The 72,089-nt window shown below is 36.1% G+C and overlaps 3 protein-coding genes across 8 annotated transcripts; 2 read left to right on the top strand and 1 right to left on the bottom strand.

Annotated features, from left to right (window-relative positions):
- Positions 1–14,451: 14,451 nt before the first annotated feature.
- Positions 14,452–40,232, top strand: rtf2 (replication termination factor 2). Its single transcript, XM_038305639.1, has 9 exons — positions 14,452–14,612; positions 14,887–14,981; positions 16,826–16,919; positions 17,034–17,173; positions 17,471–17,549; positions 30,689–30,799; positions 30,906–30,960; positions 38,383–38,457; positions 38,991–40,232. Exons 1-9 carry the CDS (start codon positions 14,544–14,546, stop codon positions 39,185–39,187), a joined length of 915 nt encoding a protein of 304 aa, XP_038161567.1. The 5' UTR covers positions 14,452–14,543; the 3' UTR covers positions 39,188–40,232.
- Positions 19,917–43,366, bottom strand: gcnt7 (glucosaminyl (N-acetyl) transferase family member 7). 3 transcript variants are annotated; one of them, XM_038305520.1, is made up of 6 exons: positions 28,243–29,066; positions 24,916–25,144; positions 23,989–24,552; positions 23,811–23,898; positions 21,177–21,272; positions 19,917–21,037 (listed from the first exon to the last, which is right to left on the bottom strand). In XM_038305520.1, the coding sequence occupies exons 2-6, from the start codon at positions 25,093–25,095 to the stop codon at positions 20,802–20,804; spliced, it is 1,164 nt and encodes a 387-aa protein (XP_038161448.1). In that variant the 5' UTR covers positions 25,096–25,144; positions 28,243–29,066; the 3' UTR covers positions 19,917–20,801. The 3 variants fall into 3 exon arrangements, with proteins under 3 accessions (XP_038161448.1, XP_038161365.1, XP_038161287.1); XM_038305437.1 differs by lacking the exon at positions 28,243–29,066 and adding an exon at positions 43,190–43,366 and having other exon boundaries at positions 23,811–24,552; XM_038305359.1 differs by having other exon boundaries at positions 23,811–24,552; positions 28,243–29,063.
- Positions 43,367–49,093: 5,727 nt separating this feature from the next.
- tfap2c (transcription factor AP-2 gamma (activating enhancer binding protein 2 gamma)) lies at positions 49,094–58,997 on the top strand. Of its 4 annotated transcripts, none has more exons than XM_038305099.1 (8): positions 49,094–49,249; positions 52,263–52,712; positions 53,079–53,130; positions 54,136–54,207; positions 54,737–54,959; positions 55,970–56,088; positions 58,169–58,310; positions 58,533–58,827. In XM_038305099.1, the coding sequence occupies exons 1-8, from the start codon at positions 49,220–49,222 to the stop codon at positions 58,825–58,827; spliced, it is 1,383 nt and encodes a 460-aa protein (XP_038161027.1). In that variant the 5' UTR covers positions 49,094–49,219. The 4 variants fall into 4 exon arrangements, with proteins under 4 accessions (XP_038161027.1, XP_038161172.1, XP_038160948.1 ...); XM_038305020.1 differs by lacking the exon at positions 49,094–49,249 and adding an exon at positions 51,282–51,770 and having other exon boundaries at positions 58,533–58,997; XM_038305244.1 differs by lacking the exon at positions 54,136–54,207 and having other exon boundaries at positions 49,220–49,249.
- The last annotated feature ends 13,092 nt before the right edge of the window (positions 58,998–72,089 follow it).

Raw genomic sequence — 72,089 nt, 5'->3', positions numbered from 1 at the left:
ACACCCTGCTATTTTGTAAGTTCTCCCAATTAGAAATCATGGAGGGGTTTGAAATTGTCTGAAAGGATATCATACAAATGAATAGTTGAATAATCATAAATTATGATTTCTGGATTTTTTTATTTTTTTATTAGGTCTCTCACAGTGGACGTGCACTTACAATGGTAATTTCAGACCCCTTCATGATTTCTAAGTAGAGAACTTGCAAAATAGCAGGGTGTTCAAATACTAATTTTCCTCATTGAAGGTGAAGTATATTTGAAAGGACCCCCTGGGGAGCCCCCAAATAAATCTAGTGCTCCCAAAGGAAAATCTTCTTCGTCGATGGCCTGCACCGGTCGGCATAGGGGAGACTGCTGAATATCTGACCTGCTGGTGTCACAATTGGGTTGTGGTTTCTTGACCCAAATCCAGAGGTGGGGAGGCAGAGGTGATTTTCTTGTGGGTTTAATAAAAGTTTAACTGAACACAGAGGCAGGAAATTCAAAAATCCAAACATGAAAACAAAGTCAAAAAGAAACCAGAAACCATGGAGACATCAGGGCGTATATTATCACGAGGAAGAAGGCTCAGAGAGACAGAGTTGGAGGAACTAGACAAGGAACCAGCACTGAGGAAGTGAACAGAGGGTGTATTTATGGGAGACTGAAACAAAGAGACGACTAACAAGCAGATTGGGAGCAGGTGTGAACAGAACAGAAACAGCAAAGGAGCTAGGTAAAAAGGAGAACACAAGAGGGCAGCAGAGCGCAACAAATAAAAACCTGAAAACTGAAAAATAACCAGAAAACACAACAAAATAAGAATTAAACCACTAAAACTAGAAAACATGGAGCAAAGCAAAACTGAATACTCATAAGAAAACATGACAGAACCAAGAATGTGACAACTGGCAAGGAACATATTCCTTCAAGCATTTCCAAAACATCCAAATGACCACATTGGACAGAATGTTTCTTGCTATTTTAGAAAGACTGGAACCAGGGTCCGAGCAGAATAAGTGAGACCTTCTCCTTGCTCAACAGTCACAGAGCGTCGTCCCTCTCATGCTACTGACCACAAAGTACCTAAACATTGTTAACCACTGGAAACCCCTGATCTTCCCCAGAAAAGTGATAAATAGAGGTAGCAGATCTGAGAGAAAAGGGGAAGGTTGTTTTCAGGTAACAATCTGGTTCTTTTAATTTTGTTTGATGTGTTTTAATATATTTTAACAACCAAACTGAAAAGCTGACAAGTTAGCAACTACAACATGCTAATGTATTTTTTCTAATACAGACATTAAAATGCTGTGAGTGTTATTTTTTAAGTTATGAAAACATTAATTTCAGCAAGGGTTTAAGCACTTTTACAATGTTACCTTTATTAATTTTCTGCTCTGCTAATTAAAAATAATTTTAATACTGTTAATGGAAATTAATTGTACTTTCTGAAGCTTTGAAGCTATTAACCACCAGTTTACCAGGTACTTATTAACCCACCTCTAGAACACACACACATAAAGATATATATATATATATATATATATATATATATATATATATATATATATATATATATATATATATATATATATATATATATATATATATATATATATATATATATATATATATAATGTCACACTGAAGTTTTCTCATGAGAGAGATTCTCTCTTATGCAGAAGACAAACTTAGTTAAAGTGCATCATCAGAAAACCTCATTTGAGGCTTGTGTCTGTCTGTCAGTCATTATCTCATCAACCCATCAGTCACAGAGTTGCACCCCCCTATGGGGGAAATTTGCCAATAGGCATGCTGCCGGACCCCTTCAATTAACTTTAAACTGACTGCTAAGTAACAAGGAGGGATTAGATATGTGGGAAAATGAGTCAGACAACTTTGTTGTGGACTAAACTAAATGAAGATAGCAGAGGTAGATTTGAATGAACTCCACTCCACTTTTTTGTATTTCTCTATAATATTGAATTGAATTGTACTGAATAGACTGGATATTTCTATATATAAAATTATTAATTTCTGTAGAGAAAAACTGCTTTTAGAGAAAGAATTGATGGCAGATCAGGAAAACACTGTAAACTGAACCAAAAAAACTCAACAGTTGAAATAAATTTGTATCGTATAAATTTGTATCATCAGCTTGATATATTTTTTAGTTATCCTATGCAGTAACCTTTGGGAAGATATTTATACACTGCAAAAACGATCTAGAAAAAAGTGAAAATGACTTAAATGAAGTGTATTTACCCTTAATTTGAGTAGGTAATTAAGATGTTTTGCCAGTGGAATGAGCATATATCCTATTAACATAAGATATTCATGTAACATGTAGCTTAAATTAGATAATGCAGTTTTTTTTTTTTTGTTATTCTAAATATAAATTGTCTTGTTCCATTGGCAAAGGGTCTCACTTACCTCAGTTAAAAAAAACAATACACTTATTTTACTTTTAAAAAAATGACTTATTTAGATTTCAGTTTTTTGCAGTGTAGAGAACTATACAAAATTCTTTTTTTTTTTTCCTGAAGAATACTCTTTATTTCCTAAACCTTTTCAATACTTTTGTGGTAATTTCATATTAAATGTAGTTTTAAAATAGTCTTCATCTACATAGTGCCTGGGTTCTACAGCCAAGTACACACCCAAACCAGTAGCTGGATGTCTCCAGCTCTTGCTGATAGTTCTTTCAACTCCACTCTGCAAATTTATTGACAGCTTTTAAACATATTTACCGCCCTACTTCCTTTGCCCCACGGATTCTAAGCATGTAATCTCCATACGCGTTTGAGGGCTAATTTATCTAAGCCGTTTCTTGTCTGTTTTTCTTATTTACCCTCAACTGGTGCTTTCACTTTCTGGAGGGCTGTCTACAGTATTTGTGAGGTAGACTTAAAGATGTGAAAAAGACTAGACAGACAGAGCAATAAACCTTGAAGTTTGGCTTTTTTCATGAACTTTGTTTCCTTTTTAAAGTGAGAATTTACAGCTGATTAACCTCCACTGTAAAGACAGTTCCCAGGAGAAATGCTGCTAAACATTTATGCAGGCCAAAGCGCAAAGACCCTTATAAAAAAAAAAAAAAAACATGTGCTCCTCAAAGGCTCTTTAGAGAAAAGTAAAACTCTGAAAAAAAATTATTTTCAGCTCATCATTCAAAGTTTTGTTTTCTTTAAGTAGCAGCTTCTTGCATTTGAAGAGTAAGAACATGTGTGCTCTGCAAAAAGAGAAAATTTGATTGCTCAGTCATTTTATAACACTGTAGGAATATACAAACTTTCTTGAAGTTTTTGTCCTAAATTTGAAAAGAAAAAAAAGACATATGATAAACAGCTGATAATAAACTATATCCGCCAAGTTCTCTCAAGTTTCAAAGCTTGTTGTAAAATTAACAACCCAAACTTCAGAGCAGTTTTTCCTAAATCATATATTTTAAAAGAAGGTGAGAAGCATGGTAGTTTTTCCAACTGTGCTCACTAATTATATAGTAATTTAATGCTGTTCCATCTTTTTGAAAAAAGTTCAACCTTAACATAAATTTCCTACAATGGTAACATAAATAGATGTCCAAAAAAACATTTAGAACACAAGCCTTATTTTCTGTAAGAATTTTTTTATCATAAGCAAGTTTTCACTCCCAATCTTATAGACAGAGAACAGAACAAATAAAAAAGCCCTGAAATGGCTCAAACCACAATATTGGTTTTAAAATTCTAAGTACATTTTGAAGTAAAATCCACAGAGAAAAAAAACCTGATGGCCAGGGCAGTTATTTTTTCAGTTAGAAGTAACGATAAAATTCTGAAAGTGATCAGTGTTTGTGAAAGCATCTGTCATCCAAAGATTAGTATTAGGAAGTGAGAAAAATTGTTTAGCATGATATCCTTATCCCAGAGTTAATCCTTCTGGCTTACATGATGGCCAAATATACCAAATATGTTGAGTATGCGTTCAGACTTCTGCATGATATCATTTTCAGATTTTTTCAAGATATACAGGAGTAGTACCTTGTAAGACCCTTTGCCCCTTGTGGAGCCAACGTCTGAGGTTATTAAAGAAGGAGTGCTATTTTGGATAAGTGCTAGGGGTTAATTTGGAATCTCTCATAAGACAATGCCAAGACTGCTTTGCTTTTCACAAAACAGATGAAATAAACACAGTTATAATTTCATCCTTTAACCAAGAAAAGTATTTTCAAATGGAATAGAAAAATATACATTTTGTATATCCCCCATCCCTTACAAAATGCACATCTGTGAAAGTTAGTATAAATTTAGCCCACCTCACAGATGCAGATTTAGACTTCTTTTTGAATTAGGGCATAACTGTTACTGCTAAACTCGTTTTATGATGGAATATTAAAATTCTGCATCAATTAATCTGTTTAACTTAGAAAAATGTTTTAAATGAAATGGATACCTCGATCCTGTTCTTCTTGGTAAGAACAGACTAATCTGTTTAACTGTTTTTCAATCAAGCCTGAAAGATTCCTTTGTGTAAAAGAGGAGGATGTTTTGTTAATAAGACTTAGACTTAGGCTAACTTTATTGTAATTTTATAAAACTCAAATAATAAAAAGAGGGAAAAAATGACCTTTTTATAAGTTTGCAGGCTTGGTTTATTGTTATGCGAAAGTTTTTTGTACAAAAAAAAATAATAAAAAATTATAGACCACAAGTTCTTTTGATTTTTGAAATTTTGAAATGTAAGCTTTTGTGACAAAAGGCCTAGTGATTCGAATCTTCTTTCCTGACTTCCATTCCAACCATGGCCCCTCATTCATAGTTCCTACCCAGAGATTTCCATTTTTTCAGCTCATCACATTTTTCTTGTATTTTTTGCCAGGGTAGCACTGGTAAAATAGTTATAATATCTCTTTAACATATTCTTTTTTTTTTTAGACAGCTGGAGATAGGTACCAGCACCCCTCGCGACCCCGCTTGGGCTGAGCGTGACAGAAAATGGATGGATGGATGGATGGATGGATGGATGGATGGATGGATGGATGGATGGATGGATGGATGGATGGATGGATGGATGGATGGATGGATGGATGGATGGACATTCAAAAGTTAAAATACATCAGTGGACATGTGTTTTCTGGTATTGCGAGAACTTTAAAGTCAAGTTTCAAGTGGGCCTATTTATTATGTTTGACATCACCTATTTATCGTTTATCATATATTTTATCCTAAAATAAGATAATGGAATATGTACTTGAAGAGAAAACTTTTTTTTAGACTTAGACAACTTTTATTGTTCATTTTGTTTGCTTTGTATTTTGTTTTGTTCAGCTCTCATGACATTTCCGTTTCTTAAAGTGCAGCTTCAGTTCACAAGGACAAACAAAAAAGTGAAAGGAAATATAATCATCAAACCATGTGTGCTGCTGTCTGATAATGGGTCAAAGCATAGATCTTGACATATTTGAAAATGTAAGACACTGAAATGCACAATCATTTTTTATTCAACTAGTTTCCTGTACAAAAAAGGAGGCACCACTTCAAGAAAATTAAACATTTATTGAATTTATTTATTTTTCTCTTGATCGATGGAAAGACCTTCAAAGGCATTAAAACAGTCAAGCTGTTTAGTTAATGCTCCTGCAGCTTTTTAGTATTTTTTTTTTTTTTGTTGTTAAACAAAGTGGTATCTTTGTGATAAGCTCCATGTTTTATGGCTTACAAGGTCCTCTTACTACTTCCCTTTCCTCCACAGATTTTCTCTAATTCAAATGATGTCTTTGGGTGGGCCACCTCCAAATGCTACTTCAAGTCTAAAAACTAATAGTATTTAAATAGAAAAATTACTTTAACCTAAACCTACTAAATAACATATCAAGTTACATCTGTTTATGTGGTACAAATCAGCAAGAGGTAATGATGTATTACCTTCTTGAAGAAGTGTCCCATTTCCTACCAGAATGTGTTAACTCAGTGCTCAGTGTAGGGACTGTAATGGCTTAGTAATGGGATTGAGCTTAATGATAAAAAAAAGATCCTAAGTTTTATAAGTAACTTATGTATTCTCTCTAAATAACATTTAAGACCATATTTTTTAAGATTCAGGGCTATACTCCTGTTTCCCCTCTCCTCTGTGAAGTGAGTATGAAGTGAAAAAGATGTTTATTGTTGCTAAAGACACACAGGTAACAGCTGGAGTGGACTTTCAGAGCCAAAGCTACTGTTGCAGCCAGGCCTCAGATTCTACGTGTGCACAGTCTTCCCCACATGCCCACAGAGTACACAAGGCAGCCACAGGTATGTCCCAATCACCCCGGCCACAGCAGTCGCAGCCAGGACCCTGTCAGAACCTTTCGGGTGCCCCGTCAAAACTAATGGATTGTGACTGTGCGGTGCCAGAGCAAAGGCAAATCTTCCATTCATATACTTGCTGCTGATGTACGCAGACTTTCCTCTCCCACTCCCAGCAACCGACCAGGCACTCTGGACCACGTGTGTGTGAGCCTTTTCTGTTTGTACAGACTGTAAATCTCAATATTTCAGCTGACTGCGAGTGTATGGATCCATTTATCTGTTGGAGAGTTTGTGTCTGCGGGTGTTCAGATAGTTTTGCCTCAGTGGAAAACATAATCACTGCACTGGTTGGCTGATTACTAAAGGCATCCAGGTGGAGTGTGTTTGTGTGTGTGTAGTGATGTGTGGGACCGGGTCTCGGTTTAATTGATCCCACACAGGTCCCAGTGCATCCAGAAATTTGCGGTAAATAAAATGTTGAGCTGTGCAATTTTAGTGCAGCTAGTGGGTCAGACAAGTCAAACAGCAGGATGGTACAACAAGGGAAAATAGCCTGTAATCATTGCTGGAACAGACAATGCAACATTAGGCCAGTTTTCTTTTTCATGGCACAATGCCTTACAAAAGTGTTAAACCCTTTCAACTCTGAAGGAACAGCATTAAATCTCCAAAATGTTTTTAATTTTGGAGATTAGGAGCACTCCAATACTTATTCCATATTTACTTATACATGTATCCTGCCCAGCAAAAATAGGTCGAAACGATGACAAGATTTAAGTTTTTTTTTATGATTTACGTCAAAACGACATCTACATTTGGATGAAAAGTGAAAGATGAAAAGCCATAATTTTCAGATTGTTGAAACGGCATCTGAAGAAATCTGGTAAGCTACTTTTAAAAAGCATACAAATCCTTAAGCTTTTTGTCTTTATAGCTGATGGTAGTGCAGAACGAAACATTATTTCCTTGCAGCAAGAACTTTAAAGGGTTCAAATCTCAGCTTGGAATATTTTTGCATGTTTTTCTATGTTATTCAATTAAAATATGTTTATGTTTGTGGATATATGATGTCAAAATGTTTCCATGAAAAGATTAGCAGTGCATTGTATTTAAAGTTACACAATGCAAATAAACCTTATTAGTGACTCATGTACGATGTTTCAAAATTCCTTCGGGAACAGTTTAACAAAAATAATTCCTCACATTTAGCATTTAAATCTCATCATATTTGAGAATGACAATTAAAAACAAACTATCTGCCTTTTTTGTTTGTTTTTAGTACTTGATGTCAGGCCACATGGGGTAATTTACAAAACAGTAAGACACCAATTCCAGTATGAGGTAAAGAAGAGTTGAGTTGAGAATGCTGGAAGCATGAGGAGAGAAACTTTAGTTTTTGGGCACTGTTTCCAACTGACATGATTTCAGCTATGTGAGTTTCAACATAAACAGAAAAAGAATGAGAATATAATTGTGGTTGACTCTTGTGTGGTAACTGCAGTCAGTTTTCATGTTACATGTGCTGCATTTTCTCCAGGGTTTTGGATTGCTCAGTATGTTTTGTAGATTAAGTTTTATATGCTTTGATATGGGTTGTTAGAGTTGAGAGAGTTTAGCAGTGTGGGCTCCTTGAAAATGTTTCTTTTTTTTTTCAAATGTATTGTACATTATGGGCTTTTTTTCAGGAGGAATGTGGTTGTAAAAAAAAAAAGAGATATAGATCTGCTACATCCACTTGACTCCCTAAAAAGTTCATACCTTAATGTTTTAGGTGTCTCCTTAATTCAACTCACTGGAATAAGATTAAAATGAATTTACAGTGTTTGAAAAAATATTGAGGATGTGGTATAGCAACAAGAATCAGCTGTAATAGGGCAGAGTCATCCAGATTATGTAGGGCACTGTTCCTCGAATTAAAAAAAAAATTGGACACCACTGATTCTGAATATACATTAATAAAAACTTTAATTCACTTAACTCCATTAAAAAAATACATTTGGAAAAACAAATTCATCTGAAAAAAATACAATAGATTATTTGAAATGATGGCTTTGGGACAAAAAGTAATGGACGAGCAAACCTTCTGGCCCATTTCCAGTCACCATGGAGATAAGCATTGGAGAATAAAGTAGCATAGTTTTAGAATACTGTATCCATTATATTAAAATCTAGAATTATTTATTTATATACATTTTTTCTGTCCTTAATGTAAAGATGTGTTAAAATAAGCATATAGTAGGGACAAGGTTTACAATAGAAGAAAAAAAACTGTATAGTTATTAAATAGCCCATTGTGCTCATTAAATGACTGCAATTAACTAGGTATAAAATCAACTTATTGAGGTTGTTGGGATCCGCTGTAGCTCTGGTTGTATGTTTACCACTACTGTCCAGCTGAAAATGAATCTCCATCCAGGTATTAGTGCACTTTCATACCAGTTTTTTGTCAACATGGGTCCAAATCAGTTGATGAGTTCATTAACGTGTATGATTTTCATGTGGTGTGGTTTCTTTTCATACATAGAAAATGTAAATGGGAGCCAAACATGTCAGTACGAAGAATGTTAGGACGTTCAGTCTGTTTATTGGTAAGATGTTTCCGGGCTGGGGAAAAAAATGTAAATAGAGGAAGCAGATTCTGCGATGGGAGCTAATTGAAAACTTGGAGAATCTAACCATTTTATTAGCATTTTTCTGCATGTTATTTTAGTCTAAATTGTCTTTGCAGGATGAGGAATTCATTTTGACATGATTTCTTGAAGTCTTCAAACCCTTTATGACCCTTTTATTTTTTATGACAAAAAGATAAGCAGCACGAGTTTATTAGCAGAAAGCTGTTCACTGTGTTTCTATATTTTTGTACTTTTTGATCACTGTTTCCTTTTCAATCTGTACTCCGCTTTGGTCACCTGAAGCCAGACTAAACTGGAGTTAGAATAGATTAACGTCAGATTGCATTCAAACCAGAAATGAACAGATCTCAAATTGAATTAGAACTGTGGCGCAAGAGATGTTTTCACACCCTGAAAACTTTTGCAGCCTCCAACAGGTATTTTCATGTATTTACCTCTTTTAATCTTACCATCATCTCGGCGCATCATTCCTCTCCATGGTGGAGGATAGCATTCCTACAGCATGATGCTGCCACCAACGTGTGAAGATTTTGTTTCTTATGAGACATATTCACATTGGGCATGAGCTTAAATGTAGTTTCCTCTAACCAGACCACCTTCTTCAATATATTTGGATTGTCCACTTATTGTTCTATAAAAATATTATCTAGGCTGATATTCAACCATCTTCTTGCCTCTCTTACATTAAGGCCAGATTCATGAACACAGTGACACTGTCATCAGAGCTCCTGTGCAAACTTGGATTTCTTGGCTGCTTCTCTGATTTACAGTATCTTTGCCTGATGTGCGTGTTCAGTCAGAAAAATGAGGTTTAAAAAAAAGTCTAACTTTCTTTAGCTTTTACAGTTGCGTTCATGCTTTCTGTTGCTCTATCACGTGAAAGCCCGTTTACATTACACTGCAATTATTTTGTGACAAAATGTGAAAAAGTTGAAGTGGTTTTCACACATTTGAAAAATACCTTTTTAATAATCTGATTTACTTGTCAGATTTCGACTCTGCCTGTTTTATGTTTCATTTATGTGTTTAAATCCACTAAAAACATGAAATGTGTTCCACATTCAAAACTCAAAGAACACCAGGGTGGTGCTGTTCATCGTATATATTTCTCAGCATTGGAAAACAGTAGTTTTTATTGAGTTGCACAGTTAGATTAGATGCCTTTCCTTTTAAAATCAATCTACATGGGAAAAAGGTTCGGCAGCAGCCACTGGTAATTCTTTTTTGTTTGAAATTAGGGCAAAGCAAGGCATCTCACATAATTTACCTGAAGAAAGTCTAAAGAAGGAAAAAAAATCTGGGAGCTTTCACTTATTTGGCTGAAGGGCTAAAAGATCTAGCTCTATTAACCACTGCCAATATAAACACAGCAATTCCCTCCCAATTAGAAACACTAAATGCACTAGCCTCGGTGCAATACCAGGGCTTTTCATGCAATTAATGTAGCTCTAGTCTCCAGTCGCTGCTTGGAATGGCTGGGATGGTTTAGATGGATACAGTTTCAGTTCAGGGCGGGTCACTGGAAGTCTGATTGGGCAGGTTGGAGTCATCATGGAAGTATAAACATGAGGTTGGATGGGTGTTTGGTGGTTGGGGTTTTCTTTGGGTCAGCCATGGAACAAATCGTCCCATCAACTGACCTAAGTTACTGGGCAGCAGTGGAGTCTTCAAGAGGAGGGGGTGGATCTGATGAAAAGGAAGCGGCATTTTGACTGCGTAAATTAGATAAAAAGAGGATATAATGTGTATAAGACAATAAAGATTTGAACTACAAAAACATGATGCATATTTTGTACTGCATGATGCATATTTTTTCAATATGACGGAACTTTTTAAAATGACTAGACTCGTTTCTTAACACAGGTTATTGAAGACTCTTACAAATACTTTTTATCATGATATTCTAAATTCTGTTATGAAAAAAAGGTCACTAAAGTGGTACACCAACATCAAAAGACATGACAGAATTTGAAATGGTTAACTTTTATTTAAAAAATGTTAATGGCTTGCTATGAATATAAAATAATGATCTAAAAGAAAAAAAATAATGAATTAATAAATGTTGTATTTTTATTGTAATTTAAATCTGAACTAAGAGTAGAACATTTATAAAGACACTAAAAACAAATATGTCATGCATTCCACAAAGTTAGATTCCATATCCATCTTATGACAAAATTCTGGCAATCTTTTTTTATTATACAGAAAGAGAAAATCCTATTTCATTATTTTAATTTAAAAAAAAGGAAAAAATAAAGGATAGATATATCTATTCTTCTAGGCATCCTTTGTCCAAGCCGCTGGCCGCTGTGTGTTTCTGGTGTTGTTGATTTGCACATCAGCCCAGGGTGCTTTACTCTCTCAAAGATAGTTTGCTAACAGAGCTTTCACTCCATTGCCTCTAATGAAAATCCATACTAAACATTTAGCTCTGTGTGAGAAAGGGGGGAAATTCAATAAGACACATAACACAATTTATAAATTACAGGAAGAACCAATCGAACAGACAGGCAAAATGCTGAGACGTTTCTGCATTTCTGTTTGTTAATTTTGCCACATTTTGAGCTGATAATCTGTATCCCTGAGTGAGATGTGTGCGTGAAACGAGGCCAAAACCTATTTGACCCCACAAAATGAAGTCCAGCTTTGTTTTTCATTCAGTCTGCTCCGCCGTACAGATTATCAGTCATGCCGCCAGCAATGTCTCTACTGAGGTATTCCCCAAACTAATGGTCGCTCTTGGACAGCACCGTCGATAGTAAACTAATCTGCAGCCTGTGAGGCACAGGAAACAGATCTCATTAGCACTCATTGAACTATCTTCCAAGGAAACTTTCATCTTTAGACCACTCTGACAACATGCCTGAAAGCCAGACTAATGTCACTTACTAGTTCTGATTTTAATGGCTGCCTGAAAATGTCTTGTAGATGGATGAGCAGTAAAGAGTAAAGTAATCAGTTTTAATATGTTTTTCTTATGCATTTATGCAGTGAGTCAACACATTTAGGTGTGAGGTGCTGTGGTTTGTTATACAGGAGGTTTCCATGCTATTTTATCTGATGAAAATATACATCACTCCTGAAATCAATAATTTTATGTGTTTTGATTTTTTGAATACCTTAGCTAATTCCAAACAACTTACTTTTTGGAATACAATTTTAACAGGCATTTGAATAATTTCCATAATTGACCACTAAAATAACTGCACTATACATAGGCATATTTTCACTTTAGAATCATTTTCATTATTATGCATCTACAAAAAATGAAATATCTTAATTTTTCTTATTTTAAAGCGACCTGATTATTGAAGTAAGAGCTCCACACGGTGGCCAAAGCACAAATGAGCAGCTGCTAAATGCTTTTTTCAACCAGGACAGCTAATTAAACGCCTTGTGTATCTATGTTTGCCTAGGTGGTGAATGTGCCTTTTAGATGCTAGCTGCTTCTTTTGACTCTAGTGCAGTGGCCTGCACAAACATTTTTGGGGGCAGGTGCTCAGGTTGGAAAAAGGGCACCATATATGTCGCATGGAGCCACCAACAGCCAAACACCGTCTGATGCTTACATTTAACGATCTTCCCAGTAGCAATGCCACATTGGTGTCAATTAAATCAATAACAATTTCAAATCCACTAACAAACCTGAAAAATAAAAGACTAGGTCAAGACATTTTTTGTATATCTATGGGCAAAAAAACACAATTGAAAGGAACAATGCAGAGAACAGATTAGTACAACAAAGTTGCCTCTAGTTTACAGGTAATTTCTATCATAAGTCTTTAAAGGTGTGCTGATCCCATTTCTTCAACACTCTTTGTTGTGAATTGTGAAATGTCAATGTTTCCATCCCCTGGGTCAAGTTTATATGGTTAACTAAGAGGCTCAGGATGGGTGGCCTTGTTCATAATTGCCTTATTGCTTGCACTCATAAATATCTTCCATAAATAGGTCACTTGCTCAAAGTTCATCAGGCAGTTTTCCAAGGTACATAAAAATAGAGAAGTCTAATGCAAAGCCCAGGATTCCAAAATATCTTGTCTTGATTTGACTGGGTGTATATATATATATATATATATATATATATATATATATATATATATATATATATATACTGCGATGGACTGGCAACCTGTCCAGGGTGTACCCCGCCTCTCGCCCATTGACTGCTGGAGATAGGCACCAGCACCCCTCGCGACCCCAATTGGGACAAGCGTGTAAGATAATGGATGGATGGATGGATATATATTTATATATATATATATATAAATTGGCAATATATATATAAATTGGCAATTTGCAGATGAACTAAGATCTACATTTGAAATATGAAAAAACACAACTCTATTATCTTAGAACCTTATTAAAGTTATTTTTACAAATTTTGATCGTTTGGCCTTATGTTTGCTTTTTAAATAAAATATTAACCGGAAACAGGTCACTTTTGTCCTGTAGTTGTCAATTTCATTCATGAGGGGACTTTTTTTTTCTCCAGAGGGGAGAAAAAGAAGGGCAGGTGCTGTAGCACCACCTAGTCTATCTGTGCACGTCCCTGCTCTAGTGCAAAGTTGACTACAACCTTTGAGAGACACTGAACCATGAATTTAAGACGTGTCCTCCTTCAGCATATATGAAACAAAATTGCTGAATACCTTCCTGAGATTGTCTAGAGGCCTGGTAATGAGCCACTCATTTGATCCAGATGTGTGGAAACCAGATGACATCTGGCCATTTGTCACTCCACATCTATCTATCTATCTATCTATCTATCTATCTATCTATCTATCTATCTATCTATCTATCTATCTATCTATCTATCTATCTATCTATCTATCTATCTGTCTGTCTGTCTGTCTGTCTGTCTGTCTGTCTGTCTGTCTGTCTGTCTGTCTGTCTGTCTGTCTGTCTGTCTGTCTGTCTGTCTGTCTGTCTGTCTGTGACTTGTTTACACATGTTTACCTATTTAGATAAGATAAAATAAGACAATATAATATAGGAGTTTATTAATCTCAGATAGAGAAACAAGTCTGTGTGTATGTGTGTGTGTGTTTGTGTGTGAATACTGAGGGAGCAAGAGGTTGATTTTCAAAAGTACCCATTTCTGCTTTTCTGCTGTGCTGATTGATTGTTGTAAAATTGTTTTTGATTCTGACCTTATGAAAATGCTATCTTTAATATTTTGTGGTTTAAAGGATATTTTTATTTATTTTTTAGAGAGTGTTTGTTTTTTAATGTTGATCAAATAAAAATGTATTTGCTTTATGCAAAAAAACATAATCTAAAAAAATTGAAATTTGATAAAATAGGTGTATTAAAACTACTAGATTTTTGTTATTAAAATTATGTTATTTTTTAAATTATTAAATTTTTCAAATTGAGTTGAGATGAAGAATTTTCTTTTAAAACTGAACGTTTGAAAATTTATATTAATTCAAAGCAAAAAAAAAGTGATCGAAAATACAATTAATTCTGAGATTTTTTTTTCACAAATATGTGCATTTAGTACCAGCAGAGGGCGCTATTTATTGATTCTTACCTCTCGCGAGCTTTGAGGTTTTGTCCTTGTTTGTTTACAACCAGATCACTTCCGGACATCACGCACAGCTCCGTCTGCATTAGCTAACTGCTTTAGCTTTACTAAAAGTCCAATTTTCAAGATGGGGTGTGATGGTGGTACGATTCCGAAAAGACATGAGTTGGTGAAAGGGCCAAAGAAAGTCGAGAAGGTTTGTTCACATGTTTATTTCTTTTTTCTTATTTCTGTAAAACACGCTGGTAACTCGTTGTCGAAGCTAGTCATTGGTTTGCTAATGCTAATAGCTAAACATAAGCTTACAGTTCCAAAGTAACTTCATATGGGCACGTAATTTCATATAGACACATAACTATTCACAGAAGCAGGGTAATTAGAGAATTATATTTTACAAATGGAGAATTTTTCTGTGAATTAATAATAAAGCTAGGTAATATGTACGTATTGCCTTTCTATTGTTATCTCAGGTTGACAAGAATGCTGAACTTGCTGCAAAGTGGAAGTACTGTGCCTTGAGCCAAGAGAAACTCAGGCGTCCCATCGTTGCGTGTGAGCTGGGCAGGTAACATATGTTTAACTCTATCAACACACAGACACACACACACACAAAAACATGTTAATACAGGGCTACCAACTTTTCACCAAACCTCGGAGTGAGATTTTGAAATAATTTGGACTCATGTCAAGGTTAGATGAGGATAGGTGCAGCTTTTGGCAGAAGGTTTTCAGAGGATCTAACTGAAACAAAGTGGCTTTTTTATATTATGTGGAAAAATTTCACACAATATACAATATTGTATATACTCTGAGATTTGGCCTAGTGGTTAGAGTGGTTCGATCCCCACAGCCTCCTCTCTGGGTTCCTGAGCAAAACCCTTAACCCCACATTGCTCCCCGGGTGCCGCACAATGGCAGCCCACTGCTCCCCAAAGTGATGGGTTAAATGCAGAGAGTGAATTTCCCCATTGTGTGACAATAAAGGGATTTTTACATTACATTCTTGTGATTATCAGATAATTGAAGTAAACAAGTATTGGCCCTATTAGAATACTTGCATGTTAAATGTACTATAAACTAAGAATTTCACAATTTTCTTTATTAATTACTCTATGCAGTTCAAGTAAAATAAATAATGGGGAACTAATTTGTTTTTCTGGATTATTGGTACTAATACAGGAATCAGTGCAATTAAATCCAATGCAAGCTACACTCTGTATGTTTGGTAATAGGCTAAGGATAAAAAAATCCAAACTCATTATCATATTATTTTTTTATACAATTGACAAATCAGCCAAACAATTTAGACCTTCTAGGAGGCTGTAGATTCTATAAAACCTCACCATGACACAAGAAAGCACTTCCCTGGCTCTTTCATTTTGAAAAAAATGTGTTGGAAACATATTCAAATGACCAATATAAGGATACAAATAGTAAAACAAGAACATCCCTCTGGTCTGGTTCCTCTTCTATCAATCCTGGAGAGCTGAGTTTGTCTGCACATCCCCTCTGTGTCTTATGTGGTAGGCCTTTTCTTAGGTGGATGATCTTTTGAAAACTAAAATGCAATAGTTCTTTTTTTTGTGGACCTGTTATCGGTTTGTGAGGCATACTGAAAACTTTAAAATCAAGATATTTGTGTTTATTTAATTAGTCCTAATTTTAGATGGGAGATTATTCAACCAGACTGAGCAATAACTATTTAATTTGTCAGTAAAACTGGGACTAAATCATGTGGCTTAACTAGAGCAAACAAGGAGTAAAGCTTACCAAAAAAAAGCACTAGATGTAGAGAAAACAAACAATTTGAGGTCAGTTTGATGTGATCCTAACAGCTGTTTCTGTGCTACCTTTCTGTTTTACCTTAATAACAATAATATTTTTTTTCTCATTCATAAAACTGTAAAATTGGGGACATTTCGGGGGAACAGCTTTACCTGGGGACAGGTGGTCCAATATGTGGACTATCAACCGAAATCTGGGAGGTCTGGTCCCTGTATCCTACACTCAATCTCCACATTGATAATTTAAGCTAGCTGCGGTATATTTTATTAATATTTACTCAAGTGTTAGATTGCTTAAAATCTTCATCAAAAGTGAATTATCTGAGTCAATATAAGATAAAAATTAAAATGATGCTGTAAAAATACGGACTGAGAAGGAGTTTTAATGTCTGTCCCTTTTTAGCATGAAAAATTGGATATTTGGAGTGTGAGCGTGTGAAGACACTGGGATGCGTGAGTCTCGCATCCAGTGGGTCAGAGTTGACAGCCCTGGTTGATAACATGCTGAGTTTTTTTATTATGTTCACATCCGTTGGTTTTCTAGTCACAGTAAGACAAAACATTTACGGTACTTCTTTGTCTTTGAGTAATAAAAAAAGCTACTGTTGTTCATGTTGTGTTTCAGACTTTATAACAAAGACGCAATAATTGAATATCTCCTGGATAAATCTGCTGAGAGACCAAATGCTGAGGCAGTTACGCACATCCGTGGGATCAAGGTATATTTATTGTATAGTAAAACTAGCCATGTTGATGTTTTGACAAGACTTGAGCACATATGACTCATTTGTCTAATGTGTGTTTTATTTCACAAAACACTTTTGTTCTTTCAGGATATAAAGGAACTCAACTTGACTGATAACCCTGAGTGGGAAGGAGAGAGGAGAAATGCTAAAGGAGACAGATACGAGGACATCTACTGCGGCATGTTTATCTGCCCTGTTGTTGGGTTGGAGATGAATGGAAAACACAGGTAAACAATTTTATTTTCAGTGCCTTAAAAATAGGTTCACAGCAGGCTCTTTAAGGCATTTTTTCCTTGCAGATCTGTTTAACACTGAAAAGCAAGAAGTTTAATGCCCAGTACTGCAAAGTGTATTCTGAGTTATTTTACATTTATTTGCTTACCTAAGCTATAAGCAGCACATTCTTGGGAATATTTCTAGGGGAATCCCAGAGACAAGTGATACAAGTGTCATATTTAACAAGCCAAACATGAGGAATATATAATACTCCAGAACTTAAACATTTTTTTGTATGTTTGTTTTAGGTTCTGTTTTCTACAGACCTGTGGCTGTGTGTTCTCAGACAGGGCTCTTAAGGAGGTTAAGACCGAAATCTGCCATAAGGTAGGCAGTTTTCCTTTTTTTTTTGTCTGTTTCCTGTTTGTCTGATGCTTCAGTTAATTTATTGAATTTTAAAGTTAGCAACTGCTATATTTAAAAGAAAAAAAAACATTGCAAGTGAGTTTAAATATCTAGAAGTTGTGAAAAGAGAGAGCCATGTGTTAGTATGATTTGGCTGTGCAAATTTGTAGATTAACGAACTGCATTGCATCTGCAACAAAAGCCTTTGAACAAGTGAGTCCAATTTATAGATGTTTGTCTGTGAAAATTATATGCAGCATAAACATACACCAACTGCCAGGGTTGGGGCTGGAGAGGTGAGGATTTGAGCATATTGTGTAATTACATGATCTGGGAACCTTAAAGTAATAACTGACAGTATACTGTGTATACCTGTAACATTTAAAATATGAGACCAAATATTTGACAGAAAGAGGGGTTCATCAGTAGATAAATTGACCTTGTTTTATTTATTCGATGCAACACCTTTATCGCCTCCGTTTTTTTGTTGTTTCTTTGCTAATTAAGGCCACTCCATTTTTTTTTTTTTTTGATGTTTTATTCTTTTTCAAGGCGATGTTTATAGCTCTTACATTCCAAACCATCAGCATCTGCATTATTTCTGAATAATGTTGATACATTTCAGTGTAACTAGCATTGGTGCTGATAGGGACACAGCCCATCTCAGGCCTTGTCAGGCTGGATGGGACAAATTTGTACGCAGTCATTTTTTAGGATTTCTCCAGAGATTTAAGTCTGGACCCTGGCTTAGTCACTTCAGGAAATTCACAGAGTTGTTTTGAAACCACTTGTTTTAAGATGTTGGCTGTGTGCTTTGGGTCATTGTCTAAGTCCAAGGTCTGGAGCGCTCTGGACTAACTTCATGCTTGGTATTATTGCTCTACGCTGCCAGCTTTTCAACTAAATTTACAACAGGTGGACTCAGTTTAAGCTTATATTTTTTTTATTTTTGATAAATTTGCAGCAATCCAAAAAAATAATAACATTGACTGGGTGGAATATTGTTTCTACAATTTTTTGAGGTTGATTGATTTAAAAACAATTGAATTAAGTGTAAATAAAATGCAGCTTTGAATTTGCAGAAGCACTGCCCATGTTGGGACTTAGTTAGGGCTTGCGGCCCAGGATGATAAGGATGATGGCATGGACTTGCTGGGTAGAGTTTATTTTTAGCCCTCCCTTTTTTTTCCTTGAATGAAAGTGTTACTGCTTGTTCAAAAATTTGGGAAAGTAAGAAAATATCAAACATTTAACTTGAAATGTTTGACACATTTTTAGTTGTCTAACCTTTTTTATACTGTAATTGGAGAAGTACAATTCCATAATTTTTGAACTGAACAGATAACAGAAAAGCCCACACTGAAACATTTGGACATGTGTTTTGCGCAAACTCTGTAAGATGTTTCTTTTAAATGGAACCACTCTCTCAGAAAGTAGAAATCAGAGTATTTTAGTTAGTCTCAGATTTTTTTTTTGTTATTTCATTATAACTGCATCGACTGTTTGGCATATCAAGATTTCCATGTTTCCTGGAGCAGCCTCACTCATGCACAGCCCCTTGTGATAAGAATCTGGGCTACTCTGCTAATTGTTAAGGGAACACAGTAAATAGTCACATCTGAAAACTGAATTTCTGCAGTATTTGTAAATACACAAACACGCTAGAATTCATACCTGTAGCTGCTGCAACTGTTTTGTCTGAATACATGATTTTATCTTTTAAAGAGGAATAAGAGCGTACTGTCTCCAGTTGTAGTGGTTCCACATGGTGTCTGCTGTTATTTCATTTGTTAACGCTGCAATTGTAAAACCAAAGTTCGGTAGGTGAGCGTTTGGTTTTGCTTGTTTCAAACAGCTGAAAAGGTTCTGCTTAATGTCCCTCCTTTACCCGAACAAAATTGATGGAATAAGTCCCAGATTTTAAATTATTGAACTAAATCCGAGTGCAACACCTGTTAGAATGACCTTTCCAATGTGATCAAGTTACTGTATTTAATCACAGGTCGAAATATAAAACCCAAATATCATTCAAAGAAACTGGATATTTTACCTAGTAAATTCTCATGTAAAGTTATATTAAAAATGGCACATCATGCCTTCTTTTTAACAAAAATATTATTTTGACATCTGACTTGCAAAATCTTTACCAAGTTTTATTGATCTGACTTTAAATATGTTTTCCCTAATATCAATGACAAAGTAATTTAACTTGAAATCTGTCATGTAAGAAAATGATATTTTAGAAGTAAACTGTGACATTATATAAAAGTAATGCACTTCATCCTTTTATTTTATTTTCCTCACACAGTTTCGCCTACCTGTTTTAGACGTATAACAAACACAAAGACCTCAAGTGTTCAAATTGGTTTAATCTTTTTTGTAAACATGAAAAACCAACTGGAGTGAACATGTTTTGTCATTTAAAATAAACAGCAATTGAATGAAAATGCATGAACCTCCTGTCCTCTAGCTTAAATATGTGGCAGTTATACTTATGTCTGTAACAAAGTCACAAGAAAGAATTTAACAGCTACAGTACACAGCTAATTACGGATATAGCAAAGTTGACGCGTATACAGAAATATTATGAAAGGCTGATTACTAACACAGAAGTACTTTTCCGTCAAAGATATTCCAATGATATTTTCGTTGTACCAGGTACATGACAACAATACTTGTTGATCTCAGTGTTAAGAAAATTAAAAAATGTAATATCTGCATATCTGGCCACTAGGGGGTAGTAAAGGAACAGATGAACCTGCATGCAGTTTCCCTGAAACTTAAAACTTAGTGTGTATCTTTTGTAATTTTAAGATACTATTTTCTTTATTTTTAATAAACTCATGTGAAATTTCTTTAAATCACCCACAGGCCACAACTTGTTCATGGCCTGTGGCAGTAAGACCTGTAGCTGTTTGGCTTGTACATTTCTTCCAATACATACTGTATCTCATCAAAAGCAAATGTTATCATGATCCTTGAAAATAATCCAGAACACAATTTATTCTAACAGTAGAAAGGTTTTACAAAATGTCTTTATTTTTTTTACATCCTACAGAATATTTAACATTCAAAAAATAAATAAATATATTAAAATATCCCTTTTCAAGCCATACATGCATTGTAAAACTAATTTCAAACTAGATTTAATTGTGCAATTATGCTCCCTCTCTGGATTTAAGTTTCAACGTAAACAGCCCTCTTAGTTAGATCTATCAGCAACAATTTTTTTTTTTAACACAGCTTGTTTAGAGGTGAGGTTCTGGAGTGGATCTCTGAGTTTAGCTGCCATGATGGATCTATGGGAACAGTCGCTTGCTTCAGAACCTTGTTCCTGTGCCAATGTTCCAGACAATGAAGGGCTTCTGGAAATGTATTACTCTCGAACTTGTTGGCGAACATGCCATTCTTCTCAATGATCCACTGAAGGTCTTCCGTACCATAGACACAGATGTCCCGTACATAATGCCCTTTAAAAGACAAAAAGAAATTTCAAACATTCTGAACAGTTCTTTCCTGATTACATAGCTTAGCGAAACTCTTACAACCTAGGCTGTGGGTCAATGCCTAAACCCAATGATTAACCAATGTAACCTGACCGTGAAATACCTTTGCAGCCATCATGACTCTTCCCTTCTTGGTCCCTCCACTTGATTGCCCGGATGGATCCTTCCCAGCCTCCATTAATCCGACTACCTGGAGCTTCTTTACGCAGTCAGATAACATGAATGGTTAATATTATCGTTTGTTTTTAAACAATTAGTATTGTGTTTACACATCTAAGTAAATATCAACATTCCTATCATGGCTTTTATTTTATGCAAATCAAAAATCACATTAGAAATTAGCACACAGCTACAATCAATGCAGCTAGAAATCACAGACTGGGTTCTAAATCTGGGTGTAGTTATGGACTCAGACCTGAAATTTCAAAGGCACATAAAGTCAGGATTAAATGACTAAGGTCTCAGCAGGACCTAGAAAAACTAATTCCATGTGTTCATCATAAGTAGAGTTGATTACTGGAACTGTGGCTTTACAGGTCTGCATTAAAAACAAAAAAAATCACAGACAACTGCAGCTGATTCAAAAAGCTGCTGCCTGTATCCTCACCAAAAACATGAAAGTGGAACACATCACCCCACTGTTAAAGTCCTCCCCCTAGCTTATATTCTCTCAAAGAATAAACTTAAAAATACTTTAAAATCACTGAATGGTTTAGATCCAAAATATATTACAGACTTGCTGTTAGTAGATCAACCTTCCAGACCGATTTGGTCTTCTGGCTCTAATCTACTTGGTGTTCCCAGAATCAAACAAGAAGAAGCAGCATTTAGTTTTTATGCTCCACAAATCTAAAATAAATTGCTAAAGTGTTGAAACCCTCAGTTGCTGTAGATTGAGGTTAAAAACATATTTAAGTGGCTTTTGACTGTCATGTCTAAACATTAAGTTTCCAGTTCAACTTTTGTGTTTTTCATATTTTTTATCAATAATTGTATCTTTGTTTTTTGTTTTTTACATATAATTAGATAAAGATCGATTTTTTTTTTCTGTTTAATTCTATTATGTTACCTTCATGCCACTCCAGTGTCTGTTTCACTGTTTCACATTTATATTTATGCTGATATTTTGTTAACAGTGCTTGTCAGTCGTGACAGGGGGTTATCTTTTAAGTTAGTGTAATTATCAGTAAAATATCTTTGCATATATAGTTGCTCCAAGCTGGAGAAAAATAGTAAAAAACCATCTTCAATTTGGTTCACAAATTAATGATAGACGAACGACAGAAGGAAAAAAAACTTTACTCTTAAAGGGACTTGGATTCTTAAAAGAAATCTTCTTGGGGATGTTTCCTTTATGTGAGAGCATATACATTTTTATGACTTGACTTGTGCTGCACCCACATTTTTCAGCATTTTATTAGTCAATTTGCATTTGTTAATGTGTAACAGCTAATACATATGAAGCCATAGGATATATTAACCAGTAAATTATTTGAAGATTTATATGCAGCATTATGTAACCTAATGCAATTCAACTTATCTGGGTTATTCTTGATGCAGCGATTGCACTTGGCTTCAGATCAATTGAATTACATCAGGTGTGTTATATTATAGTTATAAACTGCCTTATCAAGAAGTTGACTTTTAAAAACATTTTTGTGAAACTGAACAAGGTTATTTGGCCTTTTTTCCTTGTTGCCTTGATGTCAATTAATCAATGTGAATTTTGAATGTTTTCCTTTATAATTTAAACTTAAATGTTTATAAGGTTAAAAGTAAAAATTTTTTTCAAATATCTACTGAAACTAGTTTTTTAACAAAACGTAAATCCAAATTCTTAATTATACAGAAATTACAGCTCAGTTGAATATCTCAGTCTTTGCTCTTGCTTTTTTTCTCAAAATGTGTTTTTTGCGTTAGCATACATCTAAGTTACATCTGGCTGTCAAAAATGCTTCAAGATTGTTCCTCTTTTGGATCAGTTAACGGTAAAACCAATCTGTCCTCCCGTCAAACTCAGCTTAGAGACACTCCCAAGACTAGTTTTTCTAAGGTTTCTGAATTTTGTCAAAACTTGAAATCCAAATATATAACGCTTATTTGATCAGTTCTCTTTGTTTAACCCAGAGTGGTGCACTGTGTCCTCTTAAGTAAATACAATACTTACTTTTTATGTTACTGTTTACCCTCCAACATTTGCTTAGAGCTGCAATAATTATGCAGGTCAATAACCATGTGATGTTAGATTTCTAGCTATGTGCTGTTACATCACATTAAAACTGTTGTGTGCAGCCTTTCTTTTCAAAGGGCTTGTTTTTAACATGGTCCTACTTCATAATCAATATCTGTCTGTTTAGAGTCCATTTTATGCCCTTGTCTCCACAATTGTTTGCAGTGTTTTACACTAATGGCTAAACCTCTCTCGTATGGGATGCTGTATTATCTGATAATTGACGCTGGAGTATTTCATTTCCAGGAAACATTACTTTGGGGGATTGCCTCTCTGCAATGTCAAAACGAGATTTTGTATTTTAAAAATGTAAAGATAAAAACCCAAGTTTGATAAATAAGCATCACTGAGATTGTGTGAACATAAAAGTAATCAAAGACCTTAAGGGCAGGTTTAAGTGTTCTCCACTTGTTGAATGAGCTATACGTATAATTTCTCCTCTGACATATTTCTTATACCAGTTTGGCCTTTCTGATTTGACAATTCAGAGTTCAACAAGCAGTTTACCTTTTATGTGGTTGAGTGTCACCCAGTAGTGCTCGTCCGGACTGAATGTGTCTTTGGACCACTCAAGAAAGTCCCTGGCAATTTGGTCCTTCAAAACAAAGTCCACAAAATCCCTTGTGAGAGCATAGTATGCTGTGCCAAAATAAATTTGCAGTTTGTGAGGAGGCGGAGCTTTTACATGTCTTGGCACCCTTGGGACAACATATGACCCCACAATCTCCCAGTGTTGGAACCGCGTTCTGTGCCTCATGGTGGCTGGCTGTTTGACCCCGGGCGTCATGTTCTTGTCCCTCCATTCTTTGCTCTGCATGTACTGCACTAGTTCCAGATTACTCATGACTGGGAAATCCTGTCCACACAAATTAATGACTTTCCTCCAGGGTATTGGAGACGTAGAGAGATCCTTCATGCAATTCAAATCCGCTTGCAAACGTGAAAATCCAGCATATGTCACTTTTTCTCTGCGACTGGAAAGGAACACGTTATCAAAGCAGCTGGCGAGTTTTTCTACGGCTTCCTGGTACTCCATTGGGGCTTTGGCATCCACGTGTATGCAGTAGACATTTTGTGGCATGTAAATAGCTCTAAGCATGCGGACAAAAACCTCTAGCTCTTTGTGGATTGTGATAATGAAAGCTAACGGATAGTTTTCTTCTTCACGACTTAGAGTTGCGTTGATAAAGTGTAGTTCCGTAGTCAAGTTTGAACATAGCAGGCCACCACTGCGAAGATAATTCTCAATCTGTGGAAAGAGAAAATGCTTATCAGTGCCGCTGCCTTAGAGAAGGGGTACTTCCTAAGAGGGGAGGTTTTATCTTTAAAGCATTCTAGTTGTTTACATTGTGCACCCAGATTCACATGTTGACCTGTCTGTCTTGCTGTGGATCAGTATTCACTCTTTATTTATTTAATTTCCATTTCTTTATCATTTAATTGTCTGATTGCCTTTATCTTACTATCTGCATTTTAATGCCTACTGGATGTAAACAAAGTAGGAAAGAGCTGCTAAAATGTCAATAGCTGTAAGATCTGAAGGGTTGCTGGAAAAAAATAACATTTTATCTAAAAGCAGTTGTGCACTTTTATCAGTTAAAGAAACACTTACCTGGCAGTTTTTGTTTCCTTCCTCAATGTCAGAGAGGACAGGTTTACATTCAATGGGGAAAGGTCTGGAGCTTGAAGGCTTTTCCACGGGCTTAGTTCTAATCAGCCCATAAATGATTGAACACACCACAATCCCCAGGCAAAACAGGAAGCTACATTTTCTGCCGTCAAGCTGGCGCATAATAGCCTTGTTTCACTGTTGTACTTCAGCACCGCCACAGTTTAAGCTCCTGTAAAAGAAACCCAGATTGGTTATTTCCAGATGGATCTCAAATCCTTGAGGGATATCAAAAGAGGTTAAGCATGTAGGTTATATCTAATTGATGAAACCACTTGTAGGTAGTTGTGGTACAAAGTATAAGCTCTAGATAATATATATATATATAACATTCACTTTTTATTAACTTGTCCTTCTTTCAGGATGTTATAGCCCTGTGTTCTATTTTATTACAGGAGTAGGTTACATTTTTTCCCCTATAATCTAAGTTAAAACAAATACAAAAGGTTTAAATCAATCAAACATGTGCTTGCATGTAAAGGAAAGTAAAAATGATGACGTGAAGAAGCAACTTTAAGCCTTCTTAACCACAAGATCTCCTGCTTGGAGGGCAGAAGAAGCTTAAACCATAAAGAACGTGCAATAATTATATAAAAATAGCTATTTTCTTATAGAAAATCTCCAGCCAGTTAATTGGTGCATGTGGTGCATAAGATTTGGCTTATTTTATTTATCATGAAATAAATAAATTAAATGGGGCTTTCCTAGACATCCTATCCACTCGAATTGCTTTGCCCTAAATCCATATTTATCCAACAGTACTACCAAACACACATTCATACATTGATATGCAACAGGTTCAGTAACTTGGTCAAGGATGCATCAACGTGTGCAGTGGACATTTATATTCACCTGATTACAAAATAACTTCTCTACTCACTAAGCCTCATCCATTAAAGATAACTTGCTTCATGTATGTATCTTTGTTTAACTATTGTTCAAACATTGATACATAATGTTAATTTTACCGTATCTTACACTAGATTTTTTTCAACCTTTTTAAATTGGTAAGCAAATGCATTTTGTTTGCTAAAAGGATAAAATAACCACAATCTTACATAATATTTGTGCAAAACATTCAGAACTGTATTTGTAAATGTCTGTTACTCCTATACTCCTCTACCAGTTTTGCTCATCTGGAAGGTTGAACAAAATTTCAGATGCTGGAAAAAGATTTAATGGATTTGAAAAACAAGAAAAGAATAAAAAAACGTCAGTTTTTATCTGAAGTCTGTGTTGGTAATATTTTAAGACTATTTTATATATAATTTTGGAGAAATGTATGTAGAGGCTTTGGCCAACTGTTGTGAAATCACTAAACTATTGCTACACTGATTATCTCACACAATCTCACACAACCTCATGATTTCCTTTGGAGCTGAATCACTCAACCATTGCCACAATGATCGTCTCACACAATCTTTAGCTTGTAAGCTGTTACATGTGACAGACATATCATTTTATAAAATTTTGCTATTATTGTTTAATGCAATATATCATGGGAATTATGTCTCTTCACTGACACGTTTAAAAAAACACTGAGTAAAAATAGTTTTGTCTCAGAAATAGGGAAATAGCTAAATGCGGATACTCAGCTGTTTGACAAAGCAGTTCGCTTCACAAGTTTGATTTTAAAAATAGTGTAAAATCTCTTTAGATGAAGAACTAAAGAGATTTGAAGTCTGTGAAGGTTATTCTTGATCTAACATCAATAAGCCTGCTTTGGTGACTCCCATGCAGCACAAAAGAGACACTATTCCCCTGGTAAGGGGGGGAGGCTTGTGCTGAGGAAATATGTACATTTATAGTCTTCTAGTGAAGTATTTCTCCCTAATGGCCCTGTTCTTCTGTGAAACTGCTATATGAAAAAGCAGCTATTTGTTAAAGAAATGCCTGGTAGCTTTTTCTTGCTCACAGAGTAGGTACAGTGCTGTGAAATAAAATATTTGCCTCCAGACAGATTTCTTGTTTTCCCCTTTTTATCACACTTAAGGATTTCTTTTTTCTTGTTTTTTTTGTTTCCTGTTTTGCCAATGTAGCTTTGGGAATCGATTTCCCAGAGCTAGCTGGTAGCCCAACAGCTTTGCTTTCACAAGCAGACCATTATGACTGTTGCCATAAGGTTCTGCTTGATACTTGTATATTTTACTTTATTGAAGATTATTTAGGGTTTAAATTGTACACAACGGACACAGACGGAAATGGAGGTGAGAAAGAAAGAGGGGTTAAAAATTAAGAGGAGAGAGAGAGAGACAGGAAAGAGTGCATTAAAAGAGAGACAATAAAAGAAAACAGCAACAATAGACAACACAAAAGATATACAGCAACTCCTAGAAGTCTGCTTCCATACCTTTATGAGACGAAAGAACACAAAACTGAGAAGAAAACAACAAACAACCAAAGTAAACTAGAAAAAGCCTCAAGAGCAGTGGTTATCCTTTAGATATTCATGTGTGTCAGAGTCAAAACCTATGGTGATTACACAATATTATTCAGGGTGGAATATATCTGTAACTGCAGGTTAGTATTTAGTATAAGTGTATAACCACAAATATTTAAGGTTTTCACTCATAGAATATGGTTTTGTATCCAACAAAGATTACCATAGTAATAAACCTAATCGTAAGATAATATTTATTTTAAAACAAAGATTATCCATGCCAAGTAAGCCCTGGTTTTTAAATCCTGAGGGACATTGTCCATCTGTCAGTTAATGACTAAAGACTGTGTGGACTTTGGTTATGCAGCGGTACAGTGATCCAGGGCACTCCATGTCCACCTGTAAAAGGCATGAATGTTTTTTCTTTATAAGAGTTTCCTAGTCGAGCTTAAGAACAACAATGATTCTGTGCCATGAGACAGTTGATCATTGAAACCTTCCCAATTTGACAAGATAAAAAAACAGGCTCGTGAGTGACTAGTCACCATTTATATAAGACTTGACAGCAGGTGCTATTAGCTCTCCAACACTCCCACCCACAAATACGCACACACACTGTCCGTTTGGACATATTTTAAGCCTTAATAATCATTTAAAAAGTACATTTTGGTGAACAGTTAAATTTAATCTTCTAAAAAATGTAAATATCATAGAAATACGAAAACAGCCGAAATCTTTAAGGGACATTTAAGTCTTTACTTCTAGTTCTGTTACAAATGTATAGTCCTACTACATCCCCCATGCTTCTACCTCAATAATTTCCATTCTGTCGATCAAACACTTTAAAATCACATGTATGTAAAGTCACATGCAAAAACAGGGTAATTTACCTTCAGCTGGTAGTTCTGGCAGCGATATCTGTTGTTTCTGAAGAAATAAAGATTTACATACAAGCAAATTTCTGATACTCCAAGGCTTTAATGCTCCTCATAGCTTCCTGACTAGGATCTACACATAGGTCCACTCCACTCGCTCCATTAACAAGTACAGCAGCACTTCAGAGCTATATTTGGTTGTAAAGATGGCTTTGTTGTGTTCTGGTGGAGGGACTGAGTCCTCCGAGCTCCGGTCCCTGGTAGAGTCAGCAGTGTGTTATTCTCTAGCTGTACTCATTAGATGGCTCCTCCTTGTATCCCCGCGAGACGAGGTTCATCCCTGCCTGGTTACCAGCAGGGACACAAAATTACATGCGTGACGCACAGGAACAGGCTCACACACCATAGACTCTCCTTCAGGGTTTTTTTTTTTCCACACTCCTCCCACATACAGTTTCCTACTCACTTGTACTTGCTGTTTTCGTCTTTCCCTCCTTTCGTTTTTCAACAGTTTTACCTAAAACCGCTTTTCAAATGTTCCCCTTCATCTTTTGCTCTTTGTGTCTTTTGAAAATCCAGCTTCTTTTCCGTTAGAGGTTCCTGTACATTATCATCCACACAGTTCCCTTTCTGGTAAATCGTTTCCCCCCTTTTTGTCCTGCGGATGATCATCTCTGACAGGTTCCTACTTGACCCATTTGTTTATCTGATGCTGACGTACTTGGCTCGCTGGCTTTCTGTGCCTTTTGTGGTAAAGGCAGCCGGAGAGTTAACTTCAAAGCAACGCACACAGAGGTTGTTTGCTGCTTGGTCAGCTTCTGAGATTATCCCTCTTGTGTTGAAAAGAGCACATGGCCAGAGTCCACACCCACACTGGGGTATGGACGCACAGTAGATCCGTTCCTGGTTCCCGTTTTAATATTTAACTTTGGGTGGGATTTCCCTTTAATTACAAGGGAGTTGTTTTACTTGTGCTATTTTTATTGTACAAAAATTGTTTTTTATAGATACTTAATGCTTGAAAACAAAGTTATATACTTTTGAATCTCACGTGTTGCTGTTAAAAAAATGTAAACATGAGAAAATATTCTAAAAGTGTATTTGATCCCAGTTTAAGCTGAAATCACCTTTGCAGGCAGTTTTTTATGGCAGCAAAACTCAGCATCTTTCTAACTGAGGTTTTTTCTAGTTCATCTTTATGCTATGCAGAGGTTGTGCAGTGTTTTAATAATTTATTAGATTTTATGGAACATCAACAGCTAATTTATTTTTTTTCTACTTCTGCTCTAGCGTCTCATTGGGGAAACCAAATGTGTCTTTCAAACAAGTGAATAGCCTCACATATTTTACTATTTTCCTCTTCTAGCCAATCACTTCCACTGACAAACTATAGTACAGATTTCCATTATTCAAGCTAAACAAACAATTACTTTGCAAGACAAAGTGGGACCACATATGCTTGTTCTAGGTGCTTCCAAAACGTATTTAACCCTGCCAGAGAAATGCCTCTTTAACCAACACACAAATCAAATGTGCCCTTATGAAGTTTGTCTGAAAAAAGAAAACATTAATACACAAAAAGTCAGTTATTTGAATAAATCTACAAGAGCTCAACTCTGTGTCCTCATCTCTGCTTATGGGTCCTCAAAACCCCAACCAAACCCTGACAGTATGTAGGGTAAATCCTAAAGGTATTGATACCATTGACTGATTTAGGTTTGATGTTCTTTGATTTCTCTGACTAAAAGTAATACAATATTGTAGTGTTGGTGCAGCCCAGCTGGAGTCTCAACTTACAGCTGATAATGAGTTTTTGGAGGAAGCTAAGCTTCAAGAACACCTTCCACACTCAATTATTCCCAAAGATAAATCATTAAGTGTACAAGTTTAAGTGTGGTTCAGATATGTATTAGTCAAGAATTTTATCAGATCAGTGCAAAGTAAAGAGCCATATAAAAACCAGATGGTTAAAAGAAGTTACATCTACTCTCAGTTCAGTTATAACCTGTATATAACCTATTTATTAAGGATCTAAAATAATTTAAATGCAGAATTAAATGTACAGAACAACACATTTCATATTTCATTATTTCATATTGAGACAAATATAAAACAAAGATGGAAAAATCCATGATAAAAGTTATGTAACACTCAAAACTCTAGAGATGTTAAAAACATGCAATTTATTTTTACTAGGTTAACTAATTCTAAATACATTTTAAAGCAAAAATGAAACTTAACTAAATGGGGCCAGTGGTATACCAGAAGGCCAAGGTAAGTGCTCTGAAGTACAGCTAAGAACACCCTTTATGAAAATTGCTAGGATTTTTTTCATAGCCTTATATTTATTATTTGTACTTTAAATGGGTACATTACTATTGGATTGGGAAGGGATTTTCTATCACTTCCCGATCTACCTTTTCTATTTTATTTTTCTTTAAATTCTGTCTGTGAATTTCAGTGTGGGGATCCTTTTAAAGATGAAGACATTGTTGTCCTTAATGGCACAAAGGAGGAGGTTCAGAAGCTGAGGGAGAAGATGGAGGAGAGGCGAGCAAAAGCAAAACCCAAGGTAAATCTATTTTGCAGATTTATGAAAATACATTGACGTTTCATGATCACAAAAGGCAATTTGATTTATATTTTTGTAATCAAAACACATCTTTTTTTTTTTTCAGAAATCAAAGAAGTCCAAGGCGGTGGAAACTGTGTCGACCCCAACAGAATCCAAAGGTTTGTCTAAAACCCAAGTGGGACGTCACATTGACGAATAATTTGTCTAAGCAAAACATTACAGCTGAGGAAAATGCCATAAAGTATTCTGCCTGATTTGGATAATGCTTTGAATGCTGTGTGCTTTCTACCACCTAACCAATGTCTTTTTTTTTTTTTTTTTTGAGCAAATGGATTTTATAGCTTATTGCAATCACCCAACATGACTTAATATAATATATATATATTTTTTTTTATCTAGTTTTTCCCAACTCTGATCCTAAACAGTCTATATCTTAAGGATTTAAGTGCCATAAAGGTTCCCTATTAGGTTGACATGAATCGGTTCATTACCTGTTTTATTTAAATGTGGTGTATTAGAGCAGGGAAACATGTAAAACTCAGGAGGTGTGTCCCGAAGCCCGGGTTCAGAAACACTGCTCTAGTTAATGCAGTAGCTCCAGCACCAATAACTAGAACCGTAGTTTTGCCAGTGCTCACAAAATGTTTTGATTCTCATTTATTTTTTCAGCTAATAACTTGATATGTCCCTTAGAACATGCATTGTTTCCTAATTTTCCAGTAAATCATTCAGTAGGAAGTGTGTACAAAACAATTTATAAAAGAAAGCTCCTTCCTGTGTCTCATTTCTCATCTTTATTTCGGACACACACTGAAGTATACAATGAATGACAGTAAAGGTCCTTGTAACAAAAAAAAAAAAAAAAAACAGTCTGAAAAGGGTTTATTGGCAGAAACAATAAGCTTATAAAGCCCTCCGTCCAAAACCAAGTTAGATTGGACTAGAAAAAAGATGACTACATTTTATAATACATACCAAAATATCCTTTAAAAAAAATAATTATTCTGCAGAAGCATTTTGAAAAAAAGATAGTACAGCCAATATCTTACTGCTATTAATTACATTCACATTTTTCATAATGTTTAACCACATTATTCTTAAATATGTTTTCAAGCCTTATTAATATTGTGCAGTCTTTTAGCTCCTGATCTAGTTTGTTCATTAAATCAACACCAAAAGAAATAAATATGTTGTTTTACATTTATTCTTGCTTTTGTTTTTCTGAATATTTTATACCCTCTAAGATCAAAAGCGTGTCTCTGATCAAAAAAAGACCCTGAATATGTACTGGAAACAAATTACAATCACATTCATTCATAATAGACAATTACTTGAGTATAACTAACCAGCTATTTCTTCATCATTATAGAGCAGAGTTTCTAACTTCACATTATGATTTTAGAAGTTGAAAACTGTACAAAACAGATGTTATTTATTTCTGGTTTTATAACTCAGGATGTATATGACAGTAAGTTTATCATTTTCATTCTAATGTGGGTGAGGATAAAAACAAGTCATTAAAAAAAAAAGCAAAATGTGTAACTGTTGAATGATTGGTATCCTGCTACACCCACTTTACTATTGTTTCACCTAAAGTTTTTCCTTCTAAGGTGGGGCTGTTTTTCCACATTTTATGTTCCTAAGGCTCATGCCATTTATTATTTGTCCAGCTTGTCTTCTTCCACATATTGTTGATTTCATGCCAATGTTTACAAACTGTTTTCATTCATTTGGTTTTCACTTTCTTAGTTTCTCTGCATGTTTTTAATATTTATTTTGTTGTTTACATGCTGTGTTTTTTTTTCTTTTATTCTATGAATCTACTCTCACCTTTGGTTCTAAAAGGGGATTTTAATCTGGAGACTTCTGGGGAATTTTTTTTAAGTCTGTTTACACAAATAGTATAAAAAATCCTGCAGACTTTTGTCTTTCTATTATTGGCTTATAATGGAGGCCACATGATTTAATGACTTCTATTATGATTTTGAGAGGCTTTTAGGAATCCATAAAGTTTTTTCGACAGCCCAATAAATGAAGAGTTATGGTTCTAAAGGAGCTTTATAGTTTTGTTGGCTGGCAGCTGCATCGCTTATCGCATCGATGGCAAAGTATTATTGTCCACAAAAAGATGCATTTGATAATAACATGACCAGCTTGATTGAAGTTTAGTCTCGCATACGTTTTGGTAAATAAGACTAATTCCTTTTCTATTAATATCTTTCCGAACTTTAACATTATGTTCTTATTAAAGTTGTTCTCTTTTTGCACAATTTGATGATAAATCTATGAAAAATCCATTTCTAATCAAACAGAAGTAACTACTGTTTTTTGTTTACCAATTTAAATTATTTTTCAGTAATGCAGTTTTTTATATGCAGTTTTAAGATCAGTCACTGAATATTCTGGCAGACATCTGATTAGCAGAGCATTTTGAAAACCACATAAGCACTTCCACTATCTGTAGATTTTAAGATAATCAGCCTTTTCTCTGAATTCTGATTTTCTGAATCTGCATACATGAACGCGGACATTATCTTTTCTATTTCCGATGCATCATTTGTGTCTGTGTTCACTTTGTGCAGGGCTGAGGTACAACACTGCGGGTTATGATTTAATAAGAAGCCATTTTGGTGCCGTGGAGCTTAGAAATTACATTGGATGAACATCAGCACTCTCCATATCCATTATAAAGCCAACAGCAGTCACATACTAGAAAATTTCTAAAGAAATTTAGAGGGGGGCCACCTACTGCCCGTCTGGGTAACTGGGCCAATACGGCCCTGGCAAGTGACATTGGGGCTCCCCAGACCAACTGCTTTTGAGGGCTGCTGAGGGAAGGAAAGAGGGCTAGGTCATGGGCAAAGAGAGCTGTGTGCCTCTTGTGCTGAAATCTGGGAAATAGACGTGCACAGCATATGCTGCACAAGGGTAATATGGGTTGTCCATATTGAACCGCAGTGGGTAAAGCGCAGTTGGCAGGCTCCGCCCACCTGCTAGGAGCCCTTGAAGCTATGAAAAAATCACCAATGGCGGGCTCCGCCCGCCTGCTAAGAGCCATTGCAGTGATGAAATCACCATTGGCGGGCTCCGCCCACCTTCTAAGAGCCATTGCAGTGATGAAATCACCAATGGCGGGCTCCGCCCGCATGCTCAGAGCCATTGCAGTGATGAAATTACAAATGGCTATGAGCAATATGCCAGAATGTATGAGTGTGTATAAGGAAGAGGCTTTTATTCCGTAGAGTCCCTGGAGTCTTATTTTGAAAGTATCATGGATGTGCATCAAAAGATGGATCATGCCCAGCAGTGATATAGAATCCATTTCCAAATGTTAAATCACTGGTTTTCCATGTTATTAGGTGAATAGCTGCTGTATTACAGAGTAAATGGGAGACTTTTATTGTGAAATTTGCTCTGGGGTGTGTTTTGAAAAGGCCACTAGAGTCTAATAAAAACAACCTGGAAATGTTTGGGTCATAATGTTGAGCCATTTGCATCAATTACTGCATTAGTATAATCTAGAGGCTTTTATTTTGTAGGGTCCCTGGAGTCTTATTTTGAAAGTCCAACAGAGTTGTGTTTAGAGAAAATGTTCAGACCCAGCAATGATAGTTGATGACTTTCCAATCGTTAAATCACTCTTTTTTCCATGTTATTAGGGCAGTAGATGAAGATGAAATGGGAGGCTTTTATTTTGAAATTTGCCATAGGGTGTGTTTTAAACAGTCTCCTAGAGTCTATTCTCTAAAATGGGGTTGAGTTTGGGTCATAATGTTGAGCCATATAGGGCAATAAATATATGTAAAAAATATAGAGGCTTTTATTTTGTAGGGTCCCTGGAGTCTTATTTTGAAAGTCTATCAGTGTTGAGTGGCAAGGGAAGTGTCATGGACAGCAGTCATATAGTATCCATTTCCCAGTGTTAAATCAGTGCTTTCACCCTCCATTAGATTAATATGTGCTGTTTAAAACAGCAGAGGTAAAATCTCTTTGAAGCTCGGTTACCTTGACAACGCTTAACGAGCCTGTCAGTGACAGAGAGAAAAGCGCAGCACTATCGTTCCTTAGCTCTCAGGCTTTTTTGAATGGGAGGAACAGCTCCGAACAAACGACTGCTGAGCAAAAACCGTAAAAGGTATTTGAAAAATTCTTTCAGTGAAAGCAACATCTATCCTTTGTCTCAGACTGGAGTAACTTTCATGTCTGTAGGTCTTTCACAACCCAAAACGAAGCACAAACAAAATGGCTGAGCCCACCAGCTCCTCCCTTTGTTTAAACTGCAGCATCACACTCTCACTCACCTTTAAGCTGCTATAGCACCCCTCCGAACAAACGACTGCTGAGTAAAAACCGTAAAAGGTATCTGAAAAATTATTTTTATCTAAGATAAAGCTATATCTTGTCTTCAATTGGAGTAACTTTCATGGCTGTAGGTCATCTACAACCTGAATGGGAAGAGAAAGAATAAGAAAAACGGGTCCTCAGTCCTTAGCTTCTAACTGAGCTAGCTGCAGCAACACACTCTCACTCACCTTTAAGCTGCTAAAGCCCCCCTCCGAACAAATGACTGCTGAGTAAAAACCATAAATGATATCTGAAAAATTATTTTTATCTAAGCTACAGCTATATCTTTACTTCAATTAGAGTAACTTTCATGGCTGTAGGTCATCTACAACCTGAATGGGAAGAGAAGGAAAAAAAAAACGTTTCCTCACACCTGAGCTTCTAATTGAGCTAGCTGCAGCAGGACACTGTCACCCAGCTTTCTGGTGCTTAAAATGTCCTCCGAACAAACGACTGCTGAGCAAAAACCGTATGAGTTATTCAAAAAATTCTTTCACCGTGAGCGTCAGCCATCCTTTCACTCCAACTATGCCAACTTTGGTGTATGTGTGTCTTTCAGAACAATATTTATGACGAGTTGAAAACACATACTGTCAATCGTTTTTCTCCCCTCTGCTGCTCCAAAACCAATGGAAAAATGCTCTGATTTTCATCGACTTTAGGTCGGTCTGGAGGGTTTTTAAGGAAAAGTTTTAATCCTACCGTAATTCCGAAGACATTGTGTGGGTCCAGAGATTTCAGTCTACAAACTGACCAAAAATGGTGACTCTAGCTATAAATATGTGGCCGTGAGGGCGAGTTTAAAATGTTTTTTGGTCTTAAAAAAACGGCTGCCTCACACTCTAGCTTTTCAGTCTCTCCACTCTAGAAGGGTGGATTTTGCTAAAACTTTGTGGCGCTTGAGGTCTGATTATACAAAAACCGTAGCAGTTATCAACATGCCGTCTTCAGTTTTAAATAGACGAAGGATTTATCTACAAACTGAGCTTTAAACTGTTTTTCTACGTGAATGTATGCCGACACAGTGAAGCGCTGTTTTTTATGCTTTTTTTTACCTCTCCCCATTCATTTCCTATGGGATTTTTTTGCGACGTTTTCGCTAATAATTCGCAAACCTTCGGACTAATGAGAAAGTTGTATACAAGCACACATCACCCCATTGGTCCCGACGCGTGTGCCAACTTTGGGCCCGATCCACCAAACCGTGCGGGACTAGTTAGGTGCCGAAGTTTTGGGTGGCGAGGAGAACTATAATAATAATAATACGCAGAATAAATATGTGCAATAGTAGTAGGTGGGCCATGCCTTCGGCATGTGGCCCCCCTAATTATAAACAACTTTATGTTCATTGAGTGAAATATGAGTAAACATTCTAGTATGAGAGGGTATTTTACATTTGGGATAAAGCTACCAGTTGTTTAAGCTCACTGGAAACTTTATTGGGTAACCTTTGCCAGGTGGAACCACCTTTAGTAACACTGATTTAACAAGATATCTAAAACAGTATCTGTTGTGTAGCTACAGGTCACTCAGTCCGTTCTGATTTTCGTTTTTGGCTCTAAACCCAGGATGCAGCTCTCCTGTTATATTCCTGTGGCTCTCTTTCTGGTTGAATACTGTTTTCTGTCATCAGAGTACAGATGATTTATTGTCATATTTATTAGTCACAGGTGATTTGATGGCTGCTCCTCCTAGGAGCAACTATCAGATTACGCAGCAGCAATACTTTGCTAAGTTTTGATTTTTAAGCCATGCTTTAGTGATGCTAAGGGCCTAAATGATCTTTAGAAAATATCCCTAACACCATAATGCATCCACAAAATAGCCTGAAATATTAACCCTCAGTATGATGAATACGTCAAAGCTGCAGTTAAGATTGAGACTTGCCAATGTAGTGCTTTTTTTAAAAAAATTTTTTGTAAATTATTTACTTGGCCTCTATGATTTGTAGTCTCAGTTTCCTGGGTATTTGCAGCGGTGGCTTGTATACATTGTCTTCTGCTTACATTGGTTGTTAAAATTAGTCAGAGTGTCTGTTTTTGCCTTAGGGTAAATGTGAACCAATCTGCCCTCTCCTCTAAAATCAACAAGGCCTTTTCATTCTAACCATCAAACACTGGAAATTGTCCCGTTTTAGGCCCTGCTCCTTCAGCATTTGAGATGTTTGTGCATTAGAATAGCAGAAGATGAGTAGTTTGGGAAATTTTCCAACCACCAGCCCACCTGCCGCCTTGTTTAAGTTCAATAAGTTCAGTTAACTTCAGGAAGTTGTTTTTATCTTATCTAGCTTTCAAGAGCATAGACCTGCTGGCATGAAATTTCTACTTAAAATATGACTCACACACGGTGAAAGTAAAAGTCCTGACAGTTATATATTTAGAAAGTCAAAACGGTTTATGACCAAATTTCTGTTTACATTCAATGTTTTTATTTATTTATTTATTTTTTTACTAAAAGAAAATAAATGTAAATCATTCAAACTGAAGTAGGGGCTTCTTGTGATGCAGGTCATGCTCTGCACTGCAAGATCCTTAATGTGATTTCCTATTAACAGATTGGTTAAAAAAAACTGTGGTTTACTGCAAAACCGAAACTTTTCAACAGTGCAAAACGCAATCTATACTTTTGTCTCCATGTGTGGAGATCTTAGAATATAATAGAAAATCCTTTAATTGACCCACAATGGAGAAATTGCAGTGTAACATGAGCAAAGCGGAATTGTTGTGAAATGGTCACAGAAGTCTAGACTTTCTCTGTTGAGAAGAATACTTTCTTTCCCCTTTTCTTTATTACGATTTACATTTCAACTGTTGGTTCCTGTTAACAGCTTGGTTAAAAAAAAAATTGGTTTACTGCAGAACCGAAACTTTTCAACAATGCAAAACACAATCTATACTTTTGTCTCCATGTGAGGAGATCTTAGAATATAACAGAAAATCCTTTAATTGTCCCACAATGGAGAAATTGTGGTGTAACGGGAGCAAAGCGGCATTGTAAAATGGTCATACAAGTATAGACTTCCTCTTCTTTTTTCTATATGACGATTTACATTTTAACTGTTCTCCCTTTTTTTTGTTCACCAGAGGGCTTCTACCAATTATCTGTATTGCCGTCTCCCATTAAAACTTGTCTTTGGGCATTGCTCTCTTCCAGCTGAGAGACAGGATGCAACCGTGCTCACTTCCTGTTGGACACAATGGGTTTCTCTGTTTTGATTCTTTTTTTCCTACCCACAGAGGCTTCCCAGTCTCCAGCAGTGGATGTAACTGGGAGGAAATCACAACAAAATGGAGATGAAAGCAGCCAATCAGGTGGATAAACACATCTAGTGGAGGGACATGCAGACAGAGTATCTGTTTAAATTAAACTGCTATTAAGAAAAGAACAATTCTTTGAGGACCACTATAAAAATATCCCCATCTTGAAACATCAGGTTTATATTGCTGGTTAACAGCGGGTTAAAATGTACAAGTAGCTCTGTTTGCTCATACTTCCTCAGAGGCTATCATGAAGAGAAGTCAGGTTGTCTCTACATTATCATTTGAAAATCCCGAATACATTTATGAAAATATATTTGTAAAACTAAATAAAACATGTTTTTTTTTTCTTTTTCAGATTCGGTGTAAATTTCTTATTTTGAGATATAGGTTAATCTTAGTTTTCCTGTTTTGTCCCCGTTCATAAATTATTCCAATTACACTGAATCCCTATAAAAATAACTGTATCGTCTTAAAAAAGTAAAAAAAAATAAAAATAATGATACTTTTTCTGAACTAAACCATCTTTGTTGCCATCATTTCTAATTTCCTTCCTCTTTTATTTCCTCTCTCCTCGTCCCGTCCAGGTGTAGCTGGACCCTCCGGTGCCTCCAGCTCCTCTAAAGGCTCTAAATTACTCCTGACTTCTGCCACCAAGAGATCCATCCAAGACATGGAGGAAAAGTCTGAGGCTTTCAAATCCCTCTTCACCACACACAGCTCGGCTAAACGCTCCAAAGACCAGATCTCTAACTGGGTTACACACACACCTTATCACTTTTAGAAGCTATTGCTCAGTCCAGAGAACATGGGTTTATGGTTGTTAATTTTGGTCAATTAAATATTAATCTTTTCATTCGGTAAACACCACTCTCTTGTTACTTAGTTGAGCTTTAATAAAGTCACCAGTGTGCAAACCAATTCCCAGTTTGCCTGTTCAGTTCCCAATAGCTCCTTGTTTACATGCTGTGAACATGTGTAAGCCTCTCTCTGAACATTTCATGACTTTGTTTTGTAACCTGATGTCCAAACGCAATCCCCTCATGTACTCATCCACACCTCTCTATCTTCACGTGTTGTGTAACTTGAGAATCATTGACTTCTATAATGTCTAATGTAATAGTTCTGCTGCCCCCTAAAGTCCAAAGTGCAGTTCCTTCTGTGAATCTCTTAATGGATAAAGTTTTAAAGTCCTGATAAGAAATACTGCTATATTATTAATGTTATATGGAATATGGCCTGAAGGTCTACCTTGGGAATGTACCTCATGTGGGTCTCTGCAGTTACTGGTTTTATCTAAGCTCAATAATAAGCCATGTTCTCAAAATGTATTTAATGGAATAAGATTTTCCCTGGTTTCTTTTTTTCTTTTTTGCATTTTTCCATTTTAATTAAAATGTTGAAATTATTAGTGCTTCCAGGTGTTTAAAGTAATTACAATTATCCATTGTGCCGAAAGAAGCCTAGGTGCGCTAAACAGAATACAAAAAATTTGTATCATCTTTGTCAACATGATGTTAAATTCATATTAAACCCTGTTTTCGTGCTGTTTTCTTATCAGATTTTTTTTCCTAACGTTTATGTAGGATTTTTATTTATAAAAAGTAAATATCTGTTTTACATTGAGATCGGCTCTTAAGGCAGTCTTATTTTTACCCAATTAAATATACTTTTTACCCTTTTGCTATTTATCTGGCTTTATGTTGGAAACATATGTCCCCATATTATTTTATTCAATAAGATTCCTTTTTGTTTTTGCAATGATCTCCCCATGCTCTGTGTACCGTTACTGCGCAGATTGAGAAATAAAATGCTTACTGAAGAAGTTACCTTTATTATGTTTACTACCAGTTCTGGTTGTTTTTCACTAGGTTTCAAAACAAAAATACTAGTGTATTTTTATTTTTATTTTAGAGGACAACTTAAGAAAACTAGATAAAGCTCCAGGTAAATTACCAAAGCTCTAATATTTATCTACATGCATATACCAGCAAGCTTTTAATTTCAGATCATTTAATTTAAAAGGAACTGATCTTCAGTAGGTTGATCCAAGTGCAACCCCAATGCTTGTGGTCTAGAAGCAAACCCATTTATGAGAATGTACATTTTGACTGCCACTGGTTTTGAAAACCACCTCTGCAAATGAGGTGATTTTAAAGTGTTGCCTTTCCCTCGTAAGGAAGGTACGACGGCTTCTTAAACCGAGTTGAATGTAAGGCAAGGGCATTATTTCAACATCTTTGATTGCTTAAAACTTGACCGACTTGAACAATGATGAAAAAAGCTGTTTACTTCAGTAAAAGTTTGTGTGCAAACTTGAAGGATTTTAATTCTGGTGATTATTAAAATCAACCAGACAGAAGAATTGAAAAAAATAAAATAACAGCATTCATTAAGCAGTGAAACCTGTAGCATCTTCAAGTCATGTAAAACTATACAACTAGGTAATTGCCTCTTTTTTAAATCCTCCCCCCAGCATGCAATATACGTTTATTTTTTGTTCAGTTGCTGGAGATTAATACATCGATGGATACGTTTTGATTCATTTTTTTCTATGTAAACCTCTGAGAGCTATTCTATGGATATTTCATAAACTAGTTTTTCAAACATTAGCAAAAAAAACCTGTGAAATATAAACAGGGCTACTTGAAGGAATGTGTCGATTGGCAATGGTAAACATGCTTTCAATTGATATGGCTTTTTTAAGCTATTTTAACGTAATTTCTACAGACAAACATCCAAATCAGGTCCTGTAAAGTGCCTTGAGATGACGTGTTGGGATTTGGCGCTATATAGATAAACTGAATTGAAGTGAATCCAGTGCCTTATTCAGGGCACACTTATACAAGGGGTCTTCTTTAGCTTTTAACGGCATCTTGCATCCATTATCGTTGCACTACTGCCATCTCATCGGGTCCTAATACCTATCCCTCAAATTCTCATAATGAACCCAGTATTTTTTTTTTTACGAAAAATTTTCTTCCCCTCAATACTATTCAACTTTTCAACCACATTCTCAAATTTCAATTCCCCATTAAAACCTTATTCTGTTTTCAGCAATGTTATTTGATTTACACATGTTCTACAACTAATAAAAACATGCTCCGTTGTTTCTACATTACCACACAAACTACAAAAACCAGTACGTTTCCCCATCTTAAAAAGAGCTCCATTTAAAAAACTGTGACCAGTTCTTATGAAGGGCTGCAGAAGCCTTTTAATCATCCCTTCATGCTAGACAGGTGTTTGACACCAATGAACTACCTAAAATTTGCAGGAAAGTGGTACTTGAGGACTGGGATTGAGAACCATTGCTCTAATACATTTTTAAGGACCAAACCTATGAAAAACAGCTGGACTGAAAGATGTTATCTTCTATCATTTAGGTTTTAATCCTGAACACCACCCTGCAGGTTTTAGATGTCTATCACAGCACACCTGATTCAAATGATTGTATGACCTCATTGGCAGCCATTAAGTGCTGCAGAAGTCTGTTAATCATTCATATAAGTCAGGTGTGCATCAGGTGTGTGGATTGAGGAGCGCAGATTCTAGAAAGCGAATAAAATACACTCATCTGTGACTTGTGTGTTTTGTTTTTTTTCCTTATAATGCTAAACCTTTTTTCTTCTTGTACAAATACGTTAAAAAAAATCAAATCTTGTCCAAGGGTACAATCAACTCACTACTCTTTTGACCGTTCATCTGTCTGCCACCCTAGGTTCAGTTTGAAAACTACTGCTTAGCAGGTATCCCCAAAGTTGGTCCTTGAGGGCCGCTTTCCTGCAGGTACTAGAGGTTTCCCTGCTCCAGCACAGCTGATTTTAATAGAAAGCTGATTAACAGACTTTTGCTCAACTGCAGTCATCATAATCAGCTGCACTAAAGCAGGGAAGCGTCTAAAACCTGCAAGACAGCAGGCCTCGTGGACCGACTTTGGGGATGCCTGTGCTTAAAGAACCCATGGTCTTTCATGGTTTAGTTCAGGCATCACCAAAGTAGCTGTCCTACCTGAGCAGGGATGCATCTAAAACCTGCAGGACAGTGGCCCTCAGGGACCTCATAAACAGGGTTCTCCTACCCCAGTCCTCAAAATCTACTGTCCTGCAGGTTTTAGATGTATCCCTGCTTCAACATAGCTGAATCAAAGGACTGAATTAGCTTTTCAGCATGCCATCAATTTTGGTAAAGTCTTGGTAAAAAGCCATTCATTTGATTTAGCTGTGTTGGAGCAGGGATGCCTCTAAAACCTGCAGGACAGTAGATCTTAAGGACCGGGGTTGGAGACCACTAGATGAGTCTCTACTCCAGCACACCGGCATAAAATTATTGCACCCCCTCCTTAGCAGACACCATGTAGCAGCCTGCTACTCACCTTTGTATTTAGGCCAGGTCTGTGAAGGGAAAAAACCTAAAACATGTAAGGCAGTGGGTGTTGAGAGGTTTGAAAACCACTGTAAAAGGGTACACTCCACCCAAACCCGTTAAAGCAAAGTGTAAACCGTTGTTTTGAGATAAAAACCACCCCAAAACATGATATGATTACTGCATCAGTCATTTTTAAAAACAATAAATATATAAACTAATATATATTTATTGCTTATATTAAATTACTTTAAATTTTGCAAGTAAAGAGGAGAAAGAGAACATCTTAAAAAGGAAAGTAAAACAAGAGTCTCTGTCGTCATTAACACGTGTATAACAATCTATCACATCCATACAAACTTTTTTTCCCCGATCATGTTGAAGCACCTTTATGAAAACAATAAAAAAGACTTTAACTTACATGAAAACATTCAGCTCTCAACAGAGAAATTTTATATATCAAAGTTCCTGTTATGTCAATTGAGCGTAATTACGTAATTCACTTCATTTTCTTCTGTTTCTTGGTAATTAATGCGCAATAATTCCATTTGTATCTGGTTTAATATGTTATCTTTCTGGGAATATCTTCAATGATCAGCCTACACTTAAAACATAACGCATAAATCGACCCTGTTCTTTTTCCACTATGTGCGCGCCTGCGTCTATGAGGGTGTGTATATGTGTGTACCTGTCGACGATTGCAGAACAAGTGTGTGTGTGTGTGTGTGTGTGTGTGTGTGTGTGTGGGGGGGGGGGTATTATAACTAAATCCCGCAAAAACTGAAATCCATTGGATCCAACAATGTTATTTTCATGTATATACAGGTGCTGGTCATAAAATTAGAATATCATGAAAAAGTTGATTGATTTCAGTAATTCCATTTAAAAAGTGAAACTTGTATATTATATTCATACATTACATACAAACTCATATATTTCAGATGTTTATTTTGTTTAATTTTGATGATTACAAATGACAACAAATGAAAATCTCAAATTCATCATATCAGAAAATTAGAATATTGTGAAAAGGTTCAAAATTGATGGCCCCTGGTGCCACACTCTAATCAGCTAATTAACTCAAACCACCTGCAAAAGCCTTTAAATGGTCTTTCAGTCTAGTTCTATAGGCTACACAATCATGGGGAAGACTGCTGACTTGACAGTTGTCCAAAAGACGACCATCGACACCTTGCACAAGGAGGGCAAGACACAAAAGGTCATCGCTAAAGAGGCTGGCTGTTCACAGAGCTCAGTGTCCAAGCACATTAATAGAGAGGCGAAGGGAAGGAAAAGATGTGGTCGAAAAAAGTGTACAAGCAAGAGAGATAACCGCACCCTGGAGAGGATTGTGAAACAAAACCCCTTCAAAAATGTGGGGGAGATTCACAAAGAGTGGACTGCAGCTGGAGTGAGTGCTTCAAGAACCACCACACACAGACGTATGAAAGACATGGGTTTCTGCTGTCGCATTCCTTGTGTCAAGCCACTCTTGAACCACAGACAGCGTCAGAAGCGTCTTGCCTGGGCTAAAGAGAAACAGGACAGGACTGCTGGTGAGTGGTCCAAAGTCATGTTCTCTGATGAAAGTAAATTTTGCATTTCCTTTGGAAATCAAGGTCCCAGAGTCTGGAGGAAAAGAAGAGAGGCACTTCATTCACGTTGCTTGAAGTCCAGTGTAAAGTTTCCACAGTCAGTGATGGTTTGGGGTGCCATGTCATCTGCTGGTGTTGGTCCATTGTGTTTTCTGAGGTCCAGGGTCAACGCAGCCACATACCAGGAAGTTTTAGAGCACTTCATGCTTCCTGCAGCTGACCAACTTTTTGGAGATGCAGATTTCATTTTCCAACAGGACTTGGCACCTGCACACAGTGCCAAAGCTACCAGTACCTGGTTGAAGGACCATGGTATCCCTGTTCTTAATTGGCCAGCAAACTCTCCTGACCTTAACCCCATAGAAAATCTATGGGGTATTGTGAAGAAGAAGATGCAATACACCAGACCCAACAATTCAGAAGAGCTAAAAGCCACTATTAGAGCAACCTGGGCTATCATAACACCTGAGCAGTGCCACAGACTGATCGACTCCATGCCACGCCGCATTGCTGCAGTAATACAGGCCAAAGGAGGCCCAACTAAATACTGAGTGCTGTACATGCTCATACTTTTCATGTTCATACTTTTCAGTTGGCCAACATTTCTATAAATCCTTTGTTTTTATTGGTCTTCAGTAATATTCTAATTTTCTGATATGATGAATTTGAGATTTTCATTTGTTGTCATTTGTAATCATCAAAATTAAACAAAATAAACATCTGAAATATATGAGTTTGTATGTAATGTATGAATATAATATACAAGTTTCACTTTTTAAATGGAATTACTGAAATCAATCTACTTTTTCATGATATTCTAATTTTATGACCAGCACCTGTACTGTACTCTTAAAACAAAAGACAAAATAAAAATCGTGACGTAATTTTCCCCTAAATTAGTGACCGATTATTTCCAGATCAATATGAAGCTCCCCCATAAAATGGATTATACCATTGGTTCAGTTTACCGTTAGAAGGGGAGGTTTTACTTGGCTGTACTCCATGACGTGTTTAATGTCATGGAGTACATGACTAATTAGTCCATGACTAATGCGGTTAATTCGTCTTAAATCGTAAAGTTAAATAAAATTTATTTATTTATTTTTTTTAAAAAGAACCACTCATCCAATGAGTTTGTTCAACGTGAAGAATGAACACGTGGCGCAGAAATAGAAGCAGGTTGAAGTTGCAGACTTCCTGACTTCCGGAGCAGCGCACTTTGCTAAAGCCCACTCAGCAGGAAGCAGGGAGGGCCGCTGGCAGAGAATGTTTTTATCTGGGTGGGGAGTGATAAGGTTTTAGGAGAGAAATAAAAACAGTTCACTAAGCAAACTCAAGAGTCTTTAGCGTTTGACAATACACAGGAAGGGGTAATGAAAGGAAAATTATGCGTAGACATCTTTTTTCCCCATTTTTACAAAGTAAACTGTGACACAGCACAGTAAACTGTGAAAGAAACACACCAGATAAAGATTTGGAAAAGCTTGCAAAGCTCTGTATGCAAAATAAAAATTATATACAAAAGCGAAACCTCTAAAGACCATGGAGATATGGAAAGGAATTGAAAACATATATAGATATAGAATAACCAAGATCCACAAATCAGGTTAGGGAATCTTAAAAGGACAAATAGAAAAAGATCTGACATATATAAGAGTGACAAGGAGACAACATGACTCAGAGGGGCTCCTGGGGCATATATATGTAAAGATGCATACATAATATCTATCTATCTATCTATCTATCTATCTATCTATCTATCTATCTATCTATCTATCTATCTATCTATCTATCTATCTATCTATCTATCTATCTATCTATCTATCTATCTATCTATCTATCTATCTATCTATCTATCTATCTATCTATCTATCTATCTATCTATCATCTATCTATCTTTATTTATTTATATATAAAAACTCTTCCTTACCCATCGTGTGCAGTGTTCCCCCTTTTTTCCTCCAAGCTCAGGTCCTCTACCAGAGGCCTGTGAGCCTGAGGGTTCTGCGCAGTATCTTTGCTGTTCCTAGAACTGCACTCTTCTGGACTGAGATGTCTGATGTATTTCCAGGGATCTGCTGTAACCACTCTTCAAGTTTGGGGGGAACTGCCCCAAGTGCCCCACGGGTACCACTGATGACCTTCCAGGTTTTCTCCAGCTCTTTTCTGAGCCCCTGGTATTTCTCTAGTTTCTCGTGTTCCTTTTCCCTGATGTTGCAGTCACTTGGTATTGCTATGTCAACCACAACGGCTCTTCTCTGCTTTTTGTCCACCATCACAATGTCCGGTTGGTTTGCTATTATCATTCAGTCCGTCTGTATCTGGACGTCCCACAGGATCTTGGCTCAGTCATTCTCTACCACCTTTGGAGATGTTTCCCACTTTGACCTTGTGGTATCCACTAGGCTATATATGAAAGCTTTCCCTGCCAGCATTTTGCACCCTGCAGTTCTGTGCTGGATTGTCTCAGGGGCTTGTCTGGTCTGGTGGATCTGGGCCTCTATATCTCTGGACGAGATATATATATATATATATATATATATATATATATATATATATATATATATATATATATATATATATATATATATATATATATATATATATATATATATATATATATATATATATATATATATCACGGGTGGTTCCCCCCTCCCCCTCTTTCCCCCTCCTATATATATATATTTTATTTTATTTTTATTTTTCTTGTTTCTTGTTTTGTTTTTATTCTTTGAAGTTGGGGTGGCACTCGGGGCAGTGACTCCCAAACCTGAGGAGTTGTTACAGCAGACCCCTGGAAATATATCGGACATCTCGGTGTTTAATCTGTATATCGTTATTCTTTGCTTTGAACGCCTCTAAAATCATCATGTAATGAGGCAAATACACCACAAGATGCCAATAGAGGCTTGGTCACCCCATAAACTGACTGCGATCCGGCTGGGTTTGGTAGGCTTGCTGAAAATTACTAGAATAAAAATAGATATTAATAATAATAATAATCAATTTAATATACAATTTAACAATCTTTTTAATCATAATAATAATCAATTTAAGTTTTTGGTTTCAAACCACTATAACTCTGCGTCGTAGTTTTTTTTTCTTCTTTTTTTAAATTTACTTTCTGGCATGTAGGCCGTTGTTTAGAAGGAGAGTCGGGACATTTGCCACAGTTTTTACTTTTCCGTAATTTCTCACAGACTCTTTATATTAGAATGGTAACACTTTCACATAGTAACATTCATTTCTGAATATTTTAACATAGAAACATTCATTTCTGTTTCCTATACATTCATAAAAGTGTGTCATTTAGAGGCCTGGTGGGAAACACAACAGGTCAGATGTTGCAAACTTCCCATGTGGCAGTTACAATTGCAACTTATTAAAAAATAAAACAAAATTCTCACCACACATTTTAAATATTTTGCTGACTTAACTATTTAACAGCTATTTTGCTTGTTTATTCTTCTTTTCCTGTATTGTAAAATAATTGGGGGAAAAAATAACTGAAAAAAAATGAAAAGAAAACACTGGAAGATAGCCTTCAAAGATATTTTTTTTTCATTTTGATGTTTAATAAATGTTTAATATATATATATATTTATATATATATATATATATATATATATATATATATATATATATATATATATATATATATATATATATATATATATATATATATATATATATATATATATATATATATATATATATATATATATATATATATATATTCAGTGGAGTTCTGGCCTGGGGGTTTGCTGTCTAACCTTACAAATAAAATTAGGCCAAATCAGTCAAAAAACATTTTTTTTCATGTCAGGGTACGATTTATTAATCAGTTTTTATTACCTTATGAATGAACACTAAATAGGCTAACTCACCTTATGTATGAAGTGTATGAAGTCAGAAATAAAACAAAAATTTGACCACCCTTGTTTTCTTCATGTTTTGTTCTAATGGAATATTACCTGAAGAAAAAAAGAAAGAAAAAAAAGTTGTAGGCCTAATGTGCTTTTTTTCGTGATTGTATAATCAATCATCTCATTCTTTTCTTTTTTGTAATCCTGTTTATTTATTTGTTTATTTATTTGTTTATTTATGCTACTTGAAGATATCTGCTTTGTTTTGTATGATCTGCTTGGTGCCATAGTTGTAAACAGGTATTTCCACATAAACAGAGCTGAACCGACGTTACAATGAAGCGGCGTTATTTGACAGGGCCTCATATTCATGACAGGTTGGAACCCATGTGAGAAAGATGCCTTTTCTTTTCCATGAACCGCATTTATTAATCACATCAGCAGGAACACGGTAAAGAAACTTTGATGTATTCATTAGTTTAACTCTCCAAATGTTGAGGTGAAGATCAGATAACAGGAGCCCTTCTTGGCCTTTTAAAAAGCTTCAGTTGCTTTTGAAAAGAGATTCCTCGTTGTCAGCCTGAGGCGATGTCATTAAGGGGGGAGGAATTACCTCATCTAACTTTTTTTTCAAACTCCCTTTTTCTTGTTTTCTTTCAAAGCTTAAGCCCTTATTTTTGCCTTTAGATAAATCGAGACCCGTTAAAAAACACCATAAACATTGTTAGAATTGCTTCAAGTCAGTTAGGCCGAAACTAATTCTACATAGTTTAGAAATAATTTTACCTGAGTATTTTACTTTGTTTATTTCATAAGGAATTTATTGAATTTACACGAAAACGATGATAAAACATCAGCTCTGGTGCCACTCAGGTGAAGCTATACTCCGGCGCATGCGCACTGCACAATAATCAGGTGAGGTAAAACTCCCATGAATTCAGTCAGTCGCAGCCTCTCGGAGGGATTACCGCGACTAGAACCTTGCAGATGTCCGTGTTGGATAGAATAGACTGGAGGGTGAGTTGATTAGTTTTTTTCTAAATGTTTATTGCATTATTTTTTGCTCAGGTTTTATTCTTTATATTTAAAATTTCACCCCACAGTCACTTGTTAGTTGTCCTGCTGCTCTGTTTAGACGCAGAAACAACTGAGCTCTAATCACTCAAATTCATATATGGCTTTTCAAGTGATTTATTTGATCTAATTTTTATTATTCAAAAATATAAAACAAAATCCAAATAGTGCTGAAACTACCTTTACAATACTTCCAAGACCCATGTAAAATGTGGCTATTTACTTGTATTATATAGCCTGTATGATATTTAGTTCTGATGTTTGTGCGAAAGGATTGTACTGTCCTTTTATTTTTCATAAATCAAAAATTATAATCGGCCTTGAACCATTTAACCTGGCAGGCTGACTGAATTGATGACAAATATTTACCGATTCAGTTCCTCTTTACACCTGGCATCAAATGAGTAGCTATTACTGCCAGCATGACAAGCTGTACTTTTCAGATTGTTCAAAGCGTTATACAGTCAGATCAAGCGTGACTAAATACCCTTAACATGCCTGCTATTAAGAGGATCATATTCAATCACGCCGCATTTCACTGCTTCGCATCACAACAAGCCAAGAAGCAGCACGCAAAAAAAAAAAAAAAAAAAAAAAAAAAGAGAGAGATTAATCCTCACTGTCCACGTTCCCAGAGAATCACAGCTCGCGTGGGGGGACATAAACTGATTCCTTAAAGGACAAAACGTTGGCCATTTTAGGCTTACATTTCGAATGACATCAAATAACATATAGGTTTAATGTTTTCTCTGGCTTAAATTAACACTAAACTAACACATGAGGTTGTCAAGAATAAAAATACAATAGCTTATTTGCAATGCATACTACTGAGTCATTAAAAAGGCAATCTTCTCTAAAATGCAAATGAAGTTACAAAAGAGTTGTTTGTTGAGATTCTTTAGGGTTCAAAGGTGTTTTGTTCCTTTAGAGAGAGCGGGAGAGACAACTAAAGCGTAAGGTTTAGAAAGCATATTATTTATTTGAAGCATAGTATGGACCACTTAAAAAAAAAAAAAAAAAAAAAAAAATGAACATTTAACTGACCTGTTTATAGACTTTCCATAATACGCTCAAATTGCATGGACTTCAGAAAGAAAGGGGAAAAATACTGTATTTTCTGCTTTGAATATTTCGGTATGTATTACCTGTAAAAGAGAAGCAAAATCTATACCAGCTCCAATCTTATTTGAATCTGAGATATATATATATATATATATATATATATATATATATATATATATATATATATATATATATATATATATATATATATATATATATATATATGTGTGTGTGTGTGTGTGTGTGTGTGTTTGAATTTTAACATTTTATTTAAGATGTAGTAGCATGAGAAATAGCCTAATAAACCGTACACTTAGATGAGTGGATGTCCTAGTTTAACTACGTATGGAAAAACAAAAACAAAAAAATATATATACAAATCAGGAACAACAGCATCAAAAGTGGCATCCATAAATTCCAATAACTATTAACACCCAACTAAACCAAGTCACCAAAGCCTATTTTAATTCCCATTATGAGGTTCCGGTAGTTACCCTGGACATAGAGCCACTTAACATTTTTATCTTAAAACGAAAAACATCCTCAGCAAGAAATAAATTAAAGCTGCTCGCTTAATGAATGTGGGTTTTATTTTACGGCGATATCCACTGGACCCATTTTACAAGAACTGTTGCTAATCCAGAACACCTGGTTGTCTTTCAAAAAAAGCCCTCTGTTTTAGAAGTGAAAACCCCGAGAACAGAAAATCTAATTAGTTTTGTGGTGAGAGGCTGTACCCACAGCAGCGCACGAATAGAGACTCAACATGTTTGAAGGTTGGTTTCAATCGTTGACATCGCACGCAGACGGCTGAAACAGACGGACGGGATTCTGATTGGCCCATCCTACCGCCAATCAGGAATATTTCTCTTCTAACTTGTCAGCGGCATCTTTGAGGACAGTGACGCCCACTTACAGCGGTTCTACAGACAAAACACAGAGCTGTTTTTGGACCAATTGGATTGAACATCTCCGTTTCGTCCAAAAGAGGGAGTCAAGTTTCTTATGCAGCAGTTTTTCCCACTTTCACAACACAACTCCAGAGCGCACTGACCGGAGAGAAAAGGGGGGGTGAGAAATATTACTTGACAACAACTGTTTTCTCTCACAGTGGCTACGGAGACTCATAGGCTCATAGGCTTTCTGCTGTGGGAGCGTCAGTCCGTGGGTCAGTTTGCCCTTGAGCCCTCACCTTGCAACTTTACTGTCTGTTTGCTGCAGCAGAACAACAAGCGGGTTCATGATCTCCAGGGAGCTCCCATTTTTTCCACACCTGGATTAACCTTTGGCGACGTTTTCTTTTCCTTCTTCTTGTGTATTTTTTTTCGTACGTATTTGCAACGAAGAAAAGGAAATGTTGTGGAAACTAGCTGACAACGTAAAATATGAAGAAGATTGTGAGGTGAGTATTAAAATACCATTGTTTTAAATCAACTCAAGGTGAGCGAAAAAAAAAAGTTTGGTTTTCAAATACAAGGATTTTTAGGCGGGGTTGAGGATTTTTTTTTTGTCTTCCATGTGCGAACAAGAAAGAAAAGAAAACACAAAAAGCGTTATGAAATTAACATAGTATAAAATAACATTGGGTAAATATTAATACAATAATTTTAGTATTTTAAACTTTTTGCTCAATAAAAAAATTAAATAATAATAAAAATATATATATATAATTTTATTAGAGTAAATGTTAAATTATACCCATCCCTTAAACAAGTAACGAATAAATATTGATATAGCCTATTACCTAAGGTGCACTGGACTGAAACTTTTATTGGAAAATCTTCTGGACATAGGATGCCCGACTCTTATAATTCAAATAAAATATCAATATGATCCCAATTTCTCTAGGCTGTTTGCCATATTTTTCAGCTTATTTTTCTCTTCTGTCTTCCAGGAAAGGCATGATGGCAACAGCAATGGGAACCCCCGGCTGCCTCACCTGCCAGCGGTCAGTCAGCACCTCTACAGCCCCTCTCCTTCTCTATCCCACTCGGCTGGTTCCGACTTCCAACCCCCGTATTTTCCACCTCCATACCAGCCCATCTCCTACCCACAGCCCACCGACCCTTATTCCCATCTCAGCGACCCGTTCAACATTAACCCCATTCATCAGTCGCCTTCGTCGAACCAGCAGCAGTCCTCCTGGCCCGGCCGACAGAACCAGGACGGGCTCGGCAGGAGCGGACTGGCGAGTCAAATCTTGGGCCTAGATGGAGGCTCGTCCGGGGTGAGAAGGGAAGGGTTCCGGCGGTCGGAGCTGTTGCCCCCACACAGTCTGGACTCTTCAGTTATTGGTGATAATATGGGGATTCACGACATGGGCCCTGGACTGGAAGACGTCCAGGTAAGAGAATGTGAACCATTAAAATGCAGACCAGAGTTATGTGCATGAGAGAACAGGATCTATATGTGAATGTGCATAAAAAAAAAATAAGAAGAAAGAATAAATAAATAAAATAAAACACTGGGGTATTTAAAGAAATGAAAAAGCCCCATTTTGTAAGATATATTTTTTTATTTCCCCTACTTTCTATATTTACAATATTATCCTAGGTATTTTTTTTTTCTTTTTATAAGACAGGAAGTCTATTGTGGGAAGTTGATAATAAAAATTAAACCCAATACATATTAATCGAAGCCTATTAATTTATATAAAATAAAAAATATGTATTCATTTACTATTTTCTGTTTTTTTGTTTTGTTTCATCAGCATGTGGATGACCACAGTATTATAATGGCAGATCAGACAGTCATCAAAAAAGGTACGTTTTTCCATGTTCTTTACCGTAAACAAAAAAAGAAAGAATGAAAAGGGAAAAAAAAGCTGTCTTTTTTAAGTACGCTGCCTGGGGTGCATCTACCTTTGTAGTCTTTGTGCAGCCAGTGCAGTAATTACTTACAGGAACTGGAAATTTACAGCAAGGACTATATTCCCAAAAATGCCAGGCTTTAAACAGTATGTCAGGGCACTGAGTGCACACCGGGAGGCTGCTGCTTGTCTTGTATTTACACTACCGCTCTGTTAGAGGATAATCCACACACGGCCAGGAGATGCACTCATCTAAGCTTGACATGATCCTCCACCTATTCTGTAAGTGAAGGTGCATGAATGTGTTCATCAGCGGGAAAGGAGGTGATCCCTGCTTTCAGATTCAACAGGCTGTAGCTAACATAATGGGAAAATTGAGCAATCTGGCAGACCGGCAGTGTTGAGTAAGAATGAAAGCAGAATTTCTTTGAATCATCTTCAGGCCGTCTTAAGATTTAAATCGGGATCTCTTTTTGGATCATGTTTTTGGGGATTTAGGAGTTGTGTATCAGCCTGTTTGTGTTTGGCTCTCAGTGGGGCAAGCTTCTTGTTGGGTGTGGCATCTGGCTTGCATGCAAAGGACAGTTTGGTAATATGTTTGGGTACAAATTTCTTTTTGAATGTTCTGCAATCCTTACACTTTGGTAACACAGTCCAATAAAAATAGATAGATAGATAGATAGATAGATAGATAGATAGATAGATAGATAGATAGATAGATAGATAGATAGATAGATAGATAGATAGATAGATAGATAGATAGATATTTGTGCAGTAGAGGAACCCATCTCCATGATGTTATGGCAATCAGTAATGGCTCATTATCTTGTTCCCATGCTGAAGGCCACGCTATAGGCAATCTAGGTTTTCCCACTTGTAAACAATGGCATGTCATTCCCAGGCATGTGCCCCAGAGGAGAAGTGAAACACCCATGTGACTCTGTGATTTCTGTCTCAGTATTAGGACTACGAGGTGGCAGGAACCTTGATCGCATACAGAGGACTTATTATGAGGGGGGCTTTCTTGCTGGTGAGGATGAAGATAGTTGTATTTTGTATTGTAGTGTGCTGTACTGTTTCTGTTTGTCTGAAGACTGTCAGTCTTTTTGTGTTTGAATAAAACAAATTTAAAGTTAATTTAATCTATACTGGAATAATAAATATTTTAGAAGAGAGCAGGTCATTTACAAAGTAAGGTCTTCGATGAGGGGCAGCTTGTTTGTGCTTACCTGTTTGTGGGTGGTTTTTAAAGCGAGGGCTAACCTTCACCCATCCAGTGTTTCAAGAACCAAACAATATTTCAAAAGGTTTTAGGAAGATGTCTCTCTTAAACACTTATTCGTCAAAGCCCGGTTTCCTCGGAACTGCAAAATCCTACAAACACACACACGCATAGATTCTTGTTATTACATGCAAAAAAAAACAGACATTCACAGAGGGATTTAGAGCTTATGCACAAACACTGGAAAAGGGCATATGCAAACAATCACTGTTGCCCAACCACAATTCTTTTTCTTCTTTTTTCTGCATTTAATGTTGATTTTTCTCTTTCTCTCCAGGCCCTGTCGCACTGCCCAAAGGCAACACGCTGGGCCTTCCCTTCCAGAAAGAGTCACTGCTGGGCATGGTATCCAACCCCACTGAAGTGTTTTGCTCCGTACCTGGCCGCCTTTCCTTGCTGAGCTCCACATCTAAGTACAAGGTTACTGTGGCTGAAGTCCAGAGACGTTTGTCACCCCCGGAGTGCCTAAATGCATCGCTCCTGGGAGGAGTTTTACGCAGGTTAGGGCGTCCATTCAACATGACATTCCTTTTTCTGTCCTTAAGCTGTTTGAAATACTTTCTCGTAACGTTAAAGCTCAGTCGGTCTTGGAAAATATTTTTTTAAAGCCTTGGCTTGAGCTCTTTTCCTTAAATTATCTTTTTGCAATTTTCATAGGTTACTTTGCTTTGTCTGCAAATTTAGCTCAGTTCATCCTTTAAAGATGTGTTAAATTCACCATTTCAGTTTTAATCTGAAAAGAGTGCGATTGTTTTCGTTGATGTTTGCAAGATGTGTATTTGTGCTGTAGCAGTTGACCTTATGACACATATGCTTTATGTGGCAGTCTGTTGAGGGACGGGGGGGGGGGCTACCGTTTGTGCTTAACACCCCTGATCAGAGTAATTTTTTGTCAAACTGCATGTTTGCCACTTCCCATGTGCCTTTGTTAATGCTGACATGCACCCACGTACACAAACACAGCCCTTTCTAAGTAGGTCATATAGCTAAGGGGGGGTGTTAGAACAGAGACGGGGGCGAGGGATGGGGGGCTCTTTACAGCACATGCCTCCCCTAAAGATCTCTCACCCACCATGCAGAGGGAGAGCTTGCTGGCCTTGTCATGCAGAAAAATGACTCTGCCATGGCAACTTAGGAGTTTGAAAGTCTCTGCACATGCATGTAAGAGTGATGCTGTTTGTTTTGGTAAGCTGAATCATCAGCAGTTTAAATGTGTTATCTAAGTTTAAAGGAGCAGTGTTAATGTATTTAGTTTACTATATTAAAAACAGGGTTAGATTTTGTTAAGAAAGACTCGTCTATGCTTTTCTATACTAATTATTTTCTTTTAATGAACGCATTGATACAAATTTAACAGTAACCCAAAGAACTTTTAATCGACAATACTAGCTAATGCTGCATAAACATGCCCTGTGGTAAATTTCTGTGTAAATATGCAAGGAAATTTCCTCTATAGTCTGTGGCTGCTTTCATGGTTTTGGACTCAGTTTGTCTTTTTGTCATTCTGCAGAGCCAAGTCAAAAAATGGAGGTCGTTCCCTGAGAGAGAAGCTGGATAAAATTGGTCTTAATCTGCCTGCAGGAAGAAGAAAGGCAGCCAATGTCACTCTACTTACCTCACTTGTAGAAGGTATGACATGTCACTCAGTAGCACATTGTGCCTTCCTGGACATAACTGCCGCCTGCACTGGCTGGAATGCTGTTCAAATATCATGGGAATGTATATGTGTCAGTCTCCTTAGCAGTGTCTTTTTAGCCAAGCACAGCAATAAAACAATCTAAAACCACCTGTCAATAATAAGCATTGTTCTTGAGAAAGGTATCCTGGTGGCTTACGTGTGGGATGACGTTTAACATGGTTAGCCTCATTTGACAAAATAAAATAAAAAAGATCAAGAGAAGAACTGACAGACAAGTAAAAAAAAACAATCTTCTCTTAGGAAAACATTCTCCCCCCATTCTCAGTTGGAAGAGTTAGATCGTCTTTACCAATGTTGTTTCTGTTCATCAGTAATAATTCATCTGTTTTTAAAAAGTTGAGGCTACTCTGACACTTTCTCTGACAATTTAGTTTTTGTATTTTTTACAGATCACTCATAGTGAGCCAGTTTCCCTTTATGGTTGGAGCTAAAAGCTAGATAAAAACTTGTTACTGGACGCACCTTAATACAGTTATTTGCTCATATAAGCACAGTCAGTTTTGTATTGTCTACTTGCCCACTGGCTGAAGCAGGATATTTTTTCGCTCTCAACAAACCTATTCATTTTCATAAACGGGCTAACAATTCTATGTAGTGGAATGACTGGAGGCTTGTTTTGCGACTTTTAGAGCTGAATTAAACCTTGTAATGTTTTGTTCAGCTCGCCAGGAGGGCCAGATGACCTTAAAGCTTGTACTTATGAAAAGCTGCCTGAATCCTGTAGTGATGAACAAGTCTATCAATGAGCATACAGCTTGAGGTGCCTTTGCCCCCCAGTGCTACCATTTATCCTAATAGGCTTGTTAGGATGGCAAATTAAAAGAACCTCTATAAGAAAATAAATTCATACCACTGATCTATAATTCTGCCATTGGATGTCTCTCCAATGCTTTTGTAATTAAATGCAGCTATCTGAAAACATTTTTAAACAGCAAAAAATGAGTGCTTAATTTTCATGTCCTAATGCAAGATATTAATTTAAAATATAAGAAATTTTTTGTGTTTTTTATGGTAAACACAAATGATCAAAAATTCAAATGTGGTGAAAAATTATTTACGCTTAAAATACTGAGTATAAAATATTCAGTCAAAGTGAACACTTGAGCAATTTTTTTCATATTCCGTTGATGGATCATTGCATACCGGGAGTGTAGGGGATGGGGTTTCTTTTGTATGCCTTTAAAGATGTCATGACATGCATCTTTCCATAACTAAAAAATACAGATGAACAAGAATATTAAAAACAGCAATTATTTTGGGTGAATTTAAAAAGAATTGTGTATCATGTTTTTTATTGCATTTATAGCCCAATGTGAAAAAAAAATTACTTCTCTACAAGTGACTTTAAGACGTTAAGAGTATTCCTTTCTCACTGAAATTAGGATATGGGAAAAGTTCGGAATATGAGAATAATATTTTTTTTCTATTTCTTTTTGTCAATGATTTAGTCTTTTTACCATTTCAACTAAGCACAAAAAAATAAATGACCCAATTTAAAGTCCTGCTCATCTGTTCTTTGATCTACCCTCTTGAGATAATAATCTTAATCTAGTTCTGTGTATTGCAAAGTACATATTTCAAACAAAGAAAAAGTGTTTATTAAACATAAATGCACAGACATTGTGTAAATGATAAATTAAAATCATTGCAAATCCTATTCTGAAATGTGTCATTTTAGCTTGTCCTAGTTGATTTTTGCCTAAAAAAAATAACTCAGATAGAGGTGGGAAAACAGCACTTCTGTCACCACGCTGCATACTGATGTAAGTTTGACCTGGTTAAGGGTTAAAAACATTAATAATAAATGTAGTTACTGTGTATGGAAGTAATGTGGCAGTTATTGTTAATTATATTCATTTAATGCTGCTGTTTATAAAGCAGAATGAAGTGTTCCCTATGTGCTGAAGAATAAGCAGATATTTCCGGGAAGGCTGCCAGGAACTAAGAAAGATTGTCTTGTGTCTTGTGGTTTTTGCCAACAATATTTATTTTTCCTTTGTGTTTCTTCAGGTGAAGCAGTTCATTTAGCAAGAGACTTTGGTTATGTATGTGAAACTGAGTTTCCTGCAAAGGCAATAGCTGAATATTTGGGCAGACCCCATGTGGAGCGCAATGAGGTCAACTCTCGCAAGAACATGCTCCTCGCTGCAAAGTAAGTATTTTCTAATTTGTGGTTTGCATCATATTTGCACGCATTTATTCATAAGTAACAGAGACAGGTTGCAACGAGTCTTTATTTCTTTCAAGCCTGGTTTTGCTCTATTTTTGAAGTAAAGCTTTTACCTTACTGAAACAATCACAGGGTTATCTATTTGGTTTGCTTACAGGCAAAGTTAAATACTGCATCCATCCTGACTGGTTTCTCTCCCCTCAGGCAAATCTGCAAAGAATTTACTGACCTGCTCACACAGGACCGGTCACCATTGGGAAATTCGAGGCCGGCGCCCATCTTGGAGCCTGGAATTCAGGGCTGTCTGACACATTTCAGTCTCATCACTCATGGATTCGGTTCTCCAGCCATCTGCGCTGCAATGACCTCGCTCCAGAACTACCTTAACGAGGCACTCAAACAAGTGGACAAGATGTATTTGAGTTCTGGCAGTGAAACCCAGGGATCCTCGGAGAGTGGGAGCAAGTCTTCCGACAAAATGGACAAGCACAGGAAATGAGAGCTCAGAAGGAGAAAACATGAATTCAGAATCTCAGAATACACATATTCTTGCTGCCCTCTGTGTTTTGGACTTTTTGAAACTCATCTTTAGTATTACCATTTTGAGAGCTTATTTTGTAAGTGGGTGTCAACGTGTGCTTCAATCACAAATGTTTATTTCTAAAAAAAGAAAACTGTGGATTTATCACAGTTTGCTACAAGTTAGTATGTGTTGACACCAAACAGGGAATTCTGTGGGCTCATCTTTTTGGGAGCTGCTTCTGACAGTCAAGCGTGCCATTAAATAATAGCAAGGCAGTCCTATGAAAATCCCACTCTACAATGATCTAAAGAAACTGTTTTTGAAGAAGAGGGGGTAAACAAGTACGTTCTGCATTTTTTTCCTCCTCTCTTGTGGACATCATTTCAAGATGGGTTGCAATGACTGTGAATTCTTCTCAGCATCCCCCCCCCCTTCCCTTCTACTCTGTCTGGAGGCAAATCCACTGATTTCCTGTGTCTCAATCGACCTGCAAAGGCAGTTTCTAAATTTGTGTTTTTGTATGTGCGTGTATGAGGGAAAGAGAGATACTAAAATACCAGCTTTTGTCTTTTTTTCCCCTTTTCTTCTCTTTTTGTACAACCAAAAATGACTCCAGTGTTATTCAGCTTTGTTCAATGGAAGACAAATTGAGTCCTCTCGGGCTATACTTTTTCAGTTTGTGCTCGCTCACAAACTAGAGCCTAAAGATGCTGCAACACATGCCTTGTCAGTGTTTAGGTAGATTACAAGCATTGTCACAATTTTGTTGTTCCTGAGAGCACCATATCTGTTCTAATCACGATGTTCCCTATTTTTAGTGTTAAAAGTCTAAGTGAACATCAGCCAAACAACATGCTTAGTCCTACAGTGTATGAGTGTTGAAAGAATGAGTGTAATTGTACATATTTCTTTCTTTGAAAATGTTTTTAACTAGACATTAACTTCATAATGTCTAAGTATAGAATTTTAATCAGTTTGTTGTCCTGGAATGTAAATAAGTTTTAATTTATGTTGTAATTTAATGGGTTTGTGTAAATAACATCATTCAGGTGTATGGTTTTCATCCGGATGTGTTAGATACTGTCCTAGATTTTTTTTTTTTCAAGTAGAAGTTAGGAAGTGGGCATGATTAGTTTTTTTTTTTTTTAAGATGTAAAAAAAAAAAGAAAAAAGAAAGAAAGTTCCAGGACCAAATACAAATAAAAAATGAAAGCCTCAAGACAGATGCAGTGTTTAAGTGATGTTGCCTAGATCACAGAAACACATATTTCCCTTTTTATGGCCCAGTTTTCAGCAATATTACATATAAAATGGTTAAGTCATGTGTTGGAAGATTTCCCTGCTGATAAACACACACAGGAAAGAAATTCCCCTACTAGACTAATGTGAACAGTAGTCATCATTATTTGTTCTCAGTTAGCTTCACAAATAGGCTGTGTGGCTGTGTGAAGACACAGACCTCAACTGCACATCATGTGATGGACAAAGATGTGTTTCGGAGAACAGTCAACTGGCTTGTTTATTTTTGAACCAAGAAAATGTTTAATTATGATATAATTTCAACCTGGAGAGACTCACGTGGAGAAAAAGTGCAATTAGAGAAGTTTTATTCAATGAAATTATTTGCAAGTAACACATTCAGATTAGTTACGGTTTACTATCTAAGGAAAACCAGCTAATTGCATAGATTTAGTGACTCTACAATCCCTAACCTTGAGCATGCATGAAGCAATGGTGGAGAGAAAAACTCCCTTTTAATCGACAGAAACCTCCACCAGAACCAGGCTCAGTGTCAGCAGCCATCTGCCGACGCCAACTGGGGTTCAAGGAGAAAAAAGCAGATATTTAAATGTGGAAAAAATGAAATAAGATATTTGGCGCTTAGGCCCCGGAAGAAGACTTTGGTGATGAGAGTGGTGGTGGTATAAGCCAGAGGATGAGAGGGTCTAATTGGACTATGATAGAGGGAGGAGATTGGGGGGAAGTGGGTCAAACTTCGGGTTAAGCACTGAATGGGGAAGCGGGGCCTTCGTCATAATGACGAGAGTCTTGAGAAATGATTGGCTTTGGAGAGGGCGTGGCTTGTTGTTAATTGGCTAAAGCCTGAGCAAAGGAGGTCAGCATGTATTCCAGGTTAGGCTGATTAAGAGTCTTTCAGGTTGAATTTCCGCTTAAGCTCCATTACAAATATTTATTTATTTAAATTGTTTCACTCAATATCTTTTTTCTAATTACTAAAATTTATTTTAGAGCAATAATGGTATAATTGCTTAGATTATGCTTAACGAATAGACAAAGGTGTACAGGTGCATCCTATTAAAATTTAAGTATCATTTAGATGCTAATTTATTTCAGTGATTAGATTTCTTTCAGAAAATCCTTCAATAAGATGTAAAAACATTTAATGAGAAAGTAATATCTTGGTGAAAAGCATGTTTCCTTTGCATGATTTACTTTTGATGAATGACTCTAAATGTCCATTTATGCTTGTTCCTTGTCTACCGCTCTGAAACTACCCTTTTTTCCTTTCGCTAAACTTTCCATTTATATTTTTCAAAGTGACATTGGCTGAACAGCCAGCATGAGTTTCTACTTTTTGTATGCTTTGTTATTCCAGACTAAATTTAACTTTCTGAAAAAGTTAAGCCCCAGTTATCTACTCTAAAAGAAAATAATGAAGAAAACAATGCTACAAATATTATGGTACTGTCTTAATTTATTACATCTTTACAATATATGACATTAACTTTATGAGCTTTAACAAAAAAAAAAAAAAGGAACTTTCCAATGATATTCTACTTATTGAGATGCACCTGTAAACTCACTTTAGCTGTAATTTTTCTGCATGTAATATGCGTTTTCATCTAAACCTAAATCACTTCATTTAATTTTTCATTCAAAGTGATTAACTAAACCAGCATAAAGGACAAATTTTTCAGCCAAGTGCTGTGGCTGAAATATCATTAACTTAAAGTTTTCCTGAGCTATAGTTTTAAGATACAACTGACATTCTGTGGAACTGATGTTGCTCTTCTTCCCCTTTTTAACACCTTTGTTGTTCCAGTGTAATGCTATGAGTTTCCCCATACTGTCAGGAGTGCCTTTGATGAGAAACTAATGAAAAACTGTAGATAGGACTACGCAGAAAAAGGTTGCTTAATCACCACTTGCTCAGCCAGTACACAGTGATTCATAATGGCTTATGCTTCATGAGCTTTTTGATTAAAATCAGTGACACAGATGCATACTGGGGAACTTACAGACTTTAACAGTTGGATATCAAAAGGTGGGGCACCTAATAGAAGTCAACATAAAAAAAGCAAGACATAGCATGTTGTGCTGTTAATGTATTTCTACTACATTAAAACAGCTTCAGTGATCCAACACTGACTGAACAAAAATGTGCATTTTAATTCAGATGTGGCTATTTTTAAGTACTGTAATGTCACAATAATATAACAGCAGAGAGCAAAATCCCTTTGTAGTCTTGGTTATTTAATTTATATTCCACATAAATACTGAAATGGAGGTCAGTAGGAGAAACCAGCATTAGACAGAAAGCAAGTTATATGGTACAGAAGCAGCAGTAGCAGCTGCAGATCCCTTGCAGTAAAACAAGTATCAGCCTCTCCCTTCAGAAACCAGTCTAACCAGACCTGTCAACCTGAACCCAATGGCTCACAGCCCTCACGGTTGACTTTAACTGCCTTCAGTTATTCATGTTATGCTGTATGCATGGCCCTGAAAGAGTAGATAATTGCAGGGGGGAGCTGATGATGGTGCAAGCTATAGGTGGGGGGGGGGGGGGGGGGGGGGGGAACAGGATTGTTTGAGTGTCTCTGGTAAATGTCTGAAGCCAGTTGAGGCAACCATTCTTATTAGTTCTCTTGCAGGCTGTCACTCAGTAACATCGGAGTGTTTTTGTTTTGGCCGACACATAAATTTCATTTACTTTCATCCTCATTGTCTGCAGAGACAATCTTCTATTGGTAAGTTTGAAGGCTTAAAGTAGGTTAAAGCTGACTAAAGCCGCTTAAAAGTGGTCAGAGGAGCAGTCGAGGTGTGCAGTCAAAAGAAAGTTACTGCCCATAGAAGATAAAAAACAAAACAAAATATCAGCTTCAAGTGCACCTGTTTTTTGTCTGTCATCATGTTTCACGTAAATCCTAAAACTTTGAAAACATGGAAACAAACACTTTACTCCAAACTGCGAGCAGGAGTGAGTAATTCCCATATGACACACCTAACGTAACTGGGAACAGAAGACAAGCGTCAACTTGTCGATCTCATTTGTTACTACTTCTTCAGCAAAAAAAAAAAAAGAGAGGAACACAGAAAATTTTTTAATTAGTTATAGAAGTGACACGGTAATATAATCTTTGCATTTTGTTACAAGGCCTTGGGCTATGTGTCAACTCCAGATTCACTGAACTGTATCTGTAGTTAGAGTTAGCTCTGACTGCATGACCTTTTAATGTAGGTCATCACAAGTCACATAAGAAAGCCCAAAGGACAGAGGACAAATATGCCAAAATGGGAATAAGTTAATGTCATGTTCAGTTTTATTTTATTTTTAATTAAATGATCTTTTTCATTTGACATGGTTTGTGATATATTACTGCTCTTCATACACCCCCCCCCCCCACACACACACACAAACGCACACACAAGCAAATGCAGAGCTATACAAATACTTTTTGTGTCAGAAAACTTTTTCTTTCTCTCTTTTTTAACTCCAGGATACTTAGCTGTTAACTTTTTCCCTCTCCCCATCCAGTCAACCACTTCCCTTCAACAAATGTCTTTGAAATCTGTTGTAGATTAAGGCTCGTTTGCAGTTAGGCTAATCGCTTGCTTGCAGTTCCCAACCACCAAAACCACTTTATGTGTTAAACTATGGTCCAAACATCTTGAGTCATAAACGACAAGTCTGAAAGATTATGGTAGTAGATTCTTATCTGTAAATCCTAAGTGGTGATAACTTGAAGCCTGCTCCTGGTTTTTCAAAATAGGTTGTGGATAGAGAATTAACAACGAGAAAATAGATGGGATTTTTTATTCGAGCATTAAGTCACGTAGGCTACTTTCTCAGTTCTGTTTAGTTGTTTCGTTTAATAAAAAAGTTGTAAATGTCTGAGGAATGGAGTTGAAATGCTGTTTGTGAAACATGTCTTTAATAAATTAAATAAGACTTTAAGCCCTTAATGAAGTCCTACATCCTCATAAAGAACATTACAAATCAGCTGTTTTGGAGACAAAATAAGTTAAGTGAATTTGGGTGTGCCTTAAGATATTTAAGGTGCATTTGTTTATAAAAGAGACAAATGACACATTATGACCTCTGTGCTGTTAAGTGTAGTTTTCAACAACATTAAATTCTGGCTTTGTTGAAAAGTAATGAGGAAGTTGTTGTCCAGGAACTTCACATTCTGTGATATGCAAAACATAGCTTCGAATTTCACTACACCATCAGCAAATGGCAATATTTACATCCATCCATCTGCAACAAGTACGACATGGACAATATGACACAATCTAAGTATGACACAAAGAAAATATGCAAACTGAAGTCCCTGAATAAAAGTGCAAGTTATTTAGCTGCTTGTTTATCTTGCGTAACTTGGAATATTTTGTACGTTTTATAGTTTTTTGTATGAAGAGAAGCTGAATACAGTGGAAAGTTGCACACTGACAGTGTGTCTATTAAATCTCAAATTTAGGAGAGAACTTAAACCTGGTTGATAACCATTTAATCAAAGTTGAGGATGCTCCTTGATGAATGAAAATCTGCCCAGCATTAAAGAGTAGGGAGGTTAATATTTTCGATTATAAAGTAGCGTCAATACTGTAGGTCTTAACTGTGCGTACTTTGCACACTGTTGCTATTTTCACAAGGTGTTTAAAACGCTTCCTCCTTGCTATTAAATAGCTCCAGCTGGAGCCTAGAGGACGGTTGCCCAGGTAATATAGGAAAACAAAACAAAGAATACAATCTGATAAATTCTTATTCTAATAAATTAAGCGTTATCTTTAAAGGAGGAACAAAAAAAAAAAAAAAACAAAAACAAAAAAAAACAAAAAAAAAAAAGCATACTTGATTTTAAGTTTTACAGAAAAAACATTATTTCCTTGGCTTTAATTTAGTTTGTAATAGTTTCAGACCCACAATTTGCCTGAAAGCTAATATATTAAAGACCAATGTATTTATAAAGTGTTAGGTTGAGAGCAAGTCTATTTTATACTGGTGAAACAACAAGCCTGCAATCCTTTTTGAGTGTCACACACTGTATTTTGTATTTCCTTTGTGGATGTGCTTGAGCTTGAGTGGGTTCTGCTCATTTCTATAATTCACTACAAAATGTGTGTTGGCTGTGTGAATGTGTTGTAACTCTTAATAGCAGTGAAGATTCCTCATGGCCTCTTAGGGACAAAACAGGAGCTGACGCCCACAGTGGACATCCTAAATGCAGCATGTATTTCAAAAAGTTTGGTATATAAGAATTTCTAACACTTTTATCAAATTAGAGATGTAATTAATAATCAGATATATGTAAGTCCCTCACATTTGGACAGAGTTTAGCTTTCTTTTGGTCCAGCTGCATTGGCAATTAAGAATCAATTATTTGAAGTTTTTGGAAAATCTAAATGTAAAACAAAGCAATGTTTAATAAAATGTTAGTTGTGTTCAATCATGTTCAATGTGTTCTGTTGAGGCTCTTATCAAAATAAAAGTCAATTTTTTGAAAATAACAATATTTAAGCAGGTATTAAAGATTTTCTTTAGTGACATACTTATGTCTAATTTTTCTTAATTGTTTGATGGAATATTCTAATTTTAATTGTGGTGTTTTCATTAGATATATGCACAAGTAAGTAAGTATAGCAATTTCATCAAAACATTTTTGGCATTTTTTACTTTTTTGGTTAACTTGTTGCTTTAAATAACTTTGTTTGTATTCTTTTGAAGTAGTTTACTGAGAATAAACACATCACTTGCAGTAAGTAACCATAGTAAGGGTTTACACAGTGTGTGGAATCCAGCAGTATTCAAAGAATATGATCATTTTGATGGTTTAAAGAATATTATCCTTTTTAATGTGATCATTGCAAACTGGTTCTTGCATCAAAGCTACCGGTACACTCAAAACTATGGAATCTAAATGATTTTATAGTAAATATAACCAATGGAACGGGCTGAAACAACCTAAACAAAAACTCTTTCCAATATTATAAAAATGATAATAATTCCTAGATAATATATAATAACAGGTAATATTTGGTGTCCTTTTAATTGGTCTATATTTCATCAAAACAGTAGAGGTTGTGGAGTTAACTAACGTTTATCTCAAATCTCCAAGGAAGCTAGAAATGATATAAACAGGGAAGTGATTTATTCACTTTCCCAAATCAAACTCATTATTGTTATGTTCTGAGTTTACTTGTATGAAGGTCAGGGGTGGGGTGGGGACAGACATAAAGGGAATGCAGTCTCATTATGTGAGTCTTAACAAACCATGGTTGGAGGGGGTGAGCTGAACATGTGTTTGTGCATGTATGCATGTGTATGTCGTGCTTTGGGTACGAGGGCAGGGGGTGGGGTTGGGAGGTACAGCCTAATCCCTGAGGAAAATGTGGAAGAAATTAATCTAAATTACAAGGATGAAGCTAGTCTGGAGTCTAGGTCTGGAAGGGATACAGAGGGAGAGGGAGGGGGAGTGAAGATTATTGCTCCTATTCTACTCTGTATATGTGTTGTTCTTTATTCTTTTTTTTTCCCCTTTCTGTGGGAAAGAGTTGGCCTGTTTTCCTTCCTTTCTGGCCAGCCACTCAGACAAGCTTCCTTGAATATCTCAGGCATAGGTTTCTTTCCAATTACTCAGTACTTTAGCCACCGTGGGTACCAAGAGGACCACTGAGACCCTGTAGAACAGACCTCCTGGTGCTCTCTTCTCACAGACAACAGATGTCTTGGTTTCTTAGGGAACATGTGTACCTTTGCTCCCCCCTAAAAAATGTGATTTTCTTATTAATTGGATCCCTACACTTTAAACAAACTGCAGAGAACTCAGGACTTAAGTAGGCTTTGATATTTCCAAACTGCCATAACAAACACAACCAGAGCCAAGCGACTGTCCTCTTCATGATTTGCCCTGACACAAAAGCAGATAAACTGTAACATAGGATAGTTGCTGCTGCTCATCCAATATAATGAAAGTCATCTGGAGTCTGCGACTGAAACACCATACAAGCCGGTCTTGTTCGCTTTGGTTTTGAGTGCAGTAATTAGAACAAGCTGTTTGGAAAACAAGCAGGCCTGTACACACCAGATATACTGTATTTTACTCTCAGTGATGTTTGCTAGTTTACCATGGGCTAAATCTTAAGCATAAGGGTTGGATAAAAAGATCCAGTACATGCGGTCTTACTGGGCACTCTGAAGTTTTTATCACAAAAAAAATATTCTGTAGTTCAAAAGACAATAGGCAAGTCTTAAAGAGAAACAGTTACTCCTTACTGTTGTTGTTATATGGATTATGGTTTAGCAGAGGTTATTGATCTGTCTTTGTATCCAGAGTTCCAGGGTTGGGATTTAATCATCTGTGGTCTACATATGGCTGTTTCCCAAGGACAGTAAATTGAGGCTGTGCATGTGTGGCCTAAAACAATGATATAGTGACAGAAAAAACTGATTCAAACTTGGGATTAGTGAAAGACAGCAGCTTAGATACCTACAGCTATCAAAGCTTCTTTCAGTAAGGAGGGATGAGAGTCCAATGCTGAAGGCATATACCACAAAAGTCATTAAACATGCAAAATATCTGAATATATTTGAAGATGCATAACCGTTTATATTTGGCAGCATGTGAGACAAGGTATTTTTCATGCAAAAATTATAATTGATCTGAAACAATTTAAATTTGGTCTCTTTAGGACGATAAAAAAAAACAAAAAAAACATATAGCTATATTAAAAAAGAAGTATATCTTGTGTTTTTAATTCTAAATGTTTCAAATTTTTTAAAATATGTTTTTTTCTTCCAAGCAAATTGTTTCATGTTTTTAATTTAAGAATTTCAGAATAAAAAGTTCTTACTGTTAAAATGAGGACTGCATGGCATGGCAATCTGTAGCTCTGCTGCCTTGCAGCAGGAAGGTCATGCGTTCAGTTCCTGGCCCAGGGTCTTTTTGCATGGAGTTTACATGTTCTGTCTGGCTACTCTTGTTTCCTCACACAGTCAAATGATTTTTGTGTTGATTGGTGTCTCTAAACTTGCTACTGGGTGTGTCTGTATGGTTATGTGTCCCTATGATATCCCACAATGCACCAGCGATGTGCCCAGGTGTGTATTTTCAGCAGTCTTTGGCCAAAAGACTGATGGAGATGGATGGATAAGATTGATGAATAAAATAAGAAAGTTTCAGTGCTTCCTCTTATCACTTTTATATTTTTTTGCATAATGTGTAATCTTTGTATATTCTGCTAACAGAAAAACACAGATATGATCAGGTATGCTTCATCAATTTCAGTGCAGCTCAGCTTGATTTATATCGCTTCATTTTAATATACATACCATATCAATGTTCACTCGTCAAATTTTACAGCCTTAGATTAACTTATTAAAGCTGATGAGCAAAAGCAGGAGTAAGACATAAAACCCATAAACTTCCTGTCTTATTACAATGTAGCAGAATAAATACAAATTACCATTCCTGTTATCAATGTGAATATAATAGACGTCATTAAATATTCTAGATGATATTATCCATTGTCACATAATCTGATATTGTTTTGACAGTATTTTTTGTCTGAGAGATGGCACATTTTAGCACATTTTTGTCTGAGAGATGGCACATTTTAGATTTTACATCTAGCTGAAGTCTATATCCAAATTGCTCTTTTCCCTCGACAACAAAAATATAATTTTTCTCTGCTTTTTTGACCATCGCTAGACATTACAAAAGGTTTGATTAAATATTTGAGTGTAATTTTTTATAGGTTTGAAGATAGCAATGACATCTCTTTAAATGATGCAACGTGTTAAAATTTCTGTTTTAACAAATAGCAACATTCTATCTTGCATTAATATAAAGCAGTCTTAGTAGTAATAAAACACTAAACATTTTAGAAATCTTTGCTTTAGATGCTTAGTGTGACATTTTTTATTCAGATTTAGAATGTAACACGAAACTCTTAAAACTTAACTGCGTCTGTTTTTATTTGATTTTTTTTGGTCTATTATCATGTTAATAAAAACATCCTAAAGTAAAAATTACTTTCATTTCATACTTAGGTATAAGTATGTGTTTGAAGGGTTTTTTGTCTCATAAGTCTCTATATTGATCTGTGATGGAGCTGTGCAGGGTTGACTGGATTTTGATGACAGATGTAGATAGTCAATAGTACTTCCTTAAGCTGCACATAGTTCTCAGACATAAAAAATGGATAAGTAAGTTCATAAAAAAAACAAAATCCCGAAAACTAAAAACACTAAACTAAAAAAAAAAAATGTTTTTGTGTCTCTTTAGATTTTACATCTAGCTGAAAAGTCTGTTATTAACCTAGTATGACCTCCATTATTTTTTAAGAATAAGCAGAAACAAAACTCTTGCCATAATTTTAAAGACCTTAATGCAAATGTATGTTTTAGCAGAGTCTCTGTTTTATATACGGTAGTGTAATTTTACAATGTTTTCAAATGTAAGTCAAAAACTGCATAATAGCCACTGTTTAACCCCCCACAAATATGCTTTAATAATCATTAAAGAAGCTGTACACCATTGATTAGCTGTAGACTGACTATAGTTTGCTATCGCTATAGAGGGAAAAAAAACAAACAAAAAAAAAAACAGCTAGAGGTCTGTTAACGAGACCTCAGTTTGGTTACCTACAAATGCATCTTCACAGACTGGTTAGCTTTAACAGGGAAAACATTTGTGGCCGGAAACAGCCCTGCTGAAAACTTTAAGAGGGTTGGGAAGTGTGAAAGAGAAAGACACAATAAAAAAAGGCTTGAAATGAAAGGTTCTTTCACGCTGTAGAGTGGAGCATAGGATTTTTGCACCACTTAATTACTTATACCTATTTTTCCAAATTCTTGTCCCTCCTATGTTTTATTATCATTTAGCATAATTGTATTTATCAAAAAATAACAAGAAAAGAAATTTTGATGATTTGCATCCAGTAATTTATATGGGTGAAAAAATAAACATGATGCCAGAAAGACAGAGATGTAAAAATTTCCCTCACCTTTTCCTCTTTTCTTACACCATGCTCACTTTTAGAATGAGGATTTGTGGCAAAGTTAACAATCCAATGTAATTTTCTGGACTTCCTTGAATAGAGCAATTTTTAAGTTATTTTAAAAATAACGTTAAATAATCTGCATTGTTTGACAGCTAGAAATAATCAGATAGATCAGCTTTTGCTGAATCCATCTGTGAGAAAGTGCATAGAGACATGTTGAGAATTGGCACTATAAAATTAAACAGTTTAAATATCAGTTTTCAAAACATGTTAAAACCAATCAAAACAAATCATAAATATTCTTATTGATCCTGGTCTCCCCAAACAACAACAACCCGGTCTACCTGTCAGGGAAGATAAATGTGGACATTTAGAAGTTTTAATAATGCTAGTTGGTACAAACAGGAGGGTAGGGCTTTAGACTATACTTACACTTATGGTTGTGTATTATCTTCATGTCAAATTAGCAATTCCCAATGGCAGGAACAGGCCCTTATGGTTCAGCTAAAGGTAAAGCTCATTACTTTAGCCGACAGTTCCAGCTGTACTTCATGGTTTAAGTTTTTGCCTTGGGCACTTTGATTTTCAACTTGGAGAGGATAACAAAATAGATGCAGTTTAAGAAAATACACAAACCAAAAACACAAATTAGGAAGCTGAAATACTTCTAAATGAAAACAAAATAAAAACATTACAACTTTAGGATTTCAGTAAAACTATCAAAAGAAGTAAAAAAAAAAGACTCCCAACTGAAAAGATATATATCTACCAAAGCAGGAGAAAATAGTAAACATGTGAATCCGAGCAGCAGTGAATGGATTTCTTTGACAACAAATGCTTCCAGTATGGAGTGAATCATGGTAAAACCGCATTCATTTCCTGCCTGTGTTTATCCGCAGAGGGATGAGATACAAAGCTGTCCAGACTTGTTTGCAGTGTGCAGGATAGGCTAAGAAGAGAGGCATATACTGTATGCTCATCTCTGACAAAGAAGAGCCCATTTCTAAGTAACACCACACTTATATGAAAACAAGTTTGACAAGCAGTTTAATCCCGCAAATTACAGAGAAAAAATGAATGAAAGAAGTAACAGTACCAACACATTACAAAATTGGGTATTTTTATAGTTTTATTTGTCTTGCAAAATTTAGAAGAATTACTCTTCATGATTTAATCAAAGAACAACCATTTTCTTATTTACTCCTTCCTTCTTCTCCACCAGTTTATCGCCCCCATGTTTGGCATATGGCAGCCACAAACCTGCATGCCTCAATTACTTTAGATGCTATTTTGTTAGAGAAAGGGAGAGAAAGGCAGTGATGTTTACACTACCTAGTCATGGCATCCGGCCACGATGGAGTTGTTGCATAAAGAGGGAAGGTAGTGATGAAAGGTGTCAGTGTCCGTTGTCAGATTGGTGTACTTCTCCTTTAAACAACAGAAAGTGGGAAACTAGGAGGGGGAGAAAAAACAGCAAAAGGTACTTTCTATGAAACCAAAAAGAATTTTATGTAACATGTAATGTTTTACATGTTGAGGAGTTATTTCAGTGATAAGGTGCTACACGCAGACAAGCGGTCTGCAGTCAACATAAAACCAACAAATTTAACATTTGACCCAAAAGTATTGAATACATTGAAACCACTTATTAAAACACAGGGACAACTGCTTTAGTCTGTTCTAAGTAAAAAACATGTATGCAGGTGCTTGTGCATAAGATAAAAAAAAAAAAAAAAAAAAACAGCTCATCACAGAGGGGGTGTTTGTGTACACACATGCACCTGCCCATCTAGGATATAAAAAAGAGGGGGAGCAAAAGCAGTTTGACTGCTGTGGACAACGGTTCTGCTGATGCAACCACTGCTGAAAAGAGAGATGAGAGATCCCAGATGTCAGATGTATGAGGGCGATAAAGCTCATATCTCAGCATGTTTATACTTCGAAAACCGCTGCAGTGTACTATCTGATTTTTTGGTGTGACACAGAGGTGTCTC

This window comes from Cyprinodon tularosa, unplaced genomic scaffold (assembly GCF_016077235.1).
Source record: "Cyprinodon tularosa strain WSP-4 unplaced genomic scaffold, ASM1607723v1 ctg10, whole genome shotgun sequence".
NCBI classification, from domain to species: domain Eukaryota; kingdom Metazoa; phylum Chordata; class Actinopteri; order Cyprinodontiformes; family Cyprinodontidae; genus Cyprinodon; species Cyprinodon tularosa.
This window is presented reverse-complemented; position numbering and strand designations above follow the sequence as displayed.

Bases quoted from the DNA above. Each gene is read 5' to 3' on its own strand.
- rtf2 (XM_038305639.1), top strand. From the start codon at position 14,544: ATGGGGTGTGATGGTGGTACGATTCCGAAAAGACATGAGTTGGTGAAA. The intron at 30,800-30,905 runs GTAAATCTATTT...TTTTTTTTTCAG, and splicing joins GAGCAAAAGCAAAACCCAAG to AAATCAAAGAAGTCCAAGGC. The intron at 30,961-38,382 runs GTTTGTCTAAAA...TCCTACCCACAG, and splicing joins GACCCCAACAGAATCCAAAG to AGGCTTCCCAGTCTCCAGCA.
- gcnt7 (XM_038305437.1), bottom strand. From the start codon at position 25,095: ATGCGCCAGCTTGACGGCAGAAAATGTAGCTTCCTGTTTTGCCTGGGG. The intron at 24,553-24,915 runs GTAAGTGTTTCT...CTCTTTCCACAG, and splicing joins AAGGAAACAAAAACTGCCAG to ATTGAGAATTATCTTCGCAG. The intron at 21,273-23,810 runs GTAAACTGCTTG...GACTGCGTAAAG, and splicing joins GACACTCAACCACATAAAAG to AAGCTCCAGGTAGTCGGATT.
- tfap2c (XM_038305020.1), top strand. From the start codon at position 51,723: ATGTTGTGGAAACTAGCTGACAACGTAAAATATGAAGAAGATTGTGAG. The intron at 54,208-54,736 runs GTGAGGATGAAG...CTTTCTCTCCAG, and splicing joins TGAGGGGGGCTTTCTTGCTG to GCCCTGTCGCACTGCCCAAA. The intron at 56,089-58,168 runs GTATGACATGTC...GTGTTTCTTCAG, and splicing joins ACTTACCTCACTTGTAGAAG to GTGAAGCAGTTCATTTAGCA.